Source organism: Agelaius tricolor, unplaced genomic scaffold (assembly GCF_023055355.1).
Source record: "Agelaius tricolor isolate 1412-34295 unplaced genomic scaffold, bAgeTri1.0.p SCAF_42, whole genome shotgun sequence".
Classification (NCBI taxonomy): domain Eukaryota; kingdom Metazoa; phylum Chordata; class Aves; order Passeriformes; family Icteridae; genus Agelaius; species Agelaius tricolor.
This window is the reverse complement of record NW_027269302.1, coordinates 3,320,015-3,390,847: the sequence shown is the minus strand read 5'-3', so window position 1 is coordinate 3,390,847 and position 70,833 is coordinate 3,320,015. Positions and strand designations below refer to the sequence as shown.

Here is a 70,833-nt window from a genome sequence, read left to right as displayed (position 1 = left end):
GAAATGGCCTCCGTTTGCAGCCACTCATCCTGGCAGAAAGAGGGGAGACAAGCTAGAATTACCAAATCTTTGCTGGATTTTTCCAAAAGGAAAGCTGGCAGCAACTAGGATCCTGTAAGTACTTAGAGCCTCAAAGGCCACCTTGAACATATTAATGAGACCCTGGGTAAAGGACATTTTTCCCATGGAAAATGGCCTTCATTTTTGGCCACTTGGCGTGGCAGGTAGGCAGTGCCAAGCGAGCAATTTCCAAACTCTGCTGGATTCTTCCAAAAGAAAAGCTGCCAGCAACTAGGACGCTGCAAGTCCTTAGAGCCCCAGATGCCAACTTTCATCTGATAGCCAGACCCTGGGGAAAGGATTTCTTTTTCCCATGCAAAATGGCCTCTCTTTGCAGCCATTTGCCCTGGCCAACAGGGCAGTGCCCAGTGAGAAATTTTTTAACATTTCTGGATTCCTGCAGAACTAACGCTGTTGGCAAGTAGGAGCTTGCAAGTCCTTAGAGCCCCAAAGGCCACCTTTCATCTGATACCCAGACGCTGGGGACATGACTTCATTTTCCCCAGGGAAAATGGGGTCAGTTTGAGGCCACTCACCCTGGCCATCTGCATCGTTCCCGGTGTGAAATTTGCAATCATGGCTGATTTTCTCCAAAAGCAAAGCTGCTGGGAACGAGGACCCTGGAAGTCCTTAGAGCCCCAAAGGCCACCTTTCATCTGACACCCAGACCCTGGGGAAAGGACTTCTTTTTCCCATGCAAAATGGCCTCTCTTTGCAGCCATTTGCCCTGGCCAACAGGGCAGTGCCCAGTGAGAAATTTTTACACTTTGCTGGATTCCTCCACAACTAAAGGTGCCAGCAACTAGGAGCTTGCAAGTCCTTAGAGCCCCAAAGGCCACCTTTCATCTGAAACCCAGACCCTGGGGACATGACTTAATTTTCCCCATGGAAAACAAGATCAGTTTGAGGCCACTCACCCTGGCCATCTGCATCGTTCCCGGTGTGAAATTTGCAAACTTGGCTGATTTTCTCCAAAACTAAAGCTGCCGGCAACAAGGACCCTAGAAGTCCTAAAGGCCCCAGATACCAGTTTTCATCTGATACTCACACCCTGGGCCAATGACTTCATTTTCCCCATGGAAAATGGCCTCCATTTCTAGCCTCTTGCCCTGACCAATAGGGTGGTGCCCAGCAAGAAATTTGCAATCTTTGCTGGATTTCTCCAAATCTAAAGCTGCCAGTAAGAAGTACCCTACAAGTCCTTAGAGCCCCAAAGGCCACCTTTCATCTGACACCCAGACCCTGGGGAAAGGACTTCTTTTTCCCATGGGAAATGGCCTCCGTTTGCAGCCACTCACCCTGGCAGAAAGTGGGGAGCCAAGCTAGAATTACCAAATCTTTGCTGGATTTTTCCAAAAGTAAAGCTGGCAGCAACTAGGATCCTGTAAGTACTTAGAGCCCCAAAGGCCACCTTGAACATAGTATGGCGACATTGAGGAAAGGACATTTTTCCCATGAAAAAATCTGCATCGTTCCCGGTGTGAAATTTGCAATCATGGCTGATTTTCTCCAAAAGCAAAGCTGCTGGGAACGAGGACCCTGGAAGTCCTTAGAGCCCCAAAGGCCACCTTTCATCTGACACCCAGACCCTGGGGACATGACTTCATTTTCCCCATGGAAAATGGCCTCCCTTTGCAGCCATTTGCCCTGGCCAACAGGGCAGTGCCCTGTGAGAAATTTTTACACTTTGCTGGATTCCTCCAGAAATAAAGCTGCCGGCAACTAGGAGCTGGCAAGTCCTTAGAGCCCCAAAGGCCACCTTTCATCTGACACCCAGACCCTGGGGACGTGACTTCATTTTCCCCAAGGAAGTTGGGGTCAGTTTGAGGCCACTCGCCCTGGCCATCTGCATCGTTCCTGGTGTGAAATTTGCACACTTGGCTGATTTTCTCCAAAAGTAAAGTTGCTGGGAACGAGGACCCTGGAAGTCCTTAGGGCCCCAGATGATACCTTTCATCTGACACCCAGACCCTGGGGACATGACTTCATTTTCCCCATGGAAAATGGCCTCCCTTTGCAGCCATTTGCCCTGGCCAACAGGGCAGTGCCCTGTGAGAAATTTTTACACTTTGCTGGATTCCTCCAGAAATAAAGCTGCCGGCAACTAGGAGCTGGCAAGTCCTTAGAGCCCCAAAGGCCACCTTTCATCTGACACCCAGACCCTGGGGACATGACTTAATTTTCCCCATGGAAAACAAGATCAGTTTGAGGCCACTCGCCCTGGCCATCTGCATCGTTCCCGGTGTGAAATTTGCAAACTTGGCTGATTTTCTCCAAAACTAAAGCTGCCGGCAACAAGGACCCTAGAAGTCCTAAAGGCCCCAGATACCAGTTTTCATCTGATACTCACACCCTGGGCCAATGACTTCATTTTCCCCATGGAAAATGGCCTCCATTTCTAGCCTCTTGCCCTGACCAATAGGGTGGTGCCCAGCAAGAAATTTGCAATCTTTGCTGGATTTCTCCAAATCTAAAGCTGCCAGTAAGAAGTACCCTACAAGTCCTTAGAGCCCCAAAGGCCACCTTTCATCTGACACCCAGACCCTGGGGAAAGGACTTCTTTTTCCCATGGGAAATGGCCTCCGTTTGCAGCCACTCACCCTGGAAGAAAGTGGGGAGCCAAGCTAGAATTACCAAATCTTTGCTGGATTTTTCCAAAAGGAAAGCTGGCAGCAACTAGGATCCTGTAAGTACTTAGAGCCTCAAAGGCCACCTTGAACATAGTATGGAGACATTGAGGAAAGGACATTTTTCCCATGAAAAAATCTGCATCGTTCCCGGTGTGAAATTTGCAATCATGGCTGATTTTCTCCAAAAGCAAAGTTGCTGGGAACGAGGACCCTGGAAGTCCTTAGAGCCCCAAAGGCCACCTTTCATCTGACACCCAGACCCTGGGCCAATGACTTCATTTTCCCCATGGAAAATGGCCTCCCTTTGCAGCCATTTGCCCTGGCCAACACGGCAATGCCCTGTGAGAAATTTTTACACTTTGCTGGATTCCTCCAGAAATAAAGCTGCCGGCAACTAGGAGCTTGCAAGTCCTTAGAGCCCCAAAGGCCACCTTTCATCTGACACCCAGACCCTGGGGACGTGACTTCATTTTCCCCAAGGAAGTTGGGGTCAGTTTGAGGCCACTCGCCCTGGCCATCTGCATCGTTCCTGGTGTGAAATTTGCACACTTGGCTGATTTTCTCCAAAAGTAAAGTTGCTGGGAACGAGGACCCTGGAAGTCCTTAGGGCCCCAGATGATACCTTTCATCTGACTCCCAGACCCTGGGCCAATGACTTCATTTTCCCCATGGAAAATGGCCTCCATTTGCAGCCATTTGCCCTGGCCAACAGGGCAGTGCCCAGTGAGAAATTTTTACACTTTGCTGGATTCCTCCACAACTAAAGGTGCCAGCAACTAGGAGCTTGCAAGTCCTTAGAGCCCCAAAGGCCACCTTTCATCTGACACCCAGACCCTGGGGAACGGACTTCTTTTTCCCATGGGAAATGGCCTCCGTTTGCAGCCACTCACCCTGGCAGAAAGTGGGGAGCCAAGCTAGAATTACCAAATCTTTGCTGGATTTTTCCAAAACTAAAGCTGGCAGCAACTAGGATCCTGTAAGTACTTAGAGCCTCAAAGGCCACCTTGAACATAATACTGAGACCCTGAGGAAAGGACATTTTTCCCATGGAAAATGGCCTTCATTTTTGGCCACTTGGCATGGCAGGTAGGCGGTGCCAAGCGAGCAATTTCCAAACTCTGCTGGATTCTTCCAAAAGAAAAGCTGCCAGCAACTAGGACGCTGCAAGTCCTTAGAGCCCCAGATGCCAACTTTCATCTGATAGCCAGACCCTGGGGAAAGGACTTCTTTTTCCCATGCAAAATGGCCTCTTTTTGCAGCCATATGCCCCGGCCAACAGGGCAGTGCCCAGTGAGAAATTTTTACACTTTGCTGGATTCCTCCACAACTAAAGGTGCCAGCAACTAGGAGCTTGCAAGTCCTTAGAGCCCCAAAGGCCACCTTTCATCTGACACCCAGACTCTGGGGAAAGGACTTCTTTTTCCCATGGGAAATGGCCTCCGTTTGCAGCCACTCACCCTGGCAGAAAGTGGGGAGCCAAGCTAGAATTACCAAATCTTTGCTGGATTTTTCCAAAACTAAAGCTGGCAGACACTTGGATCCTGTAAGTACTTAGAGCCTCAAAGGCCACCTTGAACATAATACTGAGACCCTGAGGAAAGGACATTTTTCCAATGGAAAAATCAGCATCATTCCCGGTGTGAAATTTGAAATCATGGCTGATTTTCTCCAAAAGCAAAGCTGCTGGGAACGAGGACCCTGGAAGTCCTTAGAGCCCCAAAGGCCACCTTTCATCTGACACCCAGACCCTGGGCCAATGACTTCATTTTCCCCATGGAAAATGGCCTCCCTTTGCAGCCATTTGCCCTGGCCAACACGGCAATGCCCTGTGAGAAATTTTTACACTTTGCTGGATTCCTCCAGAAATAAAGCTACCGGCAACTAGGAGCTTGCAAGTCCTTAGAGCCCCAAAGGCCACCTTTCATCTGACACCCAGACGCTGGGGACATGACTTCATTTTCCCCAGGGAAAATGGGGTCAGTTTGAGGCCACTCACACTGGCCATCTGCATCGTTCCCGGTGTGAAATTTGCAATCATGGCTGATTTTCTCCAAAAGCAAAGCTGCTGGCAACGAGGACCCTGGAAGTCCTTAGAGCCCCAAAGGCCACCTTTCATCTGACACCCAGACACTGGGTAAAGGACTTCTTTTTCCCATGCAAAATGGCCTCTCTTTGCAGCCATTTGCCCTGGCCAACAGGGCAGTGCGCAGTGAGATATTTTTAAACTTTGCTGATTTCCTCTACCACTAAAGCTGCCAGCAAGTAGGAGCTTGCAAGTCCTTAGAGCCCCAAAGGCCACCTTTCATCTGACACCCAGACGCTGGGGACATGACTTCATTTTCCCCAAGGAAGTTGGGGTCAGTTTGAGGCCACTCGCCCTGGCCATCTGCATTGTTCCTGGTGTGAAATTTGCACACTTGGCTGATTTTCTCCAAAAGTAAAGTTGCTGGGAACGAGGACCCTGGAAGTCCTTAGGGCCCCAGATGATACCTTTCATCTGACTCCCAGACCCTGGGCCAATGACTTCATTTTCCCCATGGAAAATGGCCTCCATTTGCAGCCATTTGCCCTGGCCAACAGGGCAGTGCCCAGTGAGAAATTTTTACACTTTGCTGGATTCCTCCACAACTAAAGGTGCCAGCAACTAGGAGCTTGCAAGTCCTTAGAGCCCCAAAGGCCACCTTTCATCTGAAACCCAGACCCTGGGGACATGACTTAATTTTCCCCATGGAAAACAAGATCAGTTTGAGGCCACTCGCCCTGGCCATCTGCATCGTTCCCGGTGTGAAATTTGCAAACTTGGCTGATTTTCTCCAAAACTAAAGCTGCCGGCAACAAGGACCCTAGAAGTCCTAAAGGCCCCAGATACCAGTTTTCATCTGATACTCACACCCGGGGCCAATGACTTCATTTTCCCCATGGAAAATGGCCTCCATTTCTAGCCTCTTGCCCTGACCAATAGGGTGGTGCCCAGCAAGAAATTTGCAATCTTTGCTGGATTTCTCCAAATCTAAAGCTGCCAGTAAGAAGTACCCTACAAGTCCTTAGAGCCCCAAAGGCCACCTTTCATCTGACACCCAGACCCTGGGGAAAGGACTTCTTTTTCCCATGGGAAATGGCCTCCGTTTGCAGCCACTCACCCTGGCAGAAAGTGGGGAGCCAAGCTAGAATTACCAAATCTTTGCTGGATTTTTCCAAAAGGAAAGCTGGCAGCAACTAGGATCCTGTAAGTACTTAGAGCCTCAAAGGCCACCTTGAACATATTAATGAGACCCTGAGGAAAGGACATTTTTCCCATGGAAAATGGCCTTCATTTTTGGCCACTTGGCATGGCAGGTAGGCGGTGCCAAGCGAGCAATTTCCAAACTCTGCTGGATTCTTCCAAAAGAAAAGCTGCCAGCAACTAGGACGCTGCAAGTCCTTAGAGCCCCAGATGCCAACTTTCATCTGATAGCCAGACCCTGGGGAAAGGACTTCTTTTTCCCATGCAAAATGGCCTCTTTTTGCAGCCATATGCCCCGGCCAACAGGGCAGTGCCCAGTGAGAAATTTTTACACTTTGCTGGATTCCTCCACAACTAAAGGTGCCAGCAACTAGGAGCTTGCAAGTCCTTAGAGCCCCAAAGGCCACCTTTCATCTGACACCCAGACCCTGGGGAAAGGACTTCTTTTTCCCATGGGAAATGGCCTCCGTTTGCAGCCACTCATCCTGGCAGAAAGAGGGGAGACAAGCTAGAATTACCAAATCTTTGCTGGATTTTTCTTAAAAGGAAAGCTGGCAGACACTTGAATCCTGTAAGTACTTAGAGCCTCAAAGGCCACCTTGAACATAATACTGAGACCCTGAGGAAAGGACATTTTTCCAATGGAAAAATCAGCATCGTTCCTGGTGTGAAATTTGCAATCATGGCTGATTTTCTCCAAAAGCAAAGCTGCTGGCAACGAGGACACTGGAAGTCCTTAGAGCCCCAAAGGCCACCTTTCATCTGACACCCAGACCCTGGGCCAATGACTTCATTTTCCCCATGGAAAATGGCCTCCCTTTGCAGCCATTTGCCCTGGCCAACACGGCAATGCCCTGTGAGAAATTTTTACACTTTGCTGGATTCCTCCAGAAATAAAGCTACCGGCAACTAGGAGCTTGCAAGTCCTTAGAGCCCCAAAGGCCACCTTTCATCTGACACCCAGACGCTGGGGACATGACTTCATTTTCCCCAGGGAAAATGGGGTCAGTTTGAGGCCACTCACACTGGCCATCTGCATCGTTCCCGGTGTGAAATTTGCAATCATGGCTGATTTTCTCCAAAAGCAAAGCTGCTGGCAACGAGGACACTGGAAGTCCTTAGAGCCCCAAAGGCCACCTTTCATCTGACACCCAGACACTGTGTAAAGGACTTCTTTTTCCCATGCAAAATGGCCTCTCTTTGCAGCCATTTGCCCTGGCCAACAGGGCAGTGCGCAGTGAGATATTTTTAAACTTTGCTGATTTCCTCTACCACTAAAGCTGCCAGCAAGTAGGAGCTTGCAAGTCCTTAGAGCCCCAAAGGCCACCTTTCATCTGACACCCAGACGCTGGGGACATGACTTCATTTTCCCCAAGGAAGTTGGGGTCAGTTTGAGGCCACTCGCCCTGGCCATCTGCATTGTTCCTGGTGTGAAATTTGCACACTTGGCTGATTTTCTCCAAAAGTAAAGTTGCTGGGAACGAGGACCCTGGAAGTCCTTACGGCCCCAGATGATACCTTTCATCTGACTCCCAGACCCTGGGCCAATGACTTCATTTTCCCCATGGAAAATGGCCTCCATTTGCAGCCATTTGCCCTGGCCAACAGGGCAGTGCCCAGTGAGAAATTTTTACACTTTGCTGGATTCCTCCACAACTAAAGGTGCCAGCAACTAGGAGCTTGCAAGTCCTTAGAGCCCCAAAGGCCACCTTTCATCTGAAACCCAGACCCTGGGGACATGACTTAATTTTCCCCATGGAAAACAAGATCAGTTTGAGGCCACTCGCCCTGGCCATCTGCATCGTTCCCGGTGTGAAATTTGCAAACTTGGCTGATTTTCTCCAAAACTAAAGCTGCCGGCAACAAGGACCCTAGAAGTCCTAAAGGCCCCAGATACCAGTTTTCATCTGATACTCACACCCTGGGCCAATGACTTCATTTTCCCCATGGAAAATGGCCTCCATTTCTAGCCTCTTGCCCTGACCAATAGGGTGGTGCCCAGCAAGAAATTTGCAATCTTTGCTGGATTTCTCCAAATCTAAAGCTGCCAGTAAGAAGTACCCTACAAGTCCTTAGAGCCCCAAAGGCCACCTTTCATCTGACACCCAGACCCTGGGGAAAGGACTTCTTTTTCCCATGGGAAATGGCCTCCGTTTGCAGCCACTCACCCTGGCAGAAAGTGGGGAGCCAAGCTAGAATTACCAAATCTTTGCTGGATTTTTCCAAAAGGAAAGCTGGCAGCAACTAGGATCCTGTAAGTACTTAGAGCCTCAAAGGCCACCTTGAACATAGTATGGCGACATTGAGGAAAGGACATTTTTCCCATGAAAAAATCTGCATCGTTCCCGGTGTGAAATTTGCAATCATGGCTGATTTTCTCCAAAAGCAAAGCTGCTGGGAACGAGGACCCTGGAAGTCCTTAGAGCCCCAAAGGCCACCTTTCATCTGACACCCAGACCCTGGGGAAAGGACTTCATTTTCCCCATGGAAAATGGCCTCCCTTTGCAGCCATTTGCCCTGGCCAACACGGCAATGCCCTGTGAGAAATTTTTACACTTTGCTGGATTCCTCCAGAAATAAAGCTGCCGGCAACTAGGAGCTTGCAAGTCCTTAGAGCCCCAAAGGCCACCTTTCATCTGACACCCAGACCCTGGGGACGTGACTTCATTTTCCCCAAGGAAGTTGGGGTCAGTTTGAGGCCACTCGCCCTGGCCATCTGCATCGTTCCTGGTGTGAAATTTTGCACACTTGGCTGATTTTCTCCAAAAGTAAAGTTGCTGGGAACGAGGACCCTGGAAGTCCTTACGGCCCCAGATGATACCTTTCATCTGACTCCCAGACCCTGGGCCAATGACTTCATTTTCCCCATGGAAAATGGCCTCCATTTGCAGCCATTTGCCCTGGCCAACAGGGCAGTGCCCAGTGAGAAATTTTTACACTTTGCTGGATTCCTCCACAACTAAAGGTGCCAGCAACTAGGAGCTTGCAAGTCCTTAGAGCCCCAAAGGCCACCTTTCATCTGACACCCAGACCCTGGGGAACGGACTTCTTTTTCCCATGGGAAATGGCCTCCGTTTGCAGCCACACACCCTGGCAGAAAGAGGGGAGCCAAGCTAGAATTACCAAATCTTTGCTGGATTTTTCCAAAACTAAAGCTGGCAGCAACTAGGATCCTGTAAGTACTTAGAGCCTCAAAGGCCACCTTGAACATAATACTGAGACCCTGAGGAAAGGACATTTTTCCCATGGAAAAATCTGCATCGTTCCCGGTGTGAAATTTGCAAACTTGGCTGATATTCTCCAAAAGTAAAGCTGCTGAGAACGAGGACCCCAGAAGTCCTTAGAGCCCCAAAGTCCAACTTTCATTGACACCCAGACCCTGGGGACATGACTTCATTTTCCCTATAGAAAATCGAATCAGTTTGAGGCCACTCGCCCTGGCCATCTCCATCATTCCCGGTGTGAAATTTGCAAACTTGGCTGATTTTCTCCAAAAATAAAGCTGCTGGCAACGAGCCCACTGGAAGTCCTTAGAGCCCCAAAGGCCACCTTTCATTTGACACCCAGACCCTGGGGAAAGGACTTCTTTTTCCCATGGGAAATGGCCTCCGTTTGCAGCCACTCATCCTGGCAGAAAGAGGGGAGACAAGCTAGAATTACCAAATCTTTGCTGGATTTTTCCAAAAGGAAAGCTGGCAGCAACTAGGATCCTGTAAGTACTTAGAGCCTCAAAGGCCACCTTGAACATATTAATGAGACCCTGGGTAAAGGACATTTTTCCCATGGAAAATGGCCTTCATTTTTGGCCACTTGGCGTGGCAGGTAGGCAGTGCCAAGCGAGCAATTTCCAAACTCTGCTGGATTCTTCCAAAAGAAAAGCTGCCAGCAACTAGGACGCTGCAAGTCCTTAGAGCCCCAGATGCCAACTTTCATCTGATAGCCAGACCCTGGGGAAAGGATTTCTTTTTCCCATGCAAAATGGCCTCTCTTTGCAGCCATTTGCCCTGGCCAACAGGGCAGTGCCCAGTGAGAAATTTTTTAACATTTCTGGATTCCTGCAGAACTAACGCTGTTGGCAAGTAGGAGCTGGCAAGTCCTTAGAGCCCCAAAGGCCACCTTTCATCTGATACCCAGACGCTGGGGACATGACTTCATTTTCCCCAGGGAAAATGGGGTCAGTTTGAGGCCACTCACACTGGCCATCTGCATCGTTCCCGGTGTGAAATTTGCAATCATGGCTGATTTTCTCCAAAAGCAAAGCTGCTGGGAACGAGGACCCTGGAAGTCCTTAGAGCCCCAAAGGCCACCTTTCATCTGACACGCAGACCCTGGGGAAAGGACTTCTTTTTCCCATGCAAAATGGCCTCTCTTTGCAGCCATTTGCCCTGGCCAACAGGGCAGTGCCCAGTGAGAAATTTTTACACTTTGCTGGATTCCTCCACAACTAAAGGTGCCAGCAACTAGGAGCTTGCAAGTCCTTAGAGCCCCAAAGGCCACCTTTCATCTGAAACCCAGACCCTGGGGACATGACTTAATTTTCCCCATGGAAAACAAGATCAGTTTGAGGCCACTCGCCCTGGCCATCTGCATCGTTCCCGGTGTGAAATTTGCAAACTTGGCTGATTTTCTCCAAAACTAAAGCTGCCGGCAACAAGGACCCTAGAAGTCCTAAAGGCCCCAGATACCAGTTTTCATCTGATACTCACACCCTGGGCCAATGACTTCATTTTCCCCATGGAAAATGGCCTCCATTTCTAGCCTCTTGCCCTGACCAATAGGGTGGTGCCCAGCAAGAAATTTGCAATCTTTGCTGGATTTCTCCAAATCTAAAGCTGCCAGTAAGAAGTACCCTACAAGTCCTTAGAGCCCCAAAGGCCACCTTTCATCTGACACCCAGACCCTGGGGAAAGGACTTCTTTTTCCCATGGGAAATGGCCTCCGTTTGCAGCCACTCACCCTGGCAGAAAGTGGGGAGCCAAGCTAGAATTACCAAATCTTTGCTGGATTTTTCCAAAAGGAAAGCTGGCAGCAACTAGGATCCTGTAAGTACTTAGAGCCTCAAAGGCCACCTTGAACATAGTATGGCGACATTGAGGAAAGGACATTTTTCCCATGAAAAAATCTGCATCGTTCCCGGTGTGAAATTTGCAATCATGGCTGATTTTCTCCAAAAGCAAAGCTGCTGGGAACGAGGACCCTGGAAGTCCTTAGAGCCCCAAAGGCCACCTTTCATCTGACACCCAGACCCTGGGGAAAGGACTTCATTTTCCCCATGGAAAATGGCCTCCCTTTGCAGCCATTTGCCCTGGCCAACACGGCAATGCCCTGTGAGAAATTTTTACACTTTGCTGGATTCCTCCAGAAATAAAGCTGCCGGCAACTAGGAGCTTGCAAGTCCTTAGAGCCCCAAAGGCCACCTTTCATCTGACACCCAGACCCTGGGGACGTGACTTCATTTTCCCCAAGGAAGTTGGGGTCAGTTTGAGGCCACTCGCCCTGGCCATCTGCATCGTTCCTGGTGTGAAATTTTGCACACTTGGCTGATTTTCTCCAAAAGTAAAGTTGCTGGGAACGAGGACCCTGGAAGTCCTTACGGCCCCAGATGATACCTTTCATCTGACTCCCAGACCCTGGGCCAATGACTTCATTTTCCCCATGGAAAATGGCCTCCATTTGCAGCCATTTGCCCTGGCCAACAGGGCAGTGCCCAGTGAGAAATTTTTACACTTTGCTGGATTCCTCCACAACTAAAGGTGCCAGCAACTAGGAGCTTGCAAGTCCTTAGAGCCCCAAAGGCCACCTTTCATCTGACACCCAGACCCTGGGGAACGGACTTCTTTTTCCCATGGGAAATGGCCTCCGTTTGCAGCCACACACCCTGGCAGAAAGAGGGGAGCCAAGCTAGAATTACCAAATCTTTGCTGGATTTTTCCAAAACTAAAGCTGGCAGCAACTAGGATCCTGTAAGTACTTAGAGCCTCAAAGGCCACCTTGAACATAATACTGAGACCCTGAGGAAAGGACATTTTTCCCATGGAAAAATCTGCATCGTTCCCGGTGTGAAATTTGCAAACTTGGCTGATATTCTCCAAAAGTAAAGCTGCTGAGAACGAGGACCCCAGAAGTCCTTAGAGCCCCAAAGTCCAACTTTCATTGACACCCAGACCCTGGGGACATGACTTCATTTTCCCTATAGAAAATCGAATCAGTTTGAGGCCACTCGCCCTGGCCATCTCCATCATTCCCGGTGTGAAATTTGCAAACTTGGCTGATTTTCTCCAAAAATAAAGCTGCTGGCAACGAGCCCACTGGAAGTCCTTAGAGCCCCAAAGGCCACCTTTCATTTGACACCCAGACCCTGGGGAAAGGACTTCTTTTTCCCATGGGAAATGGCCTCCGTTTGCAGCCACTCATCCTGGCAGAAAGAGGGGAGACAAGCTAGAATTACCAAATCTTTGCTGGATTTTTCCAAAAGGAAAGCTGGCAGCAACTAGGATCCTGTAAGTACTTAGAGCCTCAAAGGCCACCTTGAACATATTAATGAGACCCTGGGTAAAGGACATTTTTCCCATGGAAAATGGCCTTCATTTTTGGCCACTTGGCGTGGCAGGTAGGCAGTGCCAAGCGAGCAATTTCCAAACTCTGCTGGATTCTTCCAAAAGAAAAGCTGCCAGCAACTAGGACGCTGCAAGTCCTTAGAGCCCCAGATGCCAACTTTCATCTGATAGCCAGACCCTGGGGAAAGGATTTCTTTTTCCCATGCAAAATGGCCTCTCTTTGCAGCCATTTGCCCTGGCCAACAGGGCAGTGCCCAGTGAGAAATTTTTTAACATTTCTGGATTCCTGCAGAACTAACGCTGTTGGCAAGTAGGAGCTGGCAAGTCCTTAGAGCCCCAAAGGCCACCTTTCATCTGATACCCAGACGCTGGGGACATGACTTCATTTTCCCCAGGGAAAATGGGGTCAGTTTGAGGCCACTCACACTGGCCATCTGCATCGTTCCCGGTGTGAAATTTGCAATCATGGCTGATTTTCTCCAAAAGCAAAGCTGCTGGGAACGAGGACCCTGGAAGTCCTTAGAGCCCCAAAGGCCACCTTTCATCTGACACGCAGACCCTGGGGAAAGGACTTCTTTTTCCCATGCAAAATGGCCTCTCTTTGCAGCCATTTGCCCTGGCCAACAGGGCAGTGCCCAGTGAGAAATTTTTACACTTTGCTGGATTCCTCCACAACTAAAGGTGCCAGCAACTAGGAGCTTGCAAGTCCTTAGAGCCCCAAAGGCCACCTTTCATCTGAAACCCAGACCCTGGGGACATGACTTAATTTTCCCCATGGAAAACAAGATCAGTTTGAGGCCACTCGCCCTGGCCATCTGCATCGTTCCCGGTGTGAAATTTGCAAACTTGGCTGATTTTCTCCAAAACTAAAGCTGCCGGCAACAAGGACCCTAGAAGTCCTAAAGGCCCCAGATACCAGTTTTCATCTGATACTCACACCCTGGGCCAATGACTTCATTTTCCCCATGGAAAATGGCCTCCATTTCTAGCCTCTTGCCCTGACCAATAGGGTGGTGCCCAGCAAGAAATTTGCAATCTTTGCTGGATTTCTCCAAATCTAAAGCTGCCAGTAAGAAGTACCCTACAAGTCCTTAGAGCCCCAAAGGCCACCTTTCATCTGACACCCAGACCCTGGGGAAAGGACTTCTTTTTCCCATGGGAAATGGCCTCCGTTTGCAGCCACTCACCCTGGCAGAAAGTGGGGAGCCAAGCTAGAATTACCAAATCTTTGCTGGATTTTTCCAAAAGGAAAGCTGGCAGCAACTAGGATCCTGTAAGTACTTAGAGCCTCAAAGGCCACCTTGAACATAGTATGGCGACATTGAGGAAAGGACATTTTTCCCATGAAAAAATCTGCATCGTTCCCGGTGTGAAATTTGCAATCATGGCTGATTTTCTCCAAAAGCAAAGCTGCTGGGAACGAGGACCCTGGAAGTCCTTAGAGCCCCAAAGGCCACCTTTCATCTGACACCCAGACCCTGGGGAAAGGACTTCATTTTCCCCATGGAAAATGGCCTCCCTTTGCAGCCATTTGCCCTGGCCAACACGGCAATGCCCTGTGAGAAATTTTTACACTTTGCTGGATTCCTCCAGAAATAAAGCTGCCGGCAACTAGGAGCTTGCAAGTCCTTAGAGCCCCAAAGGCCACCTTTCATCTGACACCCAGACCCTGGGGACGTGACTTCATTTTCCCCAAGGAAGTTGGGGTCAGTTTGAGGCCACTCGCCCTGGCCATCTGCATCGTTCCTGGTGTGAAATTTTGCACACTTGGCTGATTTTCTCCAAAAGTAAAGTTGCTGGGAACGAGGACCCTGGAAGTCCTTACGGCCCCAGATGATACCTTTCATCTGACTCCCAGACCCTGGGCCAATGACTTCATTTTCCCCATGGAAAATGGCCTCCATTTGCAGCCATTTGCCCTGGCCAACAGGGCAGTGCCCAGTGAGAAATTTTTACACTTTGCTGGATTCCTCCACAACTAAAGGTGCCAGCAACTAGGAGCTTGCAAGTCCTTAGAGCCCCAAAGGCCACCTTTCATCTGACACCCAGACCCTGGGGAACGGACTTCTTTTTCCCATGGGAAATGGCCTCCGTTTGCAGCCACACACCCTGGCAGAAAGAGGGGAGCCAAGCTAGAATTACCAAATCTTTGCTGGATTTTTCCAAAAGTAAAGCTGGCAGCAACTAGGATCCTGTAAGTACTTAGAGCCTCAAAGGCCACCTTGAACATAATACTGAGACCCTGAGGAAAGGACATTTTTCCCATGGAAAAATCTGCATCGTTCCCGGTGTGAAATTTGCAAACTTGGCTGATATTCTCCAAAAGCAAAGCTGCTGAGAACGAGGACCCCAGAAGTCCTTAGAGCCCCAAAGTCCAACTTTCATTGACACCCAGACCCTGGGGACATGACTTCATTTTCCCTATAGAAAATCGAATCAGTTTGAGGCTACTCGCCCTGGCCATCTCCATCATTCCCGGTGTGAAATTTGCAAACTTGGCTGATTTTCTCCAAAAATAAAGCTGCTGGCAATGAGCCCACTGGAAGTCCTTAGAGCCCCAAAGGCCACCTTTCATTTGACACCCAGACCCTGGGGAAAGGACTTCTTTTTCCCATGGGAAATGGCCTCCGTTTGCAGCCACTCATCCTGGCAGAAAGAGGGGAGACAAGCTAGAATTACCAAATCTTTGCTGGATTTTTCCAAAAGGAAAGCTGGCAGCAACTAGGATCCTGTAAGTACTTAGAGCCTCAAAGGCCACCTTGAACATATTAATGAGACCCTGGGTAAAGGACATTTTTCCCATGGAAAATGGCCTTCATTTTTGGCCACTTGGCGTGGCAGGTAGGCAGTGCCAAGCGAGCAATTTCCAAACTCTGCTGGATTCTTCCAAAAGAAAAGCTGCCAGCAACTAGGACGCTGCAAGTCCTTAGAGCCCCAGATGCCAACTTTCATCTGATAGCCAGACCCTGGGGAAAGGATTTCTTTTTCCCATGCAAAATGGCCTCTCTTTGCAGCCATTTGCCCTGGCCAACAGGGCAGTGCCCAGTGAGAAATTTTTTAACATTTCTGGATTCCTGCAGAACTAACGCTGTTGGCAAGTAGGAGCTTGCAAGTCCTTAGAGCCCCAAAGGCCACCTTTCATCTGATACCCAGACGCTGGGGACATGACTTCATTTTCCCCAGGGAAAATGGGGTCAGTTTGAGGCCACTCACCCTGGCCATCTGCATCGTTCCCGGTGTGAAATTTGCAATCATGGCTGATTTTCTCCAAAAGCAAAGCTGCTGGGAACGAGGACCCTGGAAGTCCTTAGAGCCCCAAATGCCACCTTTCATCTGACACCCAGACACTGGGTAAAGGACTTCTTTTTCCCATGCAAAATGGCCTCTCTTTGCAGCCATTTGCCCTGGCCAACAGGGCAGTGCCCAGTGAGAAATTTTTACACTTTGCTGGATTCCTCCACAACTAAAGGTGCCAGCAACTAGGAGCTTGCAAGTCCTTAGAGCCCCAAAGGCCACCTTTCATCTGAAACCCAGACCCTGGGGACATGACTTAATTTTCCCCATGGAAAACAAGATCAGTTTGAGGCCACTCGCCCTGGCCATCTGCATCGTTCCCGGTGTGAAATTTGCAAACTTGGCTGATTTTCTCCAAAACTAATGCTGCTGGCAACGAGGACCCTGCAACTCCTTAGGGCCCCAGATACCAGTTTTTGTGGGATCTCAGCACATCGTTCCCGATGTCCAGAGATGCCAGGAGAACCCTTGGGGGTCTCGAAAACCCTGGAATGTTGCCAAGAGTGTTTGGTGGCTTGATTTTGATCCCTCCACAGAAGTAACAAGAGTCTGAGGACAAGAGAATCACTTTAGAGTAAAAGGTGTAAAAGAGACACATTTAGAGGGTGAGATATAGACTTTAAGGTTTTTGGTACAGGGGGGTTATGGAGACAAGATGGAGGGATCGGGGCGTGTCTTGTCCTTCTTCTTTCTTCTTCTTGTCCTCCATCTCCTGTGATGATGTTGGCACTTAGAGATTGGTTTATGGTGAAGGTGCACTTGCCAACATGGGTGAAAAGCATTGGGAAATAAAGGTAAATATTGTATACGTAGGTTTTAGTATAAAAAGACATGACCGCCCCGTGGGTGGTCAGAGAGTGCCTGTGACTGCCTGCAGATCAGACCTCTGTTGGGCAGACAGAAAAATTTTGTAGATAAGAAATAATAAACAACCTGAACACCGAAAGCTGAAGAGTCCAGACTCGTCCTTTGCATCGCGCCCACCAAAGAACCACTCTACCCGTGTCGGGGCAGAGACAGACAGCCGGACCCGACATTTGGCGTCCCTGGGTGGGCACCCCGTGGGCACCGGCACCGGTGGGCACCCGGCGGCGACCCGGGAGCAGCTCGGCAGCGACCGGCGATCCAGCAGCATCCAGCAGCCTTCGCTGAGCCACGGTGAGCTCTGCTGTGCACCTCTTTCACAGGGACAGCCTTGAAGCACCGAGTGGGCAGCTCCCGAGTTGGACTCATTCCCCGGAGAGCCTGATAACTCCTTGGGAAAACAGCCAGAAAGCAGCCAGGAGAATCTGAAAACGCAGCAGCCACAGAAAACATCGCACTCCACCTCAGCCGAAGAAAGTTCGTAGCAGAACAGCCCGGATCGGAATCGGAAAGGCGCCTCCGGATCCATCTCCTGTGACCTGCAGGCCAGAGACCAGGAGCCTCCGGACTGCTCTGACGACAGGAATTCGGTGAGAAGGTCAAGAATTAAGAACATGGGGGGTACACTTTCCCAGGAACAAATAGAAATTCTGTCCGACCTACAAGGCGTGGCAGACACACACACTAAGGGGATCCCAAAGAAAAAGCTTAGAGAATTATTGCTATGGGTGCGGTGTAATTACCCGTACTCCGAAACAAGGCTGTTATTTGAAGTAGGCTTTTGGCAAGAAGTTAACAGACACCTATATTTTCTAGCCATCAATGAGGATAAAACAGCCTTAAAATTGCTGTCCTCAGCAAGAATTATGTTAGAGGCGACCTCGACTCAATTTAGGGGGTCAGCCAGGCAACAAGTTGTTGCAGGTCCCAGAGGGGCGGAGGGAGCAGAGCAAGGTTCCAAGCAGAAATTGGCTCTGATCTCAATTAGCCCGGGGGAAAAGGTGCCCGAGAAAAGGGTACAAGGGGAAATGTCATTGCCCTCAGTCCCACCATCCCGAAAACCCAAGGGAACCCTAAAGCACCCTGAAACCACAGAGAATACAGGGACTTCAGACTCCGACTCAGACACTGATGATACCATTCCTCTTCCTGATGAAATAAAGTTTTCTCCCAGCGACATCGAGGAGACAGGCCACCCTTCCGGAGTGTACTGTCCCGATTCGCAGGAATCAGGGGGGGAGGAGGTGGAAAACATGGCGGAGTCGGGGAGGGGGGTTCAAAGGGAACAAGCGGGGAGGGGGGATGCGCTCTCTTGCGGCAGGCGCGGCGGCGCGGAAGCGGCGGCGGCCGGCGGGGGGGGCGGGGAGGCAATGGGAGACATGGGTTTCCATGCGACTCTTGCGAGCGCAACGCCGAAAGCGACAGTCGCCTCTGGAGCGGTGCCAAAGACGCGCGGGTCGGGCAAGGCTCAGGGAGTGGCCGGGGAGACCTCTCAAACCAGCGCGGGAGCGTCAGACACGGGCGGCAAGGGCGGAGCAGCTGCAGAGCTCCGGAGAGCTGCTGTGAAGGGACGCAGGAGACGCGCGGTGGTGACGTCAGACCCGGAAGTCTGGACCCGGAGATCGGCTCGAATCGCTGTGAGAAAGGGGACACCCGCGGAGGGGGGGCTGCGCGCTTCGGCGGGGGGTGTGGATACAGCGTCAGAGGAGGAGGAGAGAGGGGCAGGAACAGATGATAGGGAGGAGACTTCGGAGGTGGAGCGGGACGGAGACAGTGACGTCAGTACAGGGGAGGCAGAGGGCGTCCCCGAAGGCACGCATGCGCGGGAAGTGCCGGCGGAGCGAGGTCGGGGGCGGGTCCGATCCTCTGTGACGTCTGGGGTGAAAAGGAGGGGCCACGCTCGGGGTTCGACATCCCGGCGCTCCATCCCCTCTCTGAGCCCGATGCCTCTAGCCTCAATCCCTATGGTTCAAACCCTTTCCACTCAAAAGAAACGCTCAAGTACTCAACCCTCAATGCCAGCTCAGTCAGTCAGCCGAAACAAAATGTTTGGGAAACGTTAGCCCAGGCAGCAAATTTAGAAAGTATCTGCCTGACACATTCGAAACCAGGGAAACCATTCACGGCATGCATGGTTGGGTTGCCAGTGGGTGAATGGCCAATTCCAGGACATCCTCCAATGGAGATTTCACAGGTCATCAAAGATCCTGTGAATGAATGGTGTGCCTGGACACATCTTTTACCTGTGGCTTCTACTGAACCACAGGAATTGGAAATTTTTGGGTCCACAACAATGGAGCTATGCATGAAATTTGAAAATTCGAATGTGTCAAGGACAAACAATAGCATTGATGTCACACCAAATCATGAATATTATAAAAACGCATCAGCTTGGTGTAATCACACTGTAACGACAGCCAAAGGATCAATCCAGGTCCCAGTGCAATTGCCACATGGGTTGTTTTTAATTTGTGGGGACAGAATTTGGCACGGCATTCCTGCAAATGCCAAGGGAGGTCCATGCAGCATTGGGAGGATTTCAATGTTGTCACCAGATTTAAAAGTGTTGAGAGAGCAAAAACACAAAGAGAAAAGGTCCTTGCAACATTACAGTGCAGACTGTGATGATGAAGTATACACCTGGGACAAGGCAAGGAGAATTGCGGCAGCAATTTTCTCACCTCAGACAGCATCGGGGGTGGCCTTGACTCAACTGGACCACATGGGTTGTTGGTTGAGCAAGCATGCTCAATCAGTTTCTCTTGCTTTGAGTGACATGTTAAAAGATGTAAGCAGTGTGAGAGAGGCAACTCTTCAAAATAGGGCAGCAATCGATTATCTATTGCTCGCTCATGGACATGGATGTGAAGAGTTTGAGGGGATGTGCTGCATGAATCTCTCAGATCATTCAAGATCAATTCATGAAAGCATTCAAAATATAAAAGACAGTATAAAGAAATTAGGCGAGATCACTGGGTCATGGATTGATGATGTGGCGGGATTTTTTGATCTTTCTCCCTTATGGAGAGGGTTTTTAAAAATGGGATTTTATATTTTAATGATACTCTTAGTCCTCATGCTCATCGTCCCATGCATCTTTATGTGTGTGAGACGTGTCATGAGTCAAGTTGCCAAAGAAGTCTTCTTGGTGCAAACAGAAGGGGGAGATGTGGGATCTCAGCACATCGTTCCCGATGTCCAGAGATGCCAGGAGAACCCTTGGGGGTCTCGAAAACCCTGGAATGTTGCCAAGAGTGTTTGGTGGCTTGATTTTGATCCCTCCACAGAAGTAACAAGAGTCTGAGGACAAGAGAATCACTTTAGAGTAAAAGGTGTAAAAGAGACACATTTAGAGGGTGAGATATAGACTTTAAGGTTTTTGGTACAGGGGGGTTATGGAGACAAGATGGAGGGATCGGGGCGTGTCTTGTCCTTCTTCTTTCTTCTTCTTGTCCTCCATCTCCTGTGATGATGTTGGCACTTAGAGATTGGTTTATGGTGAAGGTGCACTTGCCAACATGGGTGAAAAGCATTGGGAAATAAAGGTAAATATTGTATACGTAGGTTTTAGTATAAAAAGACATGACCGCCCCGTGGGTGGTCAGAGAGTGCCTGTGACTGCCTGCAGATCAGACCTCTGTTGGGCAGACAGAAAAATTTTGTAGATAAGAAATAATAAACAACCTGAAGACCGAAAGCTGAAGAGTCCAGACTCGTCCTTTGCATCGCGCCCACCAAAGAACCACTCTACCCGTGTCGGGGCAGAGACAGAAAGCCGGACCCGACAAGTTTTCATCTGATACTCACACCCTGGGCCAATGACTTCATTTTCCCCATGGAAAATGGCCTCCATTTCTAGCCTCTTGCCCTGACCAATAGGGTGGTGCCCAGCAAGAAATTTGCAATCTTTGCTGGATTTCTCCAAATCTAAAGCTGCCAGTAAGAAGTACCCTACAAGTCCTTAGAGCCCCAAAGGCCACCTTTCATCTGACACCCAGACCCTGGGGAAAGGACTTCTTTTTCCCATGGGAAATGGCCTCCGTTTGCAGCCACTCACCCTGGCAGAAAGTGGGGAGCCAAGCTAGAATTACCAAATCTTTGCTGGATTTTTCCAAAAGGAAAGCTGGCAGCAACTAGGATCCTGTAAGTACTTAGAGCCTCAAAGGCCACCTTGAACATAGTATGGCGACATTGAGGAAAGGACATTTTTCCCATGAAAAAATCTGCATCGTTCCCGGTGTGAAATTTGCAATCATGGCTGATTTTCTCCAAAAGCAAAGCTGCTGGGAACGAGGACCCTGGAAGTCCTTAGAGCCCCAAAGGCCACCTTTCATCTGACACCCAGACCCTGGGGAAAGGACTTCATTTTCCCCATGGAAAATGGCCTCCCTTTGCAGCCATTTGCCCTGGCCAACACGGCAATGCCCTGTGAGAAATTTTTACACTTTGCTGGATTCCTCCAGAAATAAAGCTGCCGGCAACTAGGAGCTTGCAAGTCCTTAGAGCCCCAAAGGCCACCTTTCATCTGACACCCAGACCCTGGGGACGTGACTTCATTTTCCCCAAGGAAGTTGGGGTCAGTTTGAGGCCACTCGCCCTGGCCATCTGCATTGTTCCTGGTGTGAAATTTGCACACTTGGCTGATTTTCTCCAAAAGTAAAGTTGCTGGGAACGAGGACCCTGGAAGTCCTTAGGGCCCCAGATGATACCTTTCATCTGACTCCCAGACCCTGGGCCAATGACTTAATTTTCCCCATGGAAAATGGCCTCCATTTGCAGCCATTTGCCCTGGCCAACAGGGCAGTGCCCAGTGAGAAATTTTTACACTTTGCTGGATTCCTCCACAACTAAAGGTGCCAGCAACTAGGAGCTTGCAAGTCCTTAGAGCCCCAAAGGCCACCTTTCATCTGAAACCCAGACCCTGGGGACATGACTTAATTTTCCCCATGGAAAAACAAGATCAGTTTGAGGCCACTCGCCCTGGCCATCTGCATCGTTCCCGGTGTGAAATTTGCAAACTTGGCTGATTTTCTCCAAAACTAAAGCTGCCGGCAACGAGGACCCTGCAACTCCTTAGGGCCCCAGATACCAGTTTTCATCTGATACTCACACCCGGGGCCAATGACTTCATTTTCCCCATGGAAAATGGCCTCCATTTCTAGCCTCTTGCCCTGACCAATAGGGTGGTGCCCAGCAAGAAATTTGCAATCTTTGCTGGATTTCTCCAAATCTAAAGCTGCCAGTAAGAAGTACCCTACAAGTCCTTAGAGCCCCAAAGGCCACCTTTCATCTGACACCCAGACCCTGGGGAAAGGACTTCTTTTTCCCATGGGAAATGGCCTCCGTTTGCAGCCACTCACCCTGGCAGAAAGTGGGGAGCCAAGCTAGAATTACCAAATCTTTGCTGGATTTTTCCAAAAGGAAAGCTGGCAGCAACTAGGATCCTGTAAGTACTTAGAGCCTCAAAGGCCACCTTGAACATAGTATGGAGACATTGAGGAAAGGACATTTTTCCCATGAAAAAATCTGCATCGTTCCCGGTGTGAAATTTGCAATCATGGCTGATTTTCTCCAAAAGCAAAGCTGCTGGGAACGAGGACCCTGGAAGTCCTTAGAGCCCCAAAGGCCACCTTTCATCTGACACCCAGACCCTGGGGAAAGGACTTCATTTTCCCCATGGAAAATGGCCTCCCTTTGCAGCCATTTGCCCTGGCCAACACGGCAATGCCCTGTGAGAAATTTTTACACTTTGCTGGATTCCTCCAGAAATAAAGCTGCCGGCAACTAGGAGCTTGCAAGTCCTTAGAGCCCCAAAGGCCACCTTTCATCTGACACCCAGACCCTGGGGACGTGACTTCATTTTCCCCAAGGAAGTTGGGGTCAGTTTGAGGCCACTCGCCCTGGCCATCTGCATCGTTCCTGGTGTGAAATTTGCACACTTGGCTGATTTTCTCCAAAAGTAAAGTTGCTGGGAACGAGGACCCTGGAAGTCCTTAGGGCCCCAGATGATACCTTTCATCTGACTCCCAGACTCTGGGCCAATGACTTCATTTTCCCCATGGAAAATGGCCTCCATTTGCAGCCATTTGCCCTGGCCAACAGGGCAGTGCCCAGTGAGAAATTTTTACACTTTGCTGGATTCCTCCACAACTAAAGGTGCCAGCAACTAGGAGCTTGCAAGTCCTTAGAGCCCCAAAGGCCACCTTTCATCTGACACCCAGACCCTGGGGAAAGGACTTCTTTTTCCAATGGGAAATGGCCTCCGTTTGCAGCCACTCACCCTGGCAGAAAGAGGGGAGCCAAGCTAGAATTACCAAATCTTTGCTGGATTTTTCCAAAAGGAAAGCTGGCAGCAACTAGGATCCTGTAAGTACTTAGAGCCTCAAAGGCCACCTTGAACATAATACTGAGACCCTGAGGAAAGGACATTTTTCCCATGGAAAAATCTGCATCGTTCCCGGTGTGAAATTTGCAAACTTGGCTGATATTCGCCAAAAGTAAAGCTGCTGGGAACGAGGACCCTGGAAGTCCTTAGAGCCCCAAAGTCCAACTTTCATTGACACCCAGACCCTGGGGACATGACTTCATTTTCCCCATAGAAAATCGAATCAGTTTGAGGCCACTCGCCCTGGCCATCTCCATCATTCCCGGTGTGAAATTTGCAAACTTGGCTGATTTTCTCCAAAAATAAAGCTGCTGGCAACGAGCCCACTGGAAGTCCTTAGAGCCCCAAAGGCCACCTTTCATTTGACACCCAGACCCTGGGGAAAGGACTTCTTTTTCCCATGGGAAATGGCCTCCGTTTGCAGCCACACACCCTGGCAGAAAGAGGGGAGCCAAGCTAGAATTACCAAATCTTTGCTGGATTTTTCCAAAACTAAAGCTGGCAGCAACTAGGATCCTGTAAGTACTTAGAGCCTCAAAGGCCACCTTGAACATATTAATGAGACCCTGGGTAAAGGACATTTTTCCCATGGAAAATGGCCTTCATTTTTGGCCACTTGGCGTGGCAGGTAGGCAGTGCCAAGCGAGCAATTTCCAAACTCTGCTGGATTCTTCCAAAAGAAAAGCTGCCAGCAACTAGGACGCGGCAAGTCCTTAGAGCCCCAGATGCCACCTTTCATCTGATAGCCAGACCCTGGGGAAAGGATTTCTTTTTCCCATGCAAAATGGCCTCTCTTTGCAGCCATTTGCCCTGGCCAAAGTGGCAGTGCCAAGTGAGAAATTTTTTAACATTTCTGGATTCCTGCAGAACTAACGCTGTTGGCAAGTAGGAGCTTGCAAGTCCTTAGAGCCCCAAAGGCCACCTTTCATCTGACACCCAGACACTGGGTAAAGGACTTCTTTTTCCCATGCAAAATGGCCTCTCTTTGCAGCCATTTGCCCTGGCCAACAGGGCAGTGCCAAGTGAGAAATTTTTCAATATTGCCAGATTCCTCCACAATTGAAGCTGCCAGCAACTAGGGGCTTGAAAGTCCTTAGAGCCCCATGGCCACCTTTCATCTGACACCCAGACCCTGGGGACATGACTTCATTTTCCCCATGGAAAACGGGGTCAGTTTGAGGCCACTAGCACTGGCCATCTGCATCATTCGCGGTGGGAAATTTGCAAACTTGGCTGATTTTCTCCAAAACTGAAGCTGCTGGCAACGAAGACGCAGGAAGCCCTTAGGGCCCCAAAGTCCACCTTTCATTGATACTCAGACCCTGGGGACATGACTTCATTTTCCCCATGGAAAATGGAGTCAGTTTGAGGCCACTCGCCCTTGCCATCTGCATCGTTCCCAGTGGGAAATTTGCAAACTTGGCTGATTTTCACGAAAAGTAAAGCTGCAGGCAACGAGGACCCTGCAACACCCTAAGGCCCCAAAGGCCGCCTTTCATCCTATACGCAGACCCGGGACCAATGACTTCTTTTCCTATGCAAAATGGCCTTCATTTGCACCCATTTGCCCTGGCCAACAGGGCAGTGCCCAGTGAGAAATTTTTGCACTTTGCTGGATTCCTGCAGAACTAATGCTGTTGGCAACTAGAAGCTTGCAAGTCCTTAGAGCCCCCAAGGCCACCTTTCATCTGACACCCAGACCCTGCGGACATGTCTCCATTTTCCCCATGGAAAACGGGGTCAGTTTGAGGCCAATTGCCCTGGCCATCAGCATCGTTCCCTGAGTGAAATTTTCAAATTTTGCTGGATTCCTCCAGTACTAAAGGTGCCAGCAACTAGGAGCTATAGAGTCCTTAGAGCCCCAAAGGCCACCTTTCATCTGACACCAAGACCCTGGGGACATGACTTCATTTTCCCCATGGAAAATGGGGTCAGTTTGAGGGCACTAGCCCTGGCCACCTGCATCGTTCCCAGTGTGAAATTTGCAATCATGGCTGATTTTCTCCAAAACTAAACCTGCTGGCAACGAGGACTGTGGAAATCCTTGGAGCCCTAAAGGCCACCTTTCATCTGACACCCAGACCCTGGGGAAAGGACTTCTTTTTCCCATGCAAAAGGGCCTCTCTTTGCAGCCATTTGCCCTGGCCAACAGGGCCGTGCCCAGTGAGAAATTTTTACACTTTGCTGGATTCCGCCACAACTAAAGGTGCCAGCAAGTAGGAGCTTGCAAGTCCTTAGAGCCCCAAAGGCCACCTTTCATCTGACACCCAGACCCTGGGGAAAGGACTTCATTTTCCCCATGGAAAATGGGGTCAGTTTGAGGCCACTCGCCCTGGCCATCTCCATCATTCCCGGTGTGAAATTTGCAAACTTGGCTGATTTTCTCCAAAAATAAAGCTGCTGGCAACGAGCACACTGGAAGTCCTTAGAGCCCCAAAGGCCATCTTTCATCTGATACTCAGACCCTGGGGAAAGGACTTCTTTTTCCCATGGGAAATGGCCTCCGTTTGCAGCCACTCATCCTGGCAGAAAGAGGGGAGACAAACTAGAATTACCAAATCTTTGCTGGATTTTTCCAAAAGGAAAGCTGGCAGCAACTAGGATCCTGTAAGTACTTAGAGCCTCAAAGGCCACCTTGAACATATTAATGAGACCCTGGGTAAAGGACATTTTTCCCATGGAAAATGGCCTTCATTTTTGGCCACTTGGCCGGGCTGGCAGGGCAGTGCCAAGCGAGCAATTTGCAAACGCTGCTGGATTCTTCCAAAACAAAAGCTGCCAGCAACTAGGACGCTGCAAGTCCTTAGAGCCCCAGATGCCAACTTTCATCTGATAGCCAGACCCTGGGGAAAGGACTTCTTTTTCCCATGCAAAATGGGTTCTCTTTGCAGCCATTTGCCCTAGCCAACAGCGCAATGCCCAGTGAGAAATTTGCAAACTTGGCTTATTTTCTCCAAAATTAATGCTGCTGGCAACTTGGACCCTGGAAATCCTTGGAGCCCCAAAGGCCACCTTTCATCTGACACCCAGACCCTGGGGAAAGGACTTCTTTTTCTCCATGGAAAATGGGATCAGTTTGAGGCCACTCGCCCTGGCCATCTGCATTGCTCCCGGTGTGAAATTTGCAAACTTGGCTGATTTTCTCCAAAACTAAAGCTGCTGGCAACGAGGACCCTGCAAGTCCTTAGGGCCCCAAATATCACCTTTTTGCTGATACCCAGATCATGGGGAAATTACTGATTTTTCCCATAGAAATGGTATCCCTGTGTGGCCACTTGGCCTGGCAGAAAGTGGGGTGCCAAGCAGGAAATCTGAAAATTCTTCCTGATTTCCCTAAAGGTAAAGCTGCCAGACACGAGGACCCTGCAACTCCTTAGGGCCCTAGATGCCACCTTTCATCTGATAGCCAGACCCTGGGCCAATGACTTCATTTTCCCCATGGAAAATGGCCTCCCTTTCTGGCCTCTCGCCCTGACCAAGAGGGTGGTGCCCAGCAAGACATTTGCAGTCTTTGCTGGATTCCTCCAACTCCAAAGGTGCCAGTAAGAAGTACCCTGCAAGTCCTTAGAGCCCCAAAGGCCACCTTTCATCTGACACCCAGACCCTGGGGACATGATTTGTTTTCGCCATGGAAAATGGGGTCGGTTTGAAGCCTCTCGCCCTGGCCATCTCCATTGCTCCCGGTGTGAAATTTGCAAACTTGGCTGATATTCTGCAAAACTAAAGCTGCTGGCAACGAGGACCCTGGAAGTCCTTAGGGCCCCAAATATCACCTTTTTGCTGATACCCAGATCATGGGGAAATTACTTCTTTTTCCCATTGAAATTGTATCCCTGTGCGGCCACATGGCCTGGCAGAAAGAGGGGTGCCAAGCAGGAAATCTGAAAATTCTGCCTGATTTCCCTAAAAGTAAAGCTGCCAGAAACTAGGACCCTGAAACACCTTAGGGCCCCAGAGGCCACCTTTCATCTGACACCCAGATCCTGGGAAAAGGACTCCTTTTCCCCATGGAAAATGGGGTCGGTTTGAGGCCACTCGCTCTGGCCATCTGCATCGTTCCTGGTGTGAAATTTGCAAACTTGGCTGATTTTCTCCAAAACTAAAGCTGCCGGCAACAAGGACCCTAGAAGTCCTAAAGGCCCCAGATGCCACCTTTCATCTGATACCCAGACCCTGGGCCAATGACTTCATTTTCCCCATGGAAAATGGCCTCCATTTCTGGCCTCTCGCCCTGACCAAGAGGGTGGTGCCCAGCAAGAAAATTGCAATCTTTGCTGGATTTCTCCAAATCTAAAGCTGCCAGTTGTTGTTGTTCTATTTCTCTAGAGTCCCATGATGCTGTTATCAGATTTCTAAAGTCCATACCTCCTCAGTGTGTTTTTATGGCTGCAGATCTTCACAGCACAGACGCTTTCTTCTGCATGCTGTTCTTTCCCAGTTCAGGGCTCCTTCAAGGCTCTCCCTGAATGGCTAACCCGCCCTCTTTTATCCCAGCTCTCTTCAATGGTCACAGCTGCAGTCCATCAAGGACAACCGGGACCTCTGGGGCAAAGCCTCTATACAGATATTCAAATACAATACATTTCCTCTACTAGAGCCAGTAAGTAGTACCCTGCAAGTCCTTAGAGCCCCAAAGGCCACCTTTCATTGATAGCCAGACCCTGGGGAAATTACTCCTTTTCCCCATGGAAAATGGCCTCTCTTTGCAGCCATTTGCCCTGGCCAACAGGGCAGTGCCCACTGAAAAATTTGCAAACTTTGCTGGATTCTTCCAAAAGTAAAGGTGCTAGCAACTCAGACCCTGCAAGTCCTTAGAGCCCCAAAGACCACCTTTCATCTGACACCCACACCCTGGGGAAAGGACTTCTTTTGCCCATGCAAAATGGCCTCTCTTTGCAGCCATTTGCCCTTGCCAACAGGGCAGTGCCCAGTCAGAAATTTGCAAACTTTACTGGATTCCTCCACAACTAAAGGTGCCGGCAACTAGGAGCTTAGAGTCACAAAGGCCACCTCTCCTCAGACACCCAGACCCTGGGGAAAGGACTCCTTTTCCCCATGGAAAATGGCCTCTCTTTGCAGCCATTTGCCCTGGCCAACAGGGCAGTGCCCAGTGAGAAATTTTTAAACTTTGCTGGATCCCTCCACAACTAAAGCAACCGGCAGCTAGGAGCCTGCGTGTCCTTTGAGCCCCAAAGGCCACCTTTCATTGATACCCAGACCCTGGTGACAAGACTTCATTTTCCCCATGGAAAATGTGTCTGTTTCAGGCCACTCGCCCTGGCCGTCTGCATCGTTCCCTGTGTGAAATTTGCAAACTTGGCTTATTTTCTCCAAAACTAAAGCTGCTGGCAATGAGGACCCTGCAAGTCCTTAGGGCCCCAAACATCACCTGTCTGCTGATACCCAGATCATGGGGAAATTACTGATTTTTCCCATAGAAATGGTATCCCTGTGCGGCCACTTGGCCTGGCAGAAAGAGGGGTGCCAAGCAGGAAATTTTAAAATTCTGCTGGATTTCCCTAAAAGTAAAGCTGCCAGCCGAGGAGGAGGCAGCTGCCTTGCAACAAGGGCGAGGCAAGAATGGGAGACCCAGCCTCCAGTGTGTGAGCCTCCGTTCGGAGTCACGTCGGTGCAGCCGCGGAGACGGTCACTGTTGTCTGCGCAGGCGCCGTGGAAAAGGAGTGGGAAGACGGCCGGAACCGTGATGTCAGCTGGAATAGACACTCGCCGGCAGGCGCTGACGATAGGTGTGGCCGGTGCAGCTGCTCAGGCTCTGTGGCTGATGACGAGGGAGCCGATGGCGTGGCCAGCGTTGTCATGGTGACTGCCGATGGTGGAGCTGACTCCGCTCTTACCCGGGATATGCTGGGAACGGCAGCTCCTGCCGGCCCTGAGAGAGTCGGTCGCCGGCGGGGCGGGGCGGGGAAGGCGGGGCTGACCGCCGCAGTGACTCGCTGGCGGCTCTTCGTAGGAAAGGGGAGAAACGATGCGCTGGTGACAGAGGGGCCGAAAGCGGCACAGGGGAAGTCTTCTTTTTCTTTAGAAACGTGGTTTCCCATCACGGAAACACCGGCACCCAACCCCAGCAAAGCACGGACTGTCGGCTGCGCTGGGGGATTCCTCCCCACCCGGTGTTCTATGCTATCAGGGCATAACTGCAGTCCCAGCCCCTTCCAGGATGATGCGGGGAAAGGTCGTTACCTCTCCAGGGGAACAGAGGGTGTGCGAGCGCGGGAGGACCGCGCGGGAGCCGCGGGGTCCCGGTGGAATTGCAGCAGAGGTCCCGTGCGTCTCCGTCCGTCCCGCGATCCACGAGGGGCCGATCAGTGCCGTACACGGCGTTGGTCACCAGATGTTGTTGAGTAAGAAAGCAGCACAGACTCAGACGGCTGTTTTGCACTGTGGCAGCTTAAATACAAAAAATCTCTTCTCTTTTAAATACAATACCGATGCATTCCACTTGATTGGCTAATTAACAAAAACACTTTTCTCACAAACAATCCTTGAGAAGAACAGGAAAACAAAGAATAGGAAAATACCACCTGCATGTTGTTTATAATAACAAGTTATCATCGTTTCTCTACAACGCCCTAAAAATCTCACAAGTTCACTGTGAGAAAATTTATCTTGCTTTCTCGCTCTCTGACCAGGTTGTCACTTCCACAGCACTGTAACTCCAAGGTCAATCTTTTGTCACCAGCACATCTTTGCTATCAGTGTCTGGACAGGATTACAAAATCATCAGGAGAAAAGAGCCTTGGCACTGCCTCAAGGCTTTGAGGGAGAAGCCTTGTGCTTCTCTACTCGCTCACAGGGGCGCACAGAAAGTGTTGAAATGGTAAAAAAGTCAAAACCCCTTAGAAATTGGAAGGAAAACCTGAGGCACTGGCAGCTAGCACCTCAGAAACATATGGCTTTTGCTCTTCTCTTCTACCTGAGAGCTTCCGGGCAGGGGCAATTCTTCCAATTGCATCAGCATGGCCATGTCTAGAAAGGGCAGAGAGCGGATGGATTTAGCTTCTCCTACCAGCCCCTGAAATGACAGTTGTCATTTGTGCGCACTGAGGGTTCCGCTTCCGACTCGGAACTTGCACATCTGCTCCTTGGGCGCTGCTCACATGCAGGCGCAGCAGTGCTGCAGCAGCTGTCCTACACACAGGAAGGGTTCTGGAGCCTCCCAGGGGCCACCAAGGAGCAGAGGAGGGAACGTGCCTGGGATCTGCTGCAGAACCCTGGGATTGGGGGGATCCTTTGGTCTCTTTGATGGGGGAGGGAGCGGCGCAAATGGAATGAAGATGGGACAGGGATCAGACATCCCCACACTGGGCAGCATTTTCTCCTCTGAGAGCTCCTCTGAGTTGAGAGAGCTGGTGGAGTCTAGAGAGCAAATGAGGGAGTGAGGGAAAGGCTGGCTGGTAAGGTGTCAGATAAAGCCTGTGTGGGCATTTCCCTTTCCAAGAGGGTCCTGGGGAGACAAAGGAGACAAGAAGGATGCTGCATCTCACAACATTTCCATTTTTCCTTCAGTAGCCCTATAGCAGTCCCTGCATACAAGAGTTTACTTCATTCCTTTGATGCCAGGGAGCACCAAGAACTTGAACTTTGCTGGAGTCCAGCCCTGCCTGCCCTATCATGGAGCAGAGGGAAAAGATGAAAAACCTGGGCAGCGGTTGAGCCAAATTGGCATTTTGCCATTTCTGATTTCCTCACAGCTTTTGCACCAGGGCAACAACTTCATCACTGCAAACCACTCCCTTTTGCAAGGCACATGCAGACCTCACTGGAAGGGGCTCTTGAAGGAGCTGCTGCAGTTGGCAACAGGAGCTGTTGTTGAATTTTTCATATTGTTTAACTCCCCCTGCCAAATGCCAGCAAGTGGCTGAGGAAGGACACAAAAAGATTACCCTGGAGGAAGGGAGGCCAAAAGCTAGGAAAAGGGGGAAAGAACCGCTCCAATGATGAAAATGACAAAAAAAAAAAAAAGATTTCTTTTTGACAGCAAATGAACACACACCACCCTTCAGCCCTCCCAGCCTGGCAGGCCGAGCAGTGCCGTTCCCATGGCATGAGGTGCTGGCAGCCTGCAGAGAGAAACCAGAGAGCCACGGTCAGTGGCAGCTGGCTCCTGTCCCCCTGTCCCGCCAGGGCCTGTGCCCGGGCCAGGCTGCTGGCTGTGCTCAGAGCCCAAACCTCCCGACCCATTCTCTGTTTTTAGAGAAGGGCAGCGGGGCAGGCCACGTTCCACCTCCTCCGCTTAATCCCGGCACAGCAACCTCCTCAGCAGCTGCAAGAGCAGGATGCCCGTGTGCCCGCTGCCACCTGCCCAGAGCCCTTCTGCCAGCCGAGCTGTGGAGCCGGGTGCCCACCTCTGGAGAGCTGCTGCCAGGAGAGGAGCCGATCCCAAACCAGGTCCTCGTCCTTCTGGAAGGGGCTGTCCCTGCAGACCGTGGCCCCTGGGGCAGCGCTGGCACTGGACGCGCTCCATGGACGCTGCAGGCGCTTCCCCGTCCAGTCTGGGCACCAGGTGTAATCCTCCTGGGAAAAACAAAGAACAATTGCACGAAAGTCAATTCAAAACAAGACCTGGAAACAAGAAAAAGCACAAAGCCTGTCACCATTTCCCGGGCCTGAGGAGGGTCTGACCACTCCATGTGAGAATTAAACCTGTCCACGGGTGGGGAAAAACCCCATCTTTCCCGCCCATAAACGCACCCCTTCCTCAAGGGCCTGCAGAGCAGACCAGCTGGGGCACGGCTTCGGAACCCGTCCCCTTCTGCCGCCCCCATCCACATGGATGGATGCTTTTGTCAGGCTGGCTGCCCCCGCCTCAGCCCGTGCCAGGCTGGCTGGCAGAAGCTGTCAGCAAGGCCAGGAGCCAGCTCCTCTTCCACAACATCCATCCCCTGTCCTGCCAAAAAGCAGCTCGGCGGCCGGTGGAAAAATTAATATTCCCCAGCGCCGCCGAGTGGGGAACCTCCGGCGCGTGGCCAGGCCGAGCCCTGCCATGCCTGGGAGCACCAGCATCCCCCCGCCCCTGCGCCGGCTGGGGACTCATCTTGATTCCATCGGGGCACAGAGCGTGTCCTCCAGGCAGGGGCTGCAGCCAAAGCCAATCGGCTCTGCCCCGCCAGCGGCCAGCTCCAGGATGGTGTTCCCAGCTCCATGTCGTGCTCCAGAAGAACATGCCAGCTGTGCCTCGGCTTGCGGAGACATCACGATGCCATTGAGCTGCAGGGGGATGTTTCCCCTGTCCCAGTCTGTGGCACCTTCACCGCACTGCCACCACTTCTCCAATGGGACAGGCAGCACGGAGCCGCTCCCTCCACAGCTCGCGGGGACCAGCGGAAGTAGCATCTCCTTGGCTGCGCTCTCTCCTCCGCGCTGCGGCCGCAGGGAAACGCTCCGAGGTTTTCTTCCAGCGCCACAAGACGCGTGCCGCTGCTGCGGGCTGGGCTCCTGGATCCTCCTGTGCACAGGGGGCATCTCTGCTGTCTCCTGGGCCAGGCAGGGCTCCTGCAGCCAAGAATGCTCAAAAAGGTTCTCCAGTGCTGGCCTGTCTGTGGGCTCCATGCATAAACACCACCTGATGAGGTGTTGGCACTCTGCGGAGAGAAACCAGAAACCACCGCCCAGCGGGACAAGGCTCCTGTCCATGCTCTCCCACATTCCACAGTGCCCAGGCCACATCAGGAGTGCTCAGAGCTGCAGCCAAAAGTTTCCTATCGATCCTCTCTTGCAGAGGACACCAGCACAGAGGCACAGGTGCCACCTCCTCCAGCTAAGCCCAGGAGATCCACCTCCTCACCAGCTGCAAGAGCAGGACGTTTATGTGCCAGCTGCCCCTCCCAACCCTGTTCTTCCCCTCGTGCCTCGAAGGCACATCCCCACCTTGAGACACCCAGGGCAGGAAGAAGAGCTGGCCCTGGACAATATCCTTGTTGGTGCGGAAAGGAAGGTGCCCGCAGACCAGCTCATAGAGCAGGATGTCCAGGGACCAGATGGTGGCAGGCCATGGTAGCAGCCAGAGAAGATCCACCCCAGTGGGCTGTACTCCAGCGTTCCTATGGGACAAGGGCGCAGCTCATCAGGCCCATGCTGCTCCCTCCCTCCCTCTTCCTCCTCTCCAGCCAAGGGGGTAACCTCCGCTGCCTGGCTGGGCCCCAGCTTTAGGCTCACTTGACATCCGGGTTGAAATATAGAGGGCAGGAGACTTTTTCTCCTTATACTGTCTTTATTATAAGTGATCAGCTCAAGGCTGGGAAGCTCGACGGGTCCGTGGTTTCACGGTCACCACTACCAAGATGACTCGGAGAAGGAGGAATGTGAACCTTTATCCACTAGGAGCAGAGCTGGGGGTCCCATCTTCTCAAAGGCAGGGGGCATCACCCCAGGTTTCCCAACTTAAGAGAGTCTCCCGGCTCGTGCTCTTGGTTCTAGATAAGGTCTTAGCTCAGGGTGAGGGGCAACAAAGGTTCTCAGCATCTCTGCAGTCTCAGCACTCTGTTCCTCATGTCCAGACATCACTCTAATTTCTTGATTCTGTACTGGCTCGTTGTTTTGGGGGTCTTTACGGTAAGTTTGCAAGGGTTCCTTCCCATGGCATGCTGGTCCTGATATTATTTTGCATGCCCTCTGATGCCCCCCTCCCCTCACTGTTTCAAAGAGAAGGGCCATCAACTTAGCTTCAGGCAGGGCCTTACCGATACAAAAGGAGCAATTAGCGAAAACGACCGGTGATTATAATAACAAACAGGTAGAACTTTACTTTAGCAGCAACTGGTTTGACTTGTTTTGCAAGTCTTTTTTTCCGAAAAAGATTGCAGATTTTTTGTTTAATGACAGGTGTAGAACTTGTCCTGTAGAATCGTGCCGCAGCCGAAGTCGATGAGCTTCGCCTCGCCTGTGGCCAGGTCGATGAGGACGTTCTCGGCCTTGATGTGGCGGTGCAGGACGCCGCGGCTGCTGCAGTGCCCCATGGCCTCCAGCACCTGGTGGAACAGCCCCGCCCCAGGGGCTCCGTCAGGAACCGCTACTCGTGCAGGAACTACCAGAGGTGCTGACAGCGCTGTGGACGCTCCATGAGCAGCGCAAAGCCCTCGGGCACATCGAACCAGTCCAGGAGCAACACGACGCCGCGGAAGCCAGGCCGCGACACCATCCACAGCAGCGCCAGCTCCAGGGCCACAAGGGCGCCCTTGTGCTGCGGGGGGACCACGATGCCGTCAGCGGGGCCGAAGCTGCGCCGCGCCTCGGGCAGCCCTGCCCGGCCCCGCCGTGGCTCGCCATGGCCCGGCCCGGGGTGCTGCGTGGCCCCCGCTTACTCCACGCTCGCTGCCCTCGCAGCGTTCCGGCTGCTGCCCTGCCGGGCCTCACCTCAGCCCCACCCGGCACGCCCCGCCAGCTCCTCCTGCTGGCCCCGCTCACTCCCCAGCCGTGCCCACTGCGAGATGCGCTCCTCGGACACTCGCCACCTGCGAGCCAAGGCAAGTGGCGGGCTGAGCTCACGGCCTGCCGCCTGCCGGGGGCTGTCGGCGATCTGGGTCCCAGAGTAAACGCTGCCGCAGCTGCCGCTGCCCAGCAGCAGGCCCTCCCGGTAGAGCTGCTCTAGGGGAGGCTTCTCCGCCCGTGCGAGCGGCACCGCGCTCCTGCTATTCTGTCCGGGGCACCCGCCCGCCCGGCGCGCTGCTGCTTGCCAAGCAGCCCTGGACTGTGTGTTCCAGGAGAGTCTTTTTTCTGAATCCCTTACCTAAACCTACTCTCTTTCCATATGGATCCATTCTCCCTTGTCCTGTCCTTGCCTGTCCTCGTACAAAGTCCCTGTCAAGCGCCCTCAGGTACTGGAAGGCCACAGCTGGATCAAGCCTCAGTCTCTTTCCCAGGCTGAAGAAGCTGAGCTCTGTCGGCCTTTCCTTGCAGGAGAGGAGCTGCAGCCCTGGCACCATCTGGGTGTCCCTGCTGGGCCCCTGCTGCAGCGTGTCCACGTCCTTGCCGTCCGTGCCGGGGAGCCCGGCAGAGGCGGAGGCAGCGCTGCAGGTGCAGGGTCAGCGGCGGGGAGGAGACCCGGCCCTGGCAGCGGCTCCGGGAGCAGCGATTGGCGCTGGGCCGCCCGCACTGCAGAGAGCCGGGGCCCTTGTGCCGGCCCTTGTGCCCAGGGCGCCTTTCCCCGCCGCCCGCTCGGGGGAAATGCCCCCTGTGCCGCCCCTCAGGGCCGCCCCTCGCCGCTGCCCCGGGCGCTCCCGGCGCCGCCTGGAGGGGCCCAGGCCTCGGCCTCACCCTGCTCAGCCCGAGGCCTGGAAAAGCAGATTCAAACACCCACCCAGAAAGTGCCCCAGGATGCCAAGGTCAATCTTTTGTCACCAGCACGGCTTTGCTATCAGAGTCTGGACAGATTAGAAAATCACCAGGAGAAAATAGCATGAACAAGTTCTGCCCTACCTCTCAAGTTCGGCACTACCTCAAGGCTTTGAGGGAGAGACTTTGTGCTGCTTACTTACTCACAGGGATGTAATAAGTAGCAATACATTTGTTCATTAATTAAATCAATAGCTAAATAATTATACAATATCAAATCAATAACTAAATAGCTAAAACTGCTTGATTCTTAAATGTGCAGCCACATATGGTTGCTTGGCTTGCAGGAATCATATAGTACTTTGGGAATTCCTTGGTAAAGATATACCTTGTAAGGAAAAGTTCACCCAGAGGTCACAGAGGAAGGCTGTAACAACAATCCCTAAACTTGCAAAAATTGCTTAGGCTTGCAGGAATCATATAGTGTTCTGAAAATTCCACTGTAAAGGTACGCCTTATAAGGAAAAGTTCACTCAGCGGTTAAAGAGGAAGACTTGGAGCCTTCATCCCACGACCACCAGAAGTCAGAAAAAGACCCCCTAGCAACTGGATGAGCAAGCGCAAGACAGGCCACGTCATCCCTGGACCCGGGAGAAGAAGGCAATAGAAGGTGAACTTTGGGGATAGGAACGGTGCGAGCCTAGAGGAGCGGAGACTCCTGGCCACCCAGCGCTTAATTTTGCTTATTCTTGCTTGCCTAATAATAATAAAAAAAAATAATTGTATGATCCTTAAATCCAGTGAACTCGTTTATCACAGGGACACACAGAAAGTGTTGAAATGAAACAGTAAAACAGTCAAAGCCCCTTAGAAGAAGACCCTAGGGATCTTGGCCCCCCCAGAAATGATGCTGGGGAGTGGCCCTTTCGCTGACCCACAAGCTCAGGCATGTTTGCATACTGCTATTTTGCAACAGTCTCAGAAACTTGCACGAGAGGTGTTTCATGCAATTCCAGATATGGGACTACTGCTGCCATCTTATACCACCTCTAGACAAGAGGCAAATGAGACTTTTATGCGTTTCCTAGACCACCTCAGAAATGCAATAGTTTGGGCTCCAGGAATGTGCCCAGAGGTTAAAGCTGTGCTAGGAATGCAATTAGCAGTAGAAAATGCAAATCCCACCTGCAAAAGGATCCTGCAAACTTTGCCCAGAACAGCTAATTTGGCAGACATGATAGAAGCTTGTTCCAGAGTAGGAATTCCATAGAACAAGGCCACCTATCTAGCAAACATGATGGCAACTGCCTTTGAACCACTTGGGCAGCACAGAAAAAACAGCCCCAGTCAGTTTGCCTTTGGTGCAGCAGCCACAGGTGCAAAGTTAGAGCCCTAAAGAAAAGTAACAAACAGCAACAGCTACTGGTTCCAAGGGAAAGTGCAGCAGATGTGACAAGCACGGGCACCGAAGCGGCGAATGCAAATCCACAGACGAGAGAGACGAAGCCGCTGGGACCCGCGGAACCGAGCGCTAAAGGGGGCGCGCCGTGACACAAATGCTCCCCCACAACCTGGACATTCTTCAATCAGCCACAGCAGGGAGCGCAGGAGTCGGTGTGGCAGCAGCAGCAGAAGCTACCTTGGAAAACACTGATGTGCAAGTCATCCCATATACAGCAAATGGACCTTTGGGACATGGACTCAGTGCTCTACTCATAGGGACATCATCCACACCCAAGCAAGGCATTTTTGTTTTACCTGGACTGATTGATGCAGACTATTTAGGCAATATTGGGATCATGGTGCACACATCAAGACCACCCATTCACATTCCAAAAGATACCAGGCTGGCTCAATTAATTCCCCTTGAGGCCAAGGTTCCTAGACAAGGGGTCATGCATAGCAGGGGATGGAGGTTTTGGGTCAACAGGTAAACCTCAGGTAATGTTTACATTACCATTATCAGGAACAAAGCCAACTAAACCCATTACTTTTCAGCATCCTGATAGTGGGACTCTGACAACAAAAGCCGCATTGCTGGACACAGGTGCAGATGTCACCATTATCCCCTCATTTGCATGACCTGCAACATGGCCTTTGAGTAGCCTGGGAACACTTATTATGGGGGTGGGAGGTGTTCAGGTGACACGAATCAGTAAAACACTCTTGACAATGTCGGTTGATGAAGATTCAGATGTCTGTGCTCAGGTGAGACCTTACATGATGGGATGAGATGCATTGAGCCAGATGGGTTTCTGTCTCACCTATGAGGGGTTTTAGCAGAGGCCATTGCAAGACAGCCAATCCTGAAATCAAAATGGTCAACAGAAAAGCCAATTTGGGTTGATCAATGGCTGCTGTCTGAAGAAAAGCTTGCCCATGTTAATGAATTGAGCAATTGCAAAAGGGGTTTATCATACCTTTTACGAGCCCCTGGAATACACCTATTTTTACTATACCTAAAAAATCAGGAAAATGGAGGTTATTACATGACCTTCAAGCCATAAATTCTGTAATGCAGGATATGGGAGCCCTGCAGCTTGGTCTACCCTCACCATCAATGTTATCTGTCAACTGGCAATTGTTTATTATTGATCTAAAAGGTTGTTTTTTCACAATCCCACTGCACGAGGATGACAGTGAGAAGTTTGCTTTCTCAGTGCTACCCATCAAAAAGGCAGAGCCAGCAAAAAGGTTTCAATGGGTTTTATTGCCACAGGGGATGTGAAATTCTCCCATGATGTGCCAACTGTGTGTTTGTTGCCTGGGCGCCAGCCCCACTAAGAAAACAGTATTCACAGTATCTCATTTATCATTGCATGGATGATATCCTCATGGCAGGAAAACTCCTGGATACAGCAATCTTGTTATCTGTCTTAGAGCAGCAGCAGGCCTTCAAATTGCCCCTGAAAAAATTCAACAACAAGCGCCATGGAAATATTTGGGTATGCTTATCACTGAGGCCCACATTCGACCCCAGAAATTAACTATTTGTACAAAGATTCAGACCTTGGCGCGTGTTCAAAAGTTGATCGGAGACATACAGTGGATTTGTAACACCTGTGGTATTACTAATGAAGACCTTGAACCCCTAAGACCATTGCTGAAAGGGGGAAATCAGGCTAATTTGCTACATGAATTGAATGAAAAACAGAAAGCTCTGACTCAAATTAGCACTAAATTGGGTAATTCTTTTGCAGACTGTTGGTCTCCTAATTTGTCATTGTCTGCAGCTGTGCTGAATAAAGACAAACACCTGATGGCTATACTGATGCAATGGGATAGCCTGGTTAAACAGCCACTGAAAATTTTGGAATGGATGTTTTTACCATTTAATCTGAACAAATCCTTACCCACAAGAATAGAGGCTATTGCAAAATTGTAATCAAGTCATGGAAGTGGACACTGGGAATTGCAGGAATGGAACCCCAAAATATTCTTCTCCCATTAACAAAAGACTATTTACAATGGTCATTGAAGAATTCAGACACCTTACAATGGGCACTGTTGAATTTTTCATGTCTCATTAGCAGTCATTTTCCACCTCATAAACTTTTCTCTTTGCATCAACGGGTGGAGGAATTACCTTGGTTGTCAAAGCAACCTGTGGAAGGCCTCACGGTTTTTACTGATGCCAGTGGAAAAACTCCCAGAGCAGGCCTTACTTGGCAGAACAAAGGCAAATGGCTCAGGGAAATCCTTGAGGGACCAGGAGATTCCTTACAGATTCTTGAGCTACCTGCTGTCATCAGTGTTTGAAAAGTGGCCAAGTGATCCCGTTAACATTGTTTCTGATTATGTAGTGGTGTTTCCAGCACATGGAGAGAGCACTGCTGGAGGAAATCCAGAGAAATCCAGGACCCGCAGGTGGGGCAACTCTTTTTGCAACTGTGGCAGTTATTCAATTCTCACAAACAGGATTATTTTATTGCCCATATTCGGAGTTACTCCGGATTGGAGGGAGGCCTGGCCTTAGGGAACGAGAAGGTGACCAATTGGTGGCACCACTTTGAGCCTCTGCTTCTCCCAACATCGATAAATTTGGCCAAGCCAGAAGGGCTCATGAGTTTTTTCATCAAAGTGCAAAAGTTTTACCCAAACAATTTGGAATATCGCTGCAGGATGCTCAGGGAATTGTCACAACCTATCCACAGGGCCAGGGTATGATTGGTGGATTGGGTTCCTGGAGTCAACCCCTGTGGTTTAGGCCCTTGCAGCTGTGGCAAACTGATGTAACCATCTAGGCCTCTTTTGGTCGCTTTAAACCCATTCATGTGACCACAGACACCTTTTCTGCCATGGCTTGGACCACTCCTGTGACAAGTGAAGGGTCTGGCTTTGTCATTCCACACTGGTGAGGCTGCTTTGCTGTTATGGGCTTGTCTCAGGAAATCAGAACAGACAACGGGTCAGGATATACAGCCTGGCAAACCCAGGATTTCTCAGCTCCTTGGGGAGTGAAGCAGAGCACAACATTCCAGGGAACTCCACAGGTCAAGCTACCATCGAAAGGACACATCAGGTCCTGAAAGGACGGCTTGAGAAACAAAAAACAGGGGAGGATGGGCTAAGCCCACAGCATGGAGTGCTGAAAGCAGTCTATGTTATGAATCCTCTGTGGTTAGGAGGCAATCACAGTGAACCACCAGCATTAACACATTACTCAGGTTTGCAGCAAGATTCTGAATTGGTACAGCACTGTCCAGAAGTTTGTTTTAAAAATCCTAGGACAGGGTTATGGGAAGGATCTGCAGATTTACTGATGTGGGGAAGAGGTTATGTTTGTGTCATTACAGACAAAGAACCCTGATGGATACTAGTGAAGTGGGTTCATTCCTGGCTTGAAAAGGACACTCTGATCCCTAATACCACTAATGAAACTACAGCCAGTGACACCTGAAAACATCCACTGCCCTCAGAACTGTAAATGCTTTTGTTATCCTTGGGTGAGATTAGAATGTGTGGGGTGTGGAGCAGACAGGTGCTGTGAGTTTGGGGGAGGAAGCTTTGCAAGGTGTGGGGTGTGCAGACGTAGGCACTGCCAAGAATTCAATACCTGGTGGTGTTATCCCAAGTGATAGGAAGAACAATTAATTCCCCTGAAGCTGCTTGAGAAAGACTGAGTTTGTTTGAAAATCAAGAGCAATTGGGGCGGGCTATTCAGTGGTATCATAGTGAACTCTGGAAGCTTGAGCAAAATGAGAGAGAGAATAAAATCAAGGATATTGAGTGTGGTAAGGAAATATTTATCCCTAGGACTTGGGGAGTTAGACTTGATCAGTGGGAACAAACAAAGAGAAGCTGGAAAGAAAGGAACCAGGAAAGAAGGAATAGGAGAAGGACTTAAAGAGCAAGAGGTGCAGGTAGTCCAGATTTTGTCCCTGATCTCATAGGGGAAGGATTCTTTACCAATGAGCAAGATGAAGAACACCTTTAAATTAGAGATGTGGGTTTTGGGGAGTCTTTTTCTGTTAGCTATAATAGGTAGTAACATCTGTAGTGCAAAAGAAATTAACCCACCAGGATGGCACTGACAGAATCTGTGGCTTACTTGGGCCAATGCTCCTGGGGTGGATTCCTTTCCTTTATCCTTGGCCATGCCCAGAGATCCCTTCCGTACATGTCTAATTGGTATCCCAGTGAGTGATTTTACTGGGTTTGCAAGGTGGGTAGGAGCTAGAGGAAAGCCATATGTGGAAGCAGAGATCAAGCGTGGAGAATCATTGGTGTAACATCACCAGGGATGGTACAATATTGGACATATGCAAAAGGCTGGGAATTAAGGCAAACGGTGAAGGCTTCCAAGCACGTGTGATAACACAATCCCTGAATGAAACTGGACTAGAACCCCAAGAACTAGACCTGTTAGGATCAGTTTGTGGGAATTATTGCTTGTTTTTTAACTACTTTCTAGATCCAAAACCAAATAATCTGAGCAATGTTCTAGTCCCACATCCCAAGAATAAGTGTGTCATCCTTAATCCCAATTCTCCATGGTATCAGAATGTGACCAAGTATTGTCACAATTGGATTTATCCTGGCAGTCCTGGTGCAAATGAGACTGTAAAAAAGCTTCCACCATGTGTCTTTTCAATCTGTGGGGATAGAGCCTGGCCTGCAATTCCAAGTAATCCCTTCGGTGGACCTTGTTACCCAGGAAAACTAACCATGTTTGCCCCTAGCATGCGAGAAATGCTGAATCAGACTATCTGGAGAGCAGGACACAGCAGAAGAACTAAAAGAGCAATCACAAGCTTAGGATCTAATTGTAATGATCATGTAGAGTTTTGGGGTGCTCCAGCATGAATCAAAGCATCATTCCTTGCTTATTGGAATATATACCAATATAGCCAGATGGGACGTGTCTGAGCTTGTCTGGCTGAACCAAATAGTGGCAGCTGTGGTGTTTTTACCACAGAGACACTTTTGGCTAGCTATGTGCTGCAGCTGAGCACGTGCAGACAAGTCCAGGCAAGCCAGAGCTCTGATGGTGGCGGGATGGAGCTTCCTCTTGTGAGAGGGTCCGCCCCTCAGGTTTACCTCTGGTGGAGAAGCTTTAAGGCAGTGGTGAAGGAAAGGAGTCTGTTCTGATGGAGAGTTTTGATCCAGAGCTTTATTCTGGCCCACAGGCCTCTGAATCCAGCAACAGCTCCAACAGAACTCTCGGAACTGTGTGGTTGCCTCTCCTCGGGGAGAGGGGGAGGGAAGGGGTAGGAAGCCCACCAACCAGGTACATAGGAGGAGGTCTTAAGGACAAAGGACACCTGGATGTCCTCTACACCCTTAGGGGTAGAGGGCATCCTTTGAATCTGCCAACCACTCAATGCCCTTTTGGAATTCCAGGACTGACAGACAGGGCTTGGCAGGGGTCAGGGAGAGGAAAGGAGAGGTGATTGACACACTTGGGTGGGAATTTTCAAGGGAGGGACATGGGTTTCTGAGGTAAACCCTGAAATCACACCACAACATTTGCTCCAGGTGTTGCGGCTGCTCAGGCTTTGACTACACTGAATAAATTGGGATGCTGGACAGCTGAACAACTGAACACAACATCAGCTGTTCTAAATCAAATGTTCACTGATGTAGATAGTATTAGTCATGGCACACTGCAAAAGAGAGCTGTTTTAGACTTGTTGTTGTTAGCACATGGGCACAGGTGTGAGGAGTTGGAAGGAATGTGTTGTATGAACCTCTCTGACCATTCTGCATCCATTCACAGGAAACTCAAACAACTACAAGATAACATGAAGAAATTGTCTGTGAATGAATGACTGGGGGTTGGATGAATGTTTTAAGGGATGGGAATAACTGGATGGTTGAAAGATATTGTAAAGGAAATTTTGTTAGTATTGTTAGTCATTATTTTATTTTTTTAAATTTTATTTTATATTATTGTGTTATTCCATGCATAATTAAGTTGGTGACCCTTGGAAGAGAACACAGTAAAGAGGGTCTGGCTGGTTCTTCAAGAAGAAGGGGGGACTGTAGCAGTGTATGTGAACAACTTAGACCTCAGTGTGCACCAGACATACCATCTGTAACTGTTCTTATCAGAATTGTCTCAGGGTACTGTGGAATTCATCAAGGTTACTGAGACATAAACTGTGCAAAAATAAGAACAAAGAAGCTGAGAAAGGGCACACCAGGATGGCAAGAACTGGATAACAGAGGACTGTGAAACACCTTCATGGTGACTAATCACTGAGAAATGGAGGCAAAGACACCAATCAAGAAGTGTGATCTTAGTAGTTTGTAGAATCTATAAAAGTATGTGTAATGTAAACAATAAACAGCTTCTGCTTGGTCGTATTGGTCAGTTGTTCAGGGGTCCTGGATTTCCCGCAATACTTGTGGGGGTCCCACATTTAGTGGACAGGGAGTGCCCCCTTTCTTCAAAACAGCCCTTGTCCAATCAGAGAGCACCGAGGTGATGACTTCCAAGTGTTCAGGCAGACACACTGTACACCGAGCTTTCAAAGATGCTTAACCAATCAGAACTCAGTTTCATTCTGACTCATCAGATGCCAAGGAGACACGCAAAGCCCAGAGTCCCCCCAAAATTTCCAGCCAATCAGAGCTTTTCTCACTGATCACTCCCAAGGTGCCATGCAGACCCGCAGCACCCAGTGCTCCCCTCCCAGACTTCATCTGCGTCCCCACCTCACCCCCAGTGCCCCTTAAGAGTGGAATTTGGGGAGGGGGGAGGTGGAGGGTGCCCAGACGGGCCCCCCCTGCCCTGTCCTGGCAGCGGCCCGGCCTTGCACGGGCACGGCTGATGCTGCCCGCCCGTGCTCCCCACTGGGGGGGTGGTGCTCCCAGTGCCATGCGGGCAGGCTTGCTTTGGGCACCCCCCCCAGGCACAGCGTAGCTGCTTTGGGGCTGTCGGCACTGCCTGGCACTGGGGATGGGGCGCGTGGGGGCAGCTGGGGCCGTACTGGTGGCACTGGTGGTGCTGGGAGCCCCACAGAGGGGGAAGGAGAGCAGGAAGTGGGAGAGGGGAGGAGGGGAGGGCAGGACTTGGGACCCCCAAAAAACCAATCACGGGTGAAGGGGATTGAGGACTGGGGGGACAACGGGAAAGGGAAGAAGAGGCACCAAAAGACAGGTCTGCAATCCCCTGATTCCGAAATTGGCCAGAATAAACCCTTTCTAAGACAATTTGAAGCATCAGAAAGCAGGCAGTCTTTTTCTGTGCAGGGCACAGAGGAGGATATTTCTTTATTCACTGTGTGTCTCGAGACTTTACAACAAGGCATTCATTCCATCACGATAAGACATATGCATTGTTATAAATGATCAAATTGTGAGCCAAACTTATAAGAAAATTTAGCAAAGATTTATTAATTTGTCTGTGAGACCGAAGTTCAGTTGTCGAAACCACCACAGCCAAAGAGTCAATGTTGAGCCTGGGATCGGCGCCGGGTGAACACGGATCTGACCTCTGAGTGTCAGAGTCTCCCCAGTTCACGCTCGTGGCTTCCAGCAGCGAGGTTTTATACAGTTTATTCTGCCCGAGGCAGAGATGACCAAATTTTCTTTGTGTCTCTTCACATGCATCATTGTTGATTTCCATGTGCAGAGGTGGACAAAGGTCCAGTCCAGGTGTCTCGATGTTGTCAGTTGACTCCGGAGAAGCCATGTATTCACATATATCAGGATGGCACCTGGAAGCTTCCATTCTTATGTTAAAGCATCGATGTTTATCTTAACGGGAGTCCGGGAACTAGATATATATGAATAAGACAGCTGCTCCTGGTCAGGATAGTCAAAAGACATGGTTTGGATTTTACAATATTTTATACATTAATAGCATGAATTATCTCTACCATATACTACATGCATTAAAACATATTTCTTATCTAATACATGAATATCACTTTCCTAGAACTATTTTGAATGCATCCCCCTCCTGGAAAGCCTTGTATGGTCCTGAAGGGTCAGCTAAAGGGGTCTTTGGTGGTCGTATTCACTGAATGCTTCAATATAAAAGGTGACCTTGCCTGGAACTTTTTCTGTGAGCACGCACTGTTGCTTCTTTGTTACATGACTTGCAAAAAAAAAAAAATTCCCCCGGAGTCCTTTCTGCTTCTCCACTGATTCCACTTATGTTTATCATCCTGTGTAAATACTTTAACATTCTTTTATCTTGTTTGCTAGTTAGTCTTTAAGCTCTATTCCGCAACTTTAGGGGAACTGAGAATTTCGATTCTATGTATTATTTATCAGGACCACCCCACAGCACAGCCCTGCTTCAGGGTGTCAGCCCCTGTGCAGCAGCGTTGGGGATGGGGCATGTGGTGGTGCTGGGATCCTGCCCCTCCATGGGGTGAGCAAGGGGCATGGGAGGGGGACAGAGGGCGGAAGAGAGCTTGGGACTCCCAGCTGAGCAAAAGGGAAGGTGAGATGCCCAAACTGAACAGGATGGGGCTGGGACTCCCAAAACCAAGCACAGGGGAGATGGGTTGGGAACTCGGGGGACGACGGGAAAGGGAGAAGAGGGAGCTGGGATCCCCAAACAGAGGGGGAGGGGGTGGGACAGACTGTGGAGAGGTCAGTGGATTGGGGGAAACGATGGAAAAGGAGGTGAAGAGGGAGGGAAAAGGTGAAGCTGGAATGGGAGAAGGGCAGTTCCATGGGTGCCCACCCTTATCGCTCAGCACTTAAGCCCTGGAGTGAATCCCTGGGGCTCAGGGTGGGGGGTGAAGGTGCAGATCTGCACTGAGGGGATTCCTCCCTGCGTCTATTCCCGGTGGGGTTCACCCCCCCCCCCCCCCCCCCCCCCCCCGCCACCCATCAACCAGTGCTGTGGCGCTGTGGGGCAGAGGGAATGGGAAAAACGGGAGGAAGAGGAGAGAGAGAGAAGCAGGAGGAGCAGGAAGAGGAGGAGCATGAAAAGGTGCAGAAGGAGAAGCGGGAGGGATACTGCTCGCTGTGTCCGCAGCCCCCCCCCGGCCCCAAGAGCATCGCACCCCCTACATCCCTCAGGTGACTGGGGAGTTTGACCCAAATATATTAGGGGGGTCTCTGGCAAGGATTTTTTTGGAAGGGTGTTTGGAGCTTGCAGATTCTGGAATCAAGCCCCAGGTATCTTTGCATTTCCCTGGCAGGTTTTCTTGGGGGGATGGGGGTGTGTTTGAAACTTGCAGAACTCCAGAGATGAGCCTCGAATGCTCCTTGTGGCGACAGTGTAGGGGGGTCCATGTCGCGATCGCCCAGTACTGGCAGGGCAGGACCTCAGTTCTGGGAATCCCCGGGAGAACCAGGGGAGTGTAACATGGGACCCCCGGAGTGGGGAAAGTGGAGGGGGTGATACCGGAGTTGGAGAACCCCCAGCAGCCTGGAGGGGTGGGGGAACAGAGAGATGAGGGAGGGTCAGGACGCCCGACCCTGAAAGGGATAGGAGGGAGAGGGTGGAGCCCCAAATGCCTGGAGTGAGGGGAGCCTGAAGAGGGTGAGCCTGGGACGACCTGGGAGCTGAAGCAGAATCAAGGGAAAAGGAAACCCGGAACCCCTCAGGATCCCTAAGCTGGACTCCAAGGAGGGGGGGATCACCAGGATCCATGGGGACCCCAGAACTCCAAAGGAGGGAGACCAGCTAGGGGGAACTCCTGGAAGGGGTTTTTTGATTGATCCAGGGGAATGTGGAGCAGCACGAAGTGACCATTATCCCCATCTGGTTCTCTTGTGCCACTGGGAGGGAACTGGGGATAAAATGAAGCCTGGGAAGGAGGGAGGGGTGAGGGAAATGAGTTTTACTAGGATGTAGTTTAATTCTCATTCTTTTGTTGTGGTTTGACTGGACATAAATTCAAATAATTTTCCCCAAGCAGGCTCTGTCATGCCCATACCAGTTCCAGGGGAGCGGCCTCTCTCTGCTCTGATCCGAGCATGAACTGTTCTTTGGGTGTTCTCTGCCCTGTCTGGGGCAGAAAGGCACTGCCCAGAGCAGCCTTGGTGGCATCAGGCACCCAGCCAGACTCAAAACATTACATGTGGCACACTGGGAATGTTAAACATAAAGCTTAAAGCAAACATAAAGGTTAAAGCAAAAAAGAGTTTCTGGAGGGTATTTTCCACCCCTTTGCCTTTCCTGGGAGCCATAGGGCAATATGCTGGGCACCCCTCCAAGCTGCTGGAGCACAGCCAAATGCTCAGACTGTGACTGTGAACTCTTTGCCCTCATTTCCAGTGTGTGATGATACTTAAGCAGCCTCAGGAATCTGTCTCCAGTCTCCATGAACTAATACTTACACAGCCCCAGGGATTTGGTTCAGTCTCCATGAGCTTGGCGGCTGTGAGGGTGGGTTCTGGAAAAGCAACTTCTCTATTGTAAAACTCAGGGCTGGTTGAGCTGGCACTGGCTGGAAAGATGCCAGGGATGGGATGGAGCTCAACACCCAGATCATGGCTTCATCTTTGGGGGATTGAAATAACCAGTTAATGTAATAAATGTAGGAAATTAAAGAGAGAGAAGAATAAAACCCCAAAATCATTACTTTACAGCTGGTTTTTTGAAGCTCTTGCCACCATGGGGGTGGTTTGAGTGTCTGGATGTGGTTTTTAGGTGAGTTCTAGTTTTTGCTGCCTTGTAAACGGTTTTCAGTGATTTTATTGGGTTTTTTTCAACCCCTTCTAGCTCTTGCAACAGTGCTTTTGTGGTGGGTTAGTATTTGGGGGCCCTCAGACCCCTTGATGCAACTTTAGGTGAGCAAAGCCACCCTGAGCAGATACAGGTGTGTTGTCCCTGCACTGCTGCAGGGGAGAGACCCCCCAGCCCCAGCACCACTTCTGCCCTCCCCAGCTCTGCTCCCTCTTGCCCCTTTGCAGGTATGAGGGGGGAGAGGAAAACCCTGCATCATTCTTCTGCTTCCAAGTCCAGAGACAGTTTATTTAAACTCTTGTTCTGGAAGGGAGTTGGAGCCTTTCTGTGGAGCAGAGGCTGTGCCCAGGAGTGGGAAATGACTCTGTATGGGGAAGACTGGTAGGTTCCATTACTCCTAAATCATCCATGGCACTTGTGGCCTGTGGGTGAAAGGGTCAGAGGTGCCCCTGGGAGGGGGTTTGTGAGCTGTTGCCTCCCCACTCTGCAGAATTTCTTGAAGCAGCTGCTTTGATCCAAAACAGGTGTGTGAGTGGGTGGGACTCAAGAAATCTGGGAGAGAAGAAATGAGAGGAAAAGCTTGGAGGGAGAGAAATTTCTGTGCCTCCGTCCCCTTTTCCTACCTTTTCCTCCCCCACCAGTTTTTCACCCCAAAATGCCCCAAGCTGCAGCCTGGAGCAGGGGGAATTGAGGGGTTGGAGACAGTAACAAAACACCACAACAATTAAACCAAAATTCAAGCATTTGGAGGGGAAAAAAATCCTTTTGGATGTCTTACCTTTGTAGACACAGGCAGGTGGTTCTCATATGGAAAATATTTACCTAGGGGAAGTATCAGGTGCAGGGGCTGATAATAATTTAATTTACAGTGATGACAAAAACATCTGCTGGGCATTGATGTGAGTGATTTATATAGTTGTAATAAATATAGAAACAGTCTTCAGTTACCAGTGACTTGACAGCAGAATCCACAGGTATTTCCAGTCTGTGTCAGTCAACCCTTGTTCTGTTTCTCTGATTATTTTTTTCCATATAAATATTCAGCAAATTGTTCCTGTGGGACCAGCTTTGCTTTGCTGAGGAGAGCTGTGACTACCTGGGAGGTTGGGAGGATTATCAGCTTTTTGTGTTTCTATTTTAGGATCACAGGAGCATCCTAGTAAAGCCCCAGGAAGGAGCGGGACCTGGTTGGGCCCTGTGAGCTTGGGGTGTTGTCCAAGATCACTTTGTGGCAGGAGGATCTGAGGAACACTCTTGTCCCTGGAGGGTGCCCCTGTCCCCTCTGTGGCCCCGGGGATGGCAGAAGTCCCTTGTGAAGAAGGTACAGAGGCACCATCTCCTGCTCCAGGAGCTTCATGAGCTGCCCTGCACAGGGTGGGGAATCAAGGTTGGCTCAAGTGGGTGAGCACCTTTTGGGGTGCCTGGGTGGCCTGGAATGGGGGCTGGGCTGAAAACCTCTCTGGATTTGTTCAGGCCCTTGATGCAACACCTTTTCAGGACACCCACAGCCAGCAGGAGTTGGCTGAGGTTGAAGCAGAGCTAGAAAAACCAAGCAAGTCCTGGTTCTTTGAAAGCTGAAATTGTGTTTTCCTTCCTGCTGCCAACATAAACCTGTCAAAGGAACAATGGTGCCTCTCTGTCCTAGGAGGAAAATATCCCAAATCAGGCCTTTCCCACTCCCCACTTCTGAGTGTGAGTTAGAATTTGCTTTGTTTGCACAGGTGGAGACTCAGCTGCTGTGATGGAGCTGCTGGAGCAGAGAGCAGAGGGAAGGAGCAGTAAGCCCCAGTTTGGTTATGGGGATGTTGTTTCAAGATATGGCTCAGTGTGTTGGGGCAAGCTAAAATGGTCAAAGGTGTTGTGGGGAGTACGAAATATCAAAGTGTTTGCAAGCTGATGGTCTGGGGGATGGTGCCCATTTCATGGTGGAGGGGGGCACAGAGGTGATGCAGGAGGTTGGGAAGCCTCAAAAATCCTTGGAAGCCGATGATAGCACTGGGATGCCCCCTGGACTGAGCTTGTGCCCTGCTGGGAGCCTCCAGTGTGTTTTGGGGCTGTGTTAGAAGGTGTTGAAGTGATCCATAAGGGAAATGTAAGAGCTGGGAGAATAAGGGGTGCTCTTCATGCCCTTCCCACGTGTTTTGTTCCAAGATTTCAGCCACAGATGCACCAATAACAGAAAGGCGATTATTGCGGTCACCGTGCTCACCGTGGTGCTGCCTCTCACAGTCACCATCATCATGCTGGCAGGTAAGTGGCTGAGGGTGCAGAAACCACCCAAAAGTCTCCTTCCTGGAGAAGTCCCCCAGCATGAGTCACTTGGGCATGTTGTGCTTGTTTGCAGCTAAGAAAGACCCACCCTGCCCAGCTACCGCCCTGCCCAGCTGCCTGGAGAGTGGGATTGGCTTCGGGAACAAGTGCTTTTACTTTCTGGAGGAGGAAGTGGACTGGGAAGGGAGTCAGCACTCCTGCCTCTCCCGCCAAGCCCACCTGGCCACCATTGACACCAGGGAGGAGCTGGTAAGAGAAACCCCTGAGGAGGCATTGTGGAACTATTGGAATAAAATCCCAGTATTACCAGGTGGAACATGCCTGGGCTCATCTGACCCTTGCTGCTGGACCAAAGGTGGCAGCTGTGGTATTTCACCTCAGAGACACCTTTGGCTGGCTGGAAGTTGCAGTTAGGCACTCGGAACAAGTCCAGGCATGGTAGAAACTCAGTTTACCTCTGGTGGAAAGGGTTCAGGCAACAGTGAAGAGGAAAAGGAGAAGATTCTGCTGGAGGGTTAAATCCAGAGTTTTATTCCAGGGTCACAGAGCTCTGAATCATGGTAACAGCTCCCAACAGAATCCCGAGCGCATGGTCTCCGTGTCTTTTAAGCTCGGGGGGAGGGAAGGGACAGGTGAGCCACCAACCAGGTGGGAGGGGTGGGTGGAGTCTCAGGGGACAAATGAGACCTAGACTGGCCAATGACCCGAGGGCTGAGGGGCATCTTTTGAATTTTTGCCCATCACACAATGCCCTTGCTGGAATGTTAAGATTGACTGACAGCACTTAGCAGGAGCGCAAGGGGGAGGGGAAAGGAGAGGGTGGCACACCTGGGGGCTGGGATAGGTGAAACAGGAAATGGCATCACACTGCAACATGGAACAGCCTTTGGAGAGCAGATTTGGAAATTGCAGGAAATTGACTGAAGACAATAGTATGGAGGTACCTGTGATCATTGCTTTCCCCACTTCCAGCATTTCCTCCTGCGCTATGGGAACTTCATGGAATACTGGGTTGGTCTCTGGAGGGAAGGTTCTGGACCTTGGAAATGGCTCAATGGTTCCCTCTTCAATGCCCTGTACGTCCCATCTTCTGGAGAACAAAACTATGGCATGGACTGAGCCGGGGCAGGGGCTGGATGCAGGAAGCACAAGTAGATACAGATCTGTTGAGGTGGGAGCAATCAAACACTACTTTCCCTGGTTGTGCCAAAGCATTCAGACACAACCCATGGATTTTTGGGATGCAGGTGATGATGGGAGCCTGGGGGCATCCCTGGATTAGGGGCATCCCTGGGACCAAGAACATGAAAACCATTGAGGAGTGGAAGGTAGTTTGGGTTCTTCATGGGGGCTTTGCTGGGAAGGTTGGTCCCTGCTCCTGCAGCACTCCTAATCTCTCTGGAAATGGGAATCCCTCCCATCCCAGCTGTCTCCCATGAGCTCTAACTTTGCTGTTGATCCAGGTTTGACATCCAGGGCAATGGCCACTGCGCCTACACGAACTCCCACAGGATCAGCAGCGACAGGTGCTCTGAGACGAAATTCTCCATCTGCAGCCACCTGCAGAGACATCCCAGTGAAGCCCAGAAGGATACAGAAATCCTGAATTCCACCTGAAACCTCCCTCTTAACAGAGATCCACCACCAGCTGGTGTTAACCCCACACAATGTGGTATTGAGTCTCTGTATTTGTTTAAATTTTAGCTGGCAAACAGCTTGCAGGTTGGGATGAGTCTGTTTGCTGAAACTCTGTCAGTTGAGATAAGGGCATTTGCTAAAGTGAAAATCAATGATTGTGCAAAAAAAAAAAATCAATCAAAACCTGCACTCTGGAGCAGGCGATAAAGAGGCAAACTGGGAAGGAGTTGCATGGGAGAAGTCTATGGAGGACTGACCCCATGGAAAGGATCCCACCCTGGAGCAGGGCAAGGACTCCTCTCCCTGTTGGGGAAGCAGCAGTATGAAGTGACCATAACCCTGCCTCCCATTGTCCCTGCACCAGTGGTGGGGAGGAGGGAGGGAGTTGGGGATAAAGTAAAGCCTGGGAAGGAGAGAGAGGTGGAGGAAAGGAGTTTTATTAGGGTTATTTTTGCTTGTCATTTTGCCTTTTCTGGGACCCCAAGGGCAACAGCCTGTGCTCAACAGCCCAAATTGCTGGAGAATAGTGGCCCTCGGCCATGCCATCTCCCCTGTCTGTTCCATGTTCCCTGTCTCTCCTGTGTCCCTCGGCTCTGTGGGGCTGGGGCAGCAGCAAGTTCCAGGGCAGCCCTGGGGTGGAACAACTTTGAGCCCAGCTGAGCCTGTTCACCAAATTCCACCCAGACAGGGTTCAGGTCACTCCCAGAATGGTTCCCAGTCACCCGCAGTATGGTTCTAGTAATTCCCACTATGATCCCAGTCACTCCCAGTATGATACCACTGTGACCCCAGCATGGTCCCAGAGGTTCTCATTCGCTCCTAATATGGTTCCAGTTACCTCCGGTATGATTATTCCCATTGTGGCTGCAGTCCCTCCCAGTATGATTCCAGTATGAACATGGTCACTCTCAGTATGACGCCATTTGTTCCCAGCATGGTCCCAGTTTTGCTCCCAGTAACCCAGTATGCTTCCAGTCAGTCCCAGATTCTTCCAGTATTATTCCAGTAACTCCCTTTAAGGTTGCTTTATGATCTCAGTTATTCCCAGTCTCTCCCAGTATATCCCAGTTACCCTCAGTGTTTCCGTTCACTTCCAGTTGCTCTCAGCAGATTGCAGCATGATTCTAGTTGCTCTTAGCCACTCCCATTCACCTCTAGCATGACTGGTCTTGAGTGTAAAAATATTGCAGTTTGAAACTTAGACCTGAAATATCTCCCACAGACTGTGGGACAGTAGCTTTTCCTAGAGGATGCGCAACATGGCACACATTTCATCAGTGTGACTGTGGGTGCTTCGAGCTTTGTCCTGTGCCACTCTGGGATGTCATGAAACAGGACTTCACCTGCCACCAGCCCTGTCACCCTCTGCCACTGCAGCTCCTTTGACCTTGTGTCCACAAAACCAGATGCAAAGAGTTTCTGCTGCTCCCCTCTTAGCACAAATCCATGGAGAGCTGGGATTTTTCCATACTCTTCTGTCTCCATTATTCCTTATTCCTAAAGAACCAGCCCTCGCTCCTGATGAACACTGCATGTTCCAGGAATGGCCATCAGCTCCCTTTCCTGCCTCGAAATCTTGAAACTGTTTCTAAATGCTGCTCCCTTCAGCTCTTGGATAGCTACTCTGTACGCAGAGCTGAGAAAAAAATCCACTGGTCACTTCTCATCAGGGAAGTGCTGCCGGAGTTAGAGGTGTGTGGGAAACCTCTGTCCCTCCATAGATTTTTCATAGATCTCTACATGGGGTGTGCAGATATGGTTTTTGTATAGAAAGGATGGAGAGTGCAGACACTTTGTGTGACACTTTCCATCTCTGTGTTTGTTCCTTATCCGGGGATACATAGACATCCAAGAGCCCCTTGCACAGACAGACCCATCTGCCCCTGGATAAGGAAGTGCAGCGGGGCTGTGTGGGCAGCGAGTCCCAGATGAGTGAGATCCAGCTCCAGCCCTGCCAGGCCCTGTCAAGGCTCAACGCCGGCTCCTCTGGAATGGGAAAGCCCTTCAGCCTTGTTCTTGTGCAGAGGGGCAGTGCTGGCCTAGCAGCACAGGTTGTTCTCCCCACAAGGTTCGGGAGACAAGAACACAGCCCTTCCAAATGCTGCCTGGAGTCACAGCTCTGGGTGCTCCCCAGAAACCTCAGCTCTGGCAGCTGCTCTGCGACCATCTTCTGCCCCAGGCTGCAGGGGATGCAGCGGGAGCCTGGCTGGGCTCTGCCCTGGGGCCATCCTGCAGGGAGAACTGTGCACAGGCAGGATTTAGTTCCCACAAACAGCCAAGCCAGGAGTGCAGCTCAGCTGCTCCAGCCCACACTGCTGTGCACTGGGCTCTGGAGCTGGAGTTCCCCACGGAGGGGACGGCGCTGCTGGGCTACAGGTGACAAATCAGCTTCAGCCTGAATCTCACTGAGGTAGGAGGTTGGGCTGGCAAGAGTGGGGAGGGTAAAGAGCAGTCATGGAGCTCATCCTGCTGGAGGGACAAGGCAAAAAGAGTGGCAACACAGCAGTGAGGGTAGCTGAGGGCTTCAGAGTAGCTTTGAATGACACCGTAGCCTCCCACAGCACCCCTGAGACATTACTGTTGTGCAGCCAGGGACAAGCAGAGTGGAGTAGCCCAAGCCCTTCCTCACCAGCAAATCAAAGGAGCCAGTGCATGTCTTTTGGAGTCCCACTTCTGCTTCCCCATGGGGTTTTGTTTTGGTCAGGCTGTCTGCCCCCCAACCCAGGGCACAGTGGATGCTGTTGGCAGGACCAGGAGCTGACTCCCGTTTTATTACATCCCCCTGAGCCCTGCCAAAAAGCAGCTTGGCAGCCGACTGAAGAATTTGTTGCATCTACCCCAGGAAAGGGGGGAACTTTTGGTGCCCGGCCAGGGTGTGCTCCCAGATCTGGGAGCATCCCTCTGGCTATGGACTCACCTGCAAATTGGGTGTAGAGTGTGTCTTTGAAGAAGGTGCCAGAACTGAAGTCAGTCTTCAGCTTGCCAGTAGTCAGGTTAAGGAAGAGATTGTCATCCTTGAGGTAGTCCTTGGTGTCTCCAGTAGCAGCATCACCTGGTACAGCTTCTCCAGGGGCTCCTTTTCCTTCCCTGGAGGCCAGACCAGGCTGTCAGTGTTCTTCAGAGGGCCCTAGACGTCAATCAGACGAGCAGAAAAGGGATTGGATGGAGCCCAATAGTGGCAGACCAGGTCTCCAGCTCAGCTCCAGCACAAGGACTGCATTTTCCCTTCTAATGGTCCCTGTGCAGAGCTACAGGGAGGACAAAAACAGTCTGGTTTGCTTTGCCACTGATTGCCAAGAGATGTGTGGAGCTGTTACCTGCCAGGCCCTTGGATCACTGTGCACGTGTGTGAAAAACATATTCACTCTGCTGTGGAAATGTAAAAAGTTTAATAAAGGACAATGGGAGACCAGGAGCATAGATCAAAGGTTATTATGGCCGGGTGCATCTTAGACACCCTGTTATCTTTGGGGATACCCCTTAAATACCTTTTCCCTTACACCAGCCTGCTGCATATTCATAGACCCTTACACATAGCAAACTTTCCCCCAAACTAGTATATGTTCCAAGAACTGTTTAGCCTGGCCCCTCCTTGGATCTGCCTTTTTAGAGCATGCAAATTCTTGGTTGTGGTTTTAGTCCTTTTTTTTCATCATCTTCAGTTTTGGCCCTGGCCCACATTGTCTTTAGACAGTGAGTGCTGATAGTTGGCAGATCTGTAGCAAGTGTCTTCATCACATGTTCATTGGATGTTATCCTATCCAAGAAGGCAGTTTAACACAAGCACACTTCTATCAGCTATTTCACTACTATGTCTAAGCTTAATTAACAACAGAAATAAAAACTATATCTTTATAACAAAGTTACTTTAACACTACACATATAAAATCTATTTTAATATTTGCAAAAAGCTAATATAATATTTATCTATAGCAATTCCTCCTCTTTATACTTGAGCAATATTTCTTGTTCACTTGCTTTCTTTGGACTATGCTGGTAATTAGTCAAAAAAACAGGGGATTAAACAAGGAAGAAATATCAAACCAGTTGTAACACATAAAAGGAAGAAGCCCGATTTCTTCACCAATCTATCCCCCAATACTTTACCCCACCAGCTAGGTTTTAACATTGTTTTCCAATTTCTGGACTGGTACCTGGGTTATTTTTCTGATGTCTTTTGCTTTTTCCAGGACAACATCCCCGTTATCATCTATTTTCAACAATCTGATTGTCGTGGTTTGACAGGAAATGTGTTTTTTGGGATGTTGTGTTTGGGCCAATGGATATTCAGATTTTAATATTGGCATTTAACCTGGCCATTAGAACATGGATCCGCCTCTGAGAACACGGGGTTAAAAGCAGGGCTCTCCCCTGGGAGGGTCCTTTTGGGTTTCCGGCGGGAAAGAGTTCGGGTCTCTGCCCCGGCCCAGCTGCTGGCTGGGCGGGTGGAGGGGAAAAGCCATGTGGCTGGGAGAGGTAGGCCTGACCCCGGGGCTGGAAGGGTGGAAAAGAGAGAGAGAGACACCGGGAGCCATTGGGCAGCCCCCCCGGGAGACAGAGAGAGAGAGAGAGAGAGCCGGTGCCTGGGACTGTGACCTTGAACCTTGATAAACATGGGCCTGTGCCGGCAGCACGGCTGGGACGGAGAAGAAGGGGGGGTGCAGCCGGCCGCTTGTAGGAGCTTTTAACCCCTTTTTGGACAATGAGAACTTTACAGAACATTGACCTTTCCTAGAAGATAGAGTGGAAGATGAGGAAGGAAATGGGCAAGTGTGAGAGAGGTCTGGGCAAGTGAGAGATGTTGGAAGAATAGAGAAGAATCCTAGTGGGAAGAGATGATGGAGTGGCTTTTGCTGGACTCTTTTTGTACTGCCATGGACAGAACCATGTTCCTTGTGATACAGAGACTGCATTCTAGGGGCAGGCAATGCCTCAGAACCAAGAGGGTTTGGTGTTGGTGCCCCTCAGCCCCAGGGGGTGAAAAAATATGGGGGGGACAGGTGTCCCAAAGGAGAGATTGTGGGGACAGGTGTCCCAAAGGTGAGACTGTGCCTTTTTTGGATCAGGACAAAGCATCCTTAAAAAGACAACCCTAGAAGCATCTCTGGTCCATGTTCAGTGGTGAGAGCGCTGGACATGAAAAGGAAGAGGTCACGATGGCAGATGTACTCCAGGCAGTGCCACGAGTGACATGGAAACACACAAGGCTTCAGGTGTGTTTCTAGGGGAAGCCCATGGTACAAGAAGGACTCCTCTCCTCTTGATGAACTGAGGATGGATTGTCTGAAGGGTGGTGCTGGACCGAGAGTTGGTGATTTGGGGAATAGATATATTGTATTGGAAATTTGGTGGGGAGGAGGAAATGTATTTGTAAGGTTTTAATTTTTCCTGTGTGTGTTCCTTTTTATCTATAGTTGTAGTGTAGTTAATAAAGTTTTGTTTTCTTCATTTCCTAAGTAGGAGCCTGCTTTGCTTATTCCTGATAACATCTTACAGCAGAAACCAGGGAGAAGGTATCCTCATGGGGGCACTGGCATTGTGCCAGTGTTGAACCATGACACTGATATATTATAAACTTTCCACAAACACCCCCTTCTTTAGCCAATAAACAGTCTAAAGCCAACCTATTCTGATACACTACAGTTTGGCTTTGCTGACTTGATATTGATTCCAATGCCTGAGCAGCTTTGTTTGTTATCATCTCTGTATTTGGTTGTCTTATAATATGATTCAGCATGTATGAAAGGCCAATGCAGAGTTAGATTGCTGTGCTGGTTTTACCTTTTTCTTTACCAATTGTTCTTTTACCAAATCTTGGACTATATCCCTGAGGTCAAATGTGAAACAAATCCATCGCTCTCCTTTTGGACATTAAATTCTCTGTCTATTATCACTTTTTCCTAAGTTTCTTGCAATCCAATATTTTGCCCCCCCCCCCCCCCCCCCTTTTTGCCTACAGGTACTTAATTTGGATGGGTTATAACAGTGACTGTTGACATGGATATGTGCAATAAAAAAGGAACTTTGGCTTCTTTCTGTGTAGTGCTTTCAGTAGCATTTGTGACACGATCTTGCCAGTATCCCAAAAGGGAAGAGACAACAAATGAGTGACAGAAAAAGGAAGAACAGAGGTCTGGTACCACCTTGCCTGCCTATGGGGTTGCTACCAATAGCAGGTGTATATGATTTTCTCAGTGGTGAGTACAGCAGCCAAGCTAGGCTTGCCCTCTATATTCTTGTAACTTCCTTTTTGCTAATTTCCACTCAAATTGTTTTTGACACTCCTTAACTATAGTTTCCCACCTGTCATGGTTTGACACTGGCACAATGCCAGTGCTCCTATGAAAATATATTTTTTTTAATGGCTGCTGTGAGATGTGAGTAGAAATAGAGCAAAGCAGGCTCTAGTTTAGGAATAAAGAAAAAAAAAAACTTTATTAACTTACAGTATGTAGAAAGGAACACACACAGAACTCAGAATTTTAAAACACTTTTAAAAACAGTCGTCCTCCTCTAATTTTTACCATAGCATGAAATAAAACTTTAGATTCTCAATTCGGTTACTAATCCTCAGATAATCACCTTTCAGTTCATCAAGGAGAGAGGAATCTTTATTGTACTATAGGCTTCCCCAGGGAACACAGTTGAAACCTCTTGTGTTTCTGTGTCACACGTGGCACCGCCCGGAGATCATTTGCCTTCGTGACTTCTTCTTTCTATGTCTAGTGCTTTCACTACTGCACATGGACCAGAACTGCTTCTAGGGTTCCCCTTTAAAGGATGTTTTGTTCAGTTTCAAAAAAGCAACAGTCGCTTCAAAAAAGCAACCAGTCTTTTTCAAATTCACCCCCTGGGTCCAAGGGGTTTTGAGAACAGAGATCTCTACTGAAGACAGAGGGCACTACCACACCCTCCTTATCTGTCTTTGTTTATGCATTCTTTTACATAATATTACCATACTCTCTTGGCTCCAAGCCATTGCCTCCCTTTAAATGCAGCCTTTGTGTTACAGGGAAAAAATGGTTCGGTTCTATGGCTGTACAAAAAAAAGAGTCCAGACAAAAGTCAGTCTATTATTTCCTTCCACCTAGAATTCTTTTTAACATTTTTTGACATGTTTTACTTGTACAAACTTTCATCACACTTGCCCATTTCCTTCTATTTAATTTCTGTCTTTCTTCTTATTTAGATCCAAGAAAATCAGTATTTGCAAAGTTTCCATTATCCAAGAAAAGGGTTAAACTCTTGGCCTCTGCCTGCCCAGAACTCTTACTGCAGCTGGGCACCTTCTCACCGCACCCCTCCTTCTCCTTCTCAGCCATGCTGCCAGCACATGATATCAAATTTTAAAGTGGCACAGGCACAAGTACAAGCTTTCTTCCTCTCTCTTTCTCCCCCAGGGGGGCTGCCTGATGCCTTTCAGTGTTACTCCATCCCTCCGTCCTACAGGGGCTCCAGCCTACCTCAGCCCTGTGTTTAACCCCCGTGTTCTCAGAAGCATATCCATGTCTTCAGTAGCTACCCCAAGTGCTAAAATTTAAATTTAAATACTGATTAGTTTGACTACAACTTCCCAAAAACCTCACTTCCTTATCAACCTAAGACACCACCATTCCACAGGTATCTCCCATTCAACAGGTACTAATAATTCCCATCCACAAAGCAAAGTTATTATTTCAGTTGTTTTGAGTTCAGTCTGGAAAGGGGATAGATTTGGTACTCGACACTTCCTGCAATGAGAGGGTCAATTTTGTGAAATACAATACCAATTATTCCCACAATTTAAACATTTACATATAACCCAGCTAGCGTGTCCAGTATTGGGATGAATCAGACAGGTTATGTGGTATGGCACTGATGGAAATTGTAATTCCTCCTTTTCTTTATACAAGTCACAGGCTAAGGCCAGAATATGAGAACTTTCTGACTGAAACAGTCTTGATCCTCCTGTTTGAAGTGGAAGTATTCCTCCCCAGGAAGGGTATTGGGGGCATCTAAGGACTTGTCCAGGCAGCACTTGAAACCACTGATGTAAGCTTTGCCTTATTTCCCAATTAGGTGTGATTCTTTGTGCATTCCTTGGATCATTTGGGTCTTCCCAAACCATTACCCACCCAGTCCCCCTTTGAAAGTCAATTTGGTATCAGTTTAGATGTGATAGTGAATTGATTTTAAAAATTTAAGATTTGAGCTGAGGGTTAGAACAAATACAAATTGAAGTTAGATACACCAACGATAAGTTAATTATTATTAAATGCTTAAGATAAAGCTATTTGTTATATTATCAGCTCAATTGTAAAAGGAAGTGGAGCAAGTGAACCATTATAGGAACATATTGAAACCAGTAGAACAATGCCCAGCACCTGGACTCCATGTCAATCCATCATGAAGCAGGGGGCCTTGGATCGTGCCAGAGGGTCACAGAGACCTGATGAAGACATTCCTCACTTCATCCCTGGGACCACTGACCCAATTTGAGACCACTGACACAATTCAAGAGAAGAACTGTGCACGCATAAAAGGTTAATAACCTCATTTTAATACAGAGTGGGGATGGGAGGTGCTGGGGTTGTGCATATGTATTATTTTGGGAAATAAATAGAAGGCAAAAATCCTTGTGCGATGTGGTCACACATTTCGGGAATGACTCCCCCCTCACCCCCCCATGCCACCCACTGGCATAATAAACATACCACTTTCTAACTTTAACTAGTTAGAGAGAGTCTTTGTCTGTGATTTTCAGTCTTAACAATTCTGCAGTCCATTCCTCAGGTTCTTTCACAAGTTGATTCTGCTGGCATGAATCCACCCTCTTTTCCTGGTTCAGATTGCTGCTTCAATAGTACCTGAAAAGGACTTAATAGCACAAGGACAGTGGCAAAAGGAATACAATACTACCCCAGCATTTCCCAAAACATTCTGGGTTTATAAAAAAGCTTTTTCCCACAGCTGCCTCTGCTTCTTGTATCCAGCTGTGCTAACAGTTTCAGAGGCAAATTCTTCTTTCTGTGAGCTACAGTTAGTTAAACAAGAAAGGCCAGGCCAATTTTGATACAAGATGAATCACATCTATTGCTTTTTACCCCTGAGCAAAGTTTAACTGTTTTAGCATCACAGACCTATTCACCTAACAGTTTCCCAGAACAAAAGTCCCCCTCCTAACAGTGAGGAAGGAAGGAAGGAAGGAAGGAAGGAAGGAAGGAAGGAAGGAAGGAAGGAAGGAAGGAAGGAAGGAAGGAAGGAAGGAAGGAAGGAAGGAAGGAAGGAAGGAAGGAAGGAAGGAAGGAAGGAAGGAAGGAAGGAAGGAAGGAAGGAAGGAAGGAAGGAAGGAAGGAAGGAAGGAAGGAAGGAAGGAAGGAAGGAAGGAAGGAAGGAAGGAAGGAAGGAAGGAAGGAAGGAAGGAAGGAAGGAAGGAAGGAAGGAAAAGAAAGAATCTTGCTTGAACAACTTTGTGAGATTTGGAGAACTAGCAAGAGATTAAGGCTATCTCTGCCCTGGTCTTATCGCTCGTGCTGGACCCTCTCCCTCTTTTCACAGCAGCGCTTTCAACGCTGTCCCTTGCCCCTCCAGCAAGTACGGGCCCTGCGCTAACGGGACCAGTGACTCACCAGCCAGCCACCTGGAATCTCCACCACACAAGTTCTCTCTGCCCCAGAATCAACCACAAACGCCAATACTTACTCCTGGGGGCCCGCTTCCCAAGTTATCAAAGGCTCCAGACAGCATTCTTCCCCCAGAAAACAGAGCCCATGATCTTCCCACTCCTTCATAGGGCACACCCCCTGAAGCACCTCCAATTCTCCCTCTAAGTGAGGGTGCTCTCCCCGCTGCAGCAGAAATAGGCATCCCTAGTCCCTTCCCGGGACCCTGACCACACCGGGACTCTGAACCCCTCCCATAGATACAGCAGGAGCTGAAATCACGGAGACAAGAGCGGGGGTCGGCAGTGAGGCTGGAACCAATAAAGGACAGAGTTAGGAGCGGAGCCAGCAGGAAAGCCGCAATCAACAAAGAAACAGAGGTAGGAGCAGGAGCAGGCGGCTCCAGAGTCACGGTGGGGACGGGAGTGGGCAGGGAGGGCTAGAGTTCCTGACACAGTCAGAGAAGCAGATACGAGTAGGGAGACTGGAGCTCCTGGCATGAGCAGAGAAACTGGAGACAGGGAGAGGCAACATTTCCTGAGGGTCCCAGCCCGTTTCTCTGGTTCGCTGTCTCATTTCCCCAGGACCCCGCCCACATGTCCGAGCTCCAAACCATTCCCCTGACACCTCCCACTCTTCACAGCACAGAAATCCTTCCTCTTCATTAGTATAATGCAATCCACCTTCCTCCAGAAAATAAAGTTAAATTTTAAATCAACAATCTATATCACATATACTTTCATTCATTCACGTTCACTCACTTCTGTATCTTTAATATCTCATTCATTCTCACTCACAACTAGACAACAACAAGGTACCTTTTACTTTCAAGTCACTTGTTAATATCCACCCACGGATACTGTAAAGTCTCAAAATGTTATTGGCCAACCCTGGATTTTCTTGGGCATCCCTCAATCCAGGAGTGTTGTCCAACCCCAGATGCTCTTGGACAATCCTCAATCCGGCAACTTTGTAGGGAGTCCACTTTTTCCCTGTGGATTGTGCCAGGAAAACCTTCAGCTCCCTTCTTCCAAGGGGTCTGACTCTGGGACCCCATCCCAGTTACCCTAGGGGGTTTCTTTCACTCCTTTTATCTCTTGCTTTGTCTCCTCGCTGGCTGTCTTTCTCATCAAAGATCAGAAACACAGCCCTCAGAAACCACTCACTCACTTTGCAGGTCTGGAATAACCAGCCCGCCTCTCATTCATACACGTTCATTCCCTGTATTTGCCCTGCCCTCCCCAAAAGAATACTTTACCAATCCTCTTTTCTTCTTTGGGTCTTTGTGCGCAAGAATTTATGGGGCCACCGCAGTTCTTAGGGAGCCTTTTTTTCCTTTTCCCTTTGCTTTATCTGTCTCCTTCTGCCCACTGGGTGAATGTCCCTGGAAAAAGGGGGTGCTGAGACCCAGGGATCCCTCTGCTCTGGGCAGGGTCTGGTTTATCCCAGGGTAACCCGGGAGTGTGACTGTGCTCTGATTGCAGCCAAAGGTGCAAAGCCAGGGCAGCTGGGGACAAGCCCATCCAGCCCCTCACCTTCCCTAAGCCACAAGGAATCCTTTGCCTCTCACATCTCAAACTTCTGAATGCAGCAGAAATGCTGGGGATTTCTGACCTCAGAGAACCAGGAATGATGTGTGGGTAGGAAAAAATTCCTAAAACCAACTCCTACCATCTGTTTCCTTTGGAAGTGTGAGTACAGATGCTACCAAGTCTTTCTGCATTAGGTGTGATTCCACTGACAAATCTTGAATATCCAGCTTTGTCCCTCTGCCACATGGCCACAAACCCAGGGCAGCGGGGCAGGGATGGCTCCTCAAGACCCCCCCATGCACAGGCCTGGCTGCTCCTGGCACACTCAGACAGCACATCTGGAGCTCAGGCAGGGACCTGGGTGAAGGTCTTCCAGAGCAGGAACAAGAGTGAGTGAGTCCCAGCAGGACAGTCTGCAGGGAATGGCTCAGGTTTGGCTCAAAGCAGCCTCTCCTGACTTGTCACTGTCCCTTATCCATTAACAGGTCCCAGTGTCCAGATACAGCAAATGTCCAACAGCAGCTCCATCAGGCACTTCCTCCTGCTGGCAGACACGTGGCAGCTGCAGCTCCTGCACTTCTGCCTCTTACTGGGCATCTCCCTGGCTGCCCTCCTGGGCAACGGCCTCATCATCAGCGCCGTAGCCTACGGCCACCACCTGCACACGCCCATGTTCTTCTTCCTGCTCAGCCTGGCCCTCAGCGACCTGGGCTCCATCTGCACCACTGTCCCCAAAGCCATGGACAATTCCCTCTGGGACACCAGGAACATCTCCTACACAGGATGTGCTACTCAGGTATTCCTCTTTGTCTTTTGCTTTTCAACAGAGCTTGCTCTTCTCTCCATCATGTGCTACATTTCCATCTGCAAACCCCTGCACTACAGGACCTCCTGGGCAGCAGAGCTTATGCCCACATGGCAGCAGCTGCCTGGGCAAGGGGCTTTCTCAACGTTCTCATGCACATAGCCAATACATTCTCCCTGCCCCTGTGCCAGGGCAATGCTCTGGGACAGTTCTGTGAAATCCCCCAGATCCTCAAGCTCTCCTGCTCCAAATCCCACCTCAGGCCACTTAGGGTTCTTGTGTTTTCCATCTATTTCAGATTTGGTTGTTTTCCATTCATTGTTTTCTCCTATGTGCAGATCTTCAGGGCTGTGCTGACGATCCCCTCTGAGCAGGGACCGCACAAAGCCTTTTCCGCCTGCCACCCTCACCTGGCCATGCTCTCCCTGTTTATCAGGACTGCCATATTTGCCTACCTGAAGCCTCCCTCCACCTCCTCCCCATCCCTGGATCTGGCACTGTCAGTTCTGTACTCAGTGTTGCCTCTAATACTGAACCCCCTTATCTACAGCCTGAGGAACCAGGAGCTTCAAGAATGCTCAGAGGAAAGTGATGGCTGGATGCTTTTCAGAAGTTAAAACCTTTCTATTTCCTTCTGCAAAGCATTTACTATGTAACACATTACATCCCAGCCTGCCTTCAAAAGCTTTTAATAATGCTGGGAGTGACAGGGACAGGCTTTTCTACTTTTTCATGTGATCATTTTCACACTGAAAATTTTGTCATCATCCCATCTTGAATTCACTGTCTACCTCTTTAACTTGACTCACAGACTGTGTAAATTAGGAATCATGCCCTGTGTGTGTTTAAATAAAGTAAATGTTCCTGCAGAGACTTATTTGTCAAAAATCCTCCCTCTGTTACCTCTTCTTCAGCTGCACGGGGCAGTGTCTGCATGCAGAAGTCAAGAGAAAAAGTCTTAACCCAGCAGCACTGCCAGAGAGCAACAGCACTGGTCCTTTGAGAGCTACACTTTTTCCACTTCCGCTCTCTCCTTTATTGTCCTTGTCCAAGGCCTGGGTGCTCTGGCAGCTGTCCTGCTGCGTGTCCATGCTGTGACCACAGGCAGGGACAGGCCATGGGCACTGCTGGGACACAGCTGGGTGTCACAGTTCACCTCTCTGTGACCCCAAGTCCTGTCTAGCCAGGGGGAGCATGGCAAAAATAGAGGGCTGGGAACAATGGAATTGTCCGAAAGATGAAGAACTTCAATGTGGATGCAACAGCCTGGTCAGAGAGAGAAAGCCAGATAAACTTTCCCAGGAATTGTTCTGGAGAGTTTTGAGAAGACTGTGAGAAATAATTAAAACAATCTTGCAGCTGGTGTTTTGAACAGTTGTTTTTTCATAAGATGTTTACCAAAGGGCATCTTCTTAATTAGCCAATGGTGATGGTGTATTGATTAAATGACCAATCAGGTCCACCTGTATTGGAACAGTGTATAAAAAGGAATGGGTTTCTAATAAACTTGGTATTAGCTTGCTGAAGAGAGTTAGAGTTTGTGTTGCCTTCACTTCTGTTCCTGACTCAATTGCTTTAATAGCAAAACAACAAACACAGAAACCACACAATCTGAGGGGCAAGATCCAAAGACAAGGAGCTTGGTGAATGCAACAATATATAGGGGTATTTTGAGGACAGGGGTCCAAAAACAAGCGCGAACTCGGAACACGACCTTATATGTGACAGGTCCTGAACCAACTGTGAGCAAGAACCAGAAACATGACCTATTATAGAATAATTCCATTAACATACCAACTCCCATGTCCACACTTTTCTCGCCATGACCTGACCAAATATCTCCCTTTCAGTATCCTGCTTCCCGTGGTCTCAGGCTGATTTCTCCTGTATATGCCACTAAGGCTAAACCACTGCTTATCCCAGCCAGTTGCTTTCCCACATCTCCCCCTTTCTGTTGAACTAAAAAAAATCTTCTGTAAAGATTTCTGAAAAACTCTTAACAGACAACTCATAAAACAGAGTAACAACATAAACAAAACAACAATTACAAAAATCGGTAAACCCGTTTTGACCAGAGAGAGAGCCCAACCAGATAAGTTCCTTTTTCTTAACAGGCCATTGAACCAGTCCTTGTCATCCTCCACTTGCAGTTTTTTGCCTCCCTCTGAATTTGGATGTTCTTGTATATGGACTCACTGTGATATGAAAGATTCATGCAGCACATGCCACAGAAGTCCTTGCAACCACATCCTTGTGCTAACAGCAGGAAGTCAATTGCAGCTTTATTTTGCAGAGTAGCATGCCTGGTACTGTCAGCATCTGTCAGTAGCTCATTCAGTGCTCGACACATGGCATTGGTTTGCCTACTCATACCCTAGATTGTCCAACATTTTTAAAGCTTTTGCCACAGCACCCCCAGGTGCCAATATTGAGGCTGTTATTATTTTTCCTTTACTCCAAAAGTTAATTTCGTCTTTGCAATCTGATTCAAATTGATGGATAAATCTCTTATGCTTAATCTTTCAGTCATGAATTAAGGCAAACTCAGGTGCTAGCACAGTAAGCCTCCCCATGCTACATGGTCTACCCTTAATGTGAGATAGAATGGCGGGCCCTGCTCTGTCTCCAAAAATGAGAAACATCCCAGATGGTAACTGTTCCGAGAAATCACTGGACCATGGATGGGTAGGGTGTAGTTATACCAGGTACTTCCATTTTTATAGACTGAATGATGTGGGGAAACATCCCACCATGTATTTGGTTGTTCTCTTATAGCCTGAGTATCAATGATATTTCGCATTAATTTGGGAATCTTTTTAATATAATGAAATTTAACACAAAAATCCATTCTAACAGAGCCCAGAATTTCCAGTTCTTGGGGTTCTAGCGCTGTGTGTGGTAGGTTCTTGGCCCAGTAATCCCAGTTATCAACAGGATTGTGAATCCATTCATTGCGGGGACACAATACACGGATGGCATCCTTGGTTAGTGGCCACACTAGTTTGTAACCCAGCTAAGCAGATGAAGAAGGGGTGGCTACTGACTGACACAGGGTTTCCTCTTTAGTGATATTAGCTAACATAACCCAGACATTTTTCTTCGGCTGCGGGACTTCCCAGGTCTTAGCAAGGAGCATGGCATCAACCAGGATGGGTATAGCAAGCAGGAGTCCTTTAGGAGTCAGGTCTGGTGGAACAACCTGTGGATAGGACTTAAAAATTAATAATGCTTAAGGAGTTAAGAAACTGGTGGGAATAATCAGCAATAGGTAGGAGGTGAGGGATGGCTATTCACAAGCTTCAAGATTCCTTCTGTAGATTCTTCCCAGGGCTCCTCCTGTAGAGCTTCTTGTGTTCTTGTAGAGGCTGCAGGTATGGCTTAATGTTATTTGCTGGAACCCATCAAAGTCCTCTACCTGTAGGGACACAAGCATACTCTTCCCCCCAAGTAATCAGAGGAAAGGGTCCTATAATTTGGCCTGTCTCAAGATCTTTAACACTAAGATTTTTAACACTGGGGGTCTCTCCTTTAATTATGCCTGTGTTGTATTAGAAAAGTGCCTGATAACTTGGGGATTTGGTTTCATAAAAGAATTATTCAAAAAATTAAATGCATATGTGGCCTTAGCAAGCCTTTTCATTGTAGATAGGGTCTGTATTTGCCCTTTCTGTTGTTCTAGCAGGCATTTAAGAGACCCATGTGTTCTTTTAATAATTGATTGGCCTGTGGGACAGTGTGGAATGCCTGTCATATGTTTGATTCCCCAATGATTTAAAAATTGCTATGTTTTCTGGGAGACATAGGCAGGCCCATTATCTGTTTTTATTTCTTGTGGGATGCCCAGAGTTGAAAATGCTTGTAGGAAATGTTTCATAGCATCTTTTGGCACTTCACGTATGCGAGCAGAGGCAAAGATTGCTCCTGGGAAAGTGTCCATTGAAACATGGAACCAAAAGATGCATAATGGGTAACATCACTTTGCCAAATCTGTGAACTGTGAAGCCCTCTAGGATTTACTCCTGCCCTAATAGAAGGCAGAGAATACTTCTGGCAGTTAGGGCATGTAGTGACGATTGGTCTCTGGTGGTATTAAACTGCATGTTAGTGCAGGAGCATTTTGGTGAGAGAATGCATGGCTGAGCCATGACTGTTTGAAGATGTTTGGAAGTGTGGTCTGTATGGTCATCACAAGGGTGTCAGTTTGTCTTTTACCTTCTGCTAGGAATCCTGGCAAAGAAGTATGAGAATGTATATGCATGACACAATAGGGATGCTGTCTCTGAGAAAGAATAAAAATTAAAGTTTTAAGCAAAGAGTATAACTGATGATTAGTAATTGTCCTTAGGAATGAATTTTCAGCTCTCTTAATGATACCTTGTAACATAAGCAGAATCAGTAACCAAATTAAAAGGGCACATAAACTTAGAAAAAGCTCTAACAACTGTAGCTAATTTAACTATTTGGGGTGAACCTTCTACTGTTTCGATGTCAGATTCGCAATCATGTGTTACAGGGTTTTGCCAGGTTATAACCGATTTATGGGACCGTCCTGATCCATTGCTAAATATGGTTAGTGCATTAAGGGGTATACTACTTTTTAAAGGTTTAGGAATTAAGTTAAAAGAGGAATGTAACAGCTTATGTTTAGGGTAATGAATTGAAATTCGCCCAGTAAAATTTTTGAGTGCAATTTGCAAACATTCTGGTTGCTGCAATAGCCAGTTCAAATATACAGTAGCTGAGGGAAGAATTAATAGAGAAACTTTTCCCTGCAAGGAAAACCATAATGCCAGCTGCGGGTTTATGTACAAAATTACAAACGTGACAGGACTGCTGTGGAACACATCTCGAGCTGTTTATTTTCCAGCATCAGTCTCATTACAAGGTTAGGACAATGGGCAGATGCCAGCAGCTCACGTCCTTGGTAGCAGCCAAAGAACTTAATGTTACAACTTAATTTAAAAGTTTTTTGACCAGTCACACAAAGCAAAAGCATATTGACAGTAGTTCTATCCAACCATTATAAGCACACATATGTTTGGTTAAAACAACAACTTGCTTATTTAGAATACAATACCTGCTTGTAAGCCTTAAAAGACAACGCACAGAGCTTCATTATTAAGCATTGAACTTCCTAATATCTTTCAAGATGTACTTTTCTGTAGTTTAGGGAGTTATTCTAGTCAAGTGTTAATACACAGACCATTGTTCTATTTGTCTTTACTTTTTACTTCTCATATAACTTTTCTACTGACAAGTCTTATGGCTACCACTTAGCTCTAATCACAATTCTGCAGTTTCTGAGGCCTGACTTTTGCAGCTTTCCCAAAACCCTCTGATTTTAAGGATTCCCACAGAACTGTCAGTGAAAAGAGCACAGTGTGTTCTTTCTGCTGGTAGTTGGTTGTATAGTGGAGCTTCTTCAGCACATGTCCCTTGTTCCTGCTCCTCTCCTCAATGAGACCAAAGTTTTCACCTTCCAGCCAGTTTGTAATTATCTCCAAAATCCCAGGGCAATTCAGGTTTCCAGTACAGGTGCGCTGTGTGATGAGGGCAATCCATTTACTCCATGTTGCGTCAGTGGTGTGGTGGGTGGTGGGAACCTTTCCTTTAAACATCCACCCCAACACCGGTAGTCGGGGTGCCAGGAGGAGTTGTGCTTCCATGCTGATCACCTCTGAGGCAGCCTGGACTCCTTCATAGGCAGCCAAGATTTCCTTCTCTGTTGGAGTGTAGTTGGCTTTGGAACCTCTGTACTTTTGGCTCCAGAATCCCAGTGGTCGGCCTCAAGTCTCCCCAGGCATTGTCTGCCAAAGGCTCCAGGACAAGCCATGGTTCCCAGCTGCAGAGTAGAGCACATTCTTCACCTCTGGTCCCATCTTGACTGGGCCAAGGGCCACTGCATGAGCGATCTCCTGTTGGTGCTCAGGGCCCCAGTGGAAATCATTCTTCTAGTGGGTGACCAGGTAGAGGGATCACGATCTGACTGTACTCAGGAATGTGCATTCTCCAAAAACCTATGGTGCCTAGGAAAGCTTGTGATTCCTCCTTGATGGTTGATGGAGACCTCACGGTGATCTTGTTGATGACTTCAGTGGGAATCTGATGCCGTCTGTCTTGGCACTTTACTCCAAGGAACTGGATCTCTTGGGCAGGTCCTTTGACTTTGCTCTTCTTGATGGCAAAGTTGGATTCTAGCAGAATTTGGATGATTTTCTCTCCTTTCTCAAGTACTTCCATTGCTGTGTTCCCCCACACAGTGATGTCATCGATGTACTGCAAGTACTGAGGCTCTGGAGCCTCACCCTTTTCCAGTGCAGCCTGGATCAGTCCATGGCAGATGGTGAGGCTGTGCTTCCACCCCTGGGGCAGTCAATTCCAGGTGTACTGCATGCCCCTCCAGGTGAAAGCAAACTGAGGCCTGCATTCTGCTGCCAGAGGAATGGAGACAAACATGTTAGTAATGTCAGCAGTGGCGTACCACTTTGCTGCCTTGGACTCCAGCTCGTACTGGAGTTCCAGCATGTCCGGCACAGCAGTGCTCAGCAGTGGAGTCACTTCATTCAAGCCACAATAGTCCACAGTCAGTCTCCATTCTTTGCCAGACTTGTGCACAGGACAAGTGGGGCTGTTGAACGGTGAGTGGGCCTCACCGACCACCCCTTGGCTCTCCAGCTTGCAGATCATTCTGTGGATGGGGATCACAGCGTCTCAATTCGTCCGATACTGCCGGTGGTGCGCTGTCGAGGTGGCAATTGGCACTCATTGCTCTTCCACCCTCAGGAGTCCTACTGCAGATGGGTTCTCTGATAGTCCAGGCAAGGTGTTCAATTGCTTAATGTTCTCTGCCTCTACAGCAGCTATGGTGGTGCTCCTGAATTCTCTCCCTGTGGACAAACCTCTCTCTGACACTGAAAGGGGCCCTGGCTCCATTACAAATACCTGATTTACACCTGACTCCTGGATCAAGGATCTCAAGGGATTTTGGGAAAGGTTTTGGGCGTTTTTGGTCTATCAGGAATTTTGTTGGGAGTTTAGGGGGAATGATTGGGGTTTTTTTGGAGAGAATTATAAGGTTTTGGGGGAGTTGCAGAATTTAAGGAGGTTTTGTGGATTTTGGGGGGTTTGGATTTTGGGGGATTCTATTGGTGCCTTAGGGGGTGTTTTTCTGGGGATGTTTGGGGGCTTATTGAAATTTTTTGGGTTTTCTTCTGGAAGTTTTAGGAATTTTGTGGGATTCTCTGGAATTTTGGGGGGTTTTATTGGGATTTTAGGGGCATATAATGCAATTCTTTGGGGATTTGGCATTTTTGGGGATTTTGGGGGGTTTTGGGGGATTTTTTGAGGGGTTCTGTGGGGTTTTTTGGGTGTTGCCAAAATTTCTTTGTGTCTTGGGGGGATTTTGTGAGAATTTTAGTGGTTTTGGTGACATTTCGGGGAGGATTTGTGGGACTTAATTGGGATTTTGGGGGATTTGTTGGGATTTCAAGAGATTTTGTCAGCTTTTATTGGGATTCTAGGGTGTTCCAATGGGATTTTGTG

At 49.4% G+C, this 70,833-nt stretch overlaps 1 protein-coding gene across 3 annotated transcripts; it reads left to right on the top strand.

Moving 5' to 3' along the window:
- The first annotated feature begins 45,699 nt into the window (after nt 1-45,699).
- Nucleotides 45,700-64,821, top strand: LOC139603935 (olfactory receptor 14I1-like). 3 transcript variants are annotated; one of them, XM_071454933.1, is made up of 5 exons: nt 45,700-49,182; nt 49,556-49,654; nt 49,749-49,924; nt 50,648-50,751; nt 51,139-59,962. In XM_071454933.1, the coding sequence occupies exons 1-5, from the start codon at nt 49,146-49,148 to the stop codon at nt 51,290-51,292; spliced, it is 570 nt and encodes a 189-aa protein (XP_071311034.1). In that variant the 5' UTR covers nt 45,700-49,145; the 3' UTR covers nt 51,293-59,962. The 3 variants fall into 3 exon arrangements, with proteins under 3 accessions (XP_071311034.1, XP_071311037.1, XP_071311035.1); XM_071454936.1 differs by lacking the exons at nt 50,648-50,751; nt 51,139-59,962 and adding an exon at nt 62,972-63,216; XM_071454934.1 differs by lacking the exons at nt 45,700-49,182; nt 49,556-49,654; nt 50,648-50,751; nt 51,139-59,962 and adding exons at nt 62,972-63,282; nt 63,630-64,821 and having other exon boundaries at nt 49,793-49,924.
- Nucleotides 64,822-70,833: the final 6,012 nt, after the last annotated feature.

Excerpts from the sequence above, each read along its gene's own strand:
- LOC139603935 (XM_071454933.1), top strand. The coding sequence starts at position 49,146 with ATGGAGCTGCTGGAGCAGAGAGCAGAGGGAAGGAGCA. Across the intron at positions 49,183-49,555 it reads GAGAGCAGAGGGAAGGAGCA|ATTTCAGCCACAGATGCACC; the intron begins GTAAGCCCCAGT and ends TTTTGTTCCAAG. Across the intron at positions 49,925-50,647 it reads TTGACACCAGGGAGGAGCTG|CATTTCCTCCTGCGCTATGG; the intron begins GTAAGAGAAACC and ends CCCCACTTCCAG.